The sequence below is a fragment of the Chelmon rostratus genome, chromosome 16 (assembly GCF_017976325.1).
Source record: "Chelmon rostratus isolate fCheRos1 chromosome 16, fCheRos1.pri, whole genome shotgun sequence".
In the NCBI taxonomy this organism is placed as follows: Eukaryota; Metazoa; Chordata; class Actinopteri; order Chaetodontiformes; family Chaetodontidae; genus Chelmon; species Chelmon rostratus.
In genome coordinates this window covers 25,099,288-25,156,014 of record NC_055673.1, presented here as the reverse complement: position 1 = coordinate 25,156,014, position 56,727 = coordinate 25,099,288, and the positions used below count along the sequence as shown (strand labels likewise).

The following is a 56,727-nucleotide window of genomic DNA, read 5'->3' as shown; positions in this document are numbered from 1 at the left end:
AAGGAATTTATACCTATATTTGCTCTATATATTTTATTTATTTATATTTTATATTGAGGCCATTTACTATATACATCACTTCAAATTGTGCATAATATTGTTATTATCACTGAAATATCTGATTTGAGGTACCAGAGCAGTAAAATAAGCCAGTGAATTAGCATATTGGTGTGTTCAGAATTTCATTGGCTATATTCACATGTGAGAAGAGAAGGAGGACCTTCGTTCAAATCAGATGGTTTTTGGCTTCTCTGTTTGCGATTGGTCAGGTGAGGTGTCATTTGAAAGCTGAGCCACCAAAGAGTAACTGGAGCCAAGATAGTGCCTTTCTGCATACCTTTCCAGAAGTTGTAATGGGGAAAACACAGAAGAAAAGCAAAATATGACCACATTGCTTGTTAATTTGAAAGAAAGAAACATCTCTCTATGGATTATCATCTTATTTTGAACTGAATATCTTCACTTCAGTGGATGGTGTGGACCTTTGTCAAAGTTACCTGACGTATTTTGTCTTACTATTATTGATCTGTGGATCACTAAGACACGTAATCAGTAAGTTGCCTCAATGTTGTGTCAGTTTTAAACACAGTTGTCTGATGTTGGATTTATTGTTCCTCCTGTTGTGATTGTGACTTGAAGTGGTTTGCATAAATCAATTCATGGGAATCCAAACTTTCTATAGTACGAACATAAATTTAGCATTTATGTCAGCAGACAGGAAGCAAAATGAACAACAAGAAATGTTGTGGTAAGGGGTTGTCGATTGCACCTTTTCCCACTGAAGACTAAAGCCTGATGTTAGTGTAAAAAAAAAAAAAAAAAACCTACAGTTTGCAACTGCACATGGGAACAAAGATCTCATTGTCTGGAGAAATGTCCTTTTCAGAGTAAACAAAAATGTAACTGTTTGGCCATAATGACCATTGTTCCATTTGGAGGAAAAGGGGGCAGGCAGCATCATGTCGTCGGGGTGCTTTGCTGCAGGAGGGACTGGTGCACTTCTCAAAACAGATGGCATTATGAGAAAGTATTATTATGTTTTATTATGTGGATGTATTAAAGCAACACCTCGAGACATCGGCGAAGTAGTTAAAGCTTAGTCACAAATGGGCCTTCTAAAGAACAATGATCCTAAGCATACTTGTGTGGCAAAATAGCTTAAGAACAACAAAGTCAAGGCATTGGAGCCATCACAGAGCCCTGACCTCAGAACAATAGAAAATTTGTGGGCAGAAAAGAAAAGGTGTGCGGTAGCAGGAAGTCCTACAAACCTGACTGTTACACCAGCTCTGTCAGGACAAATGGGTGAAAATTCCAACAATTTTCACCCATAAAAGGATATGCAAACCCAAGTGAAACAATTTAAAGGCAATGCTACCAAATACTACCAAAAAGTGTATGTAAACTCCTGACCCACTGGGAATGTGGTGAAAGAAATAAAAGCTGAACTAAATCAGTCTCTCTACTATTATTCTGACATTTCACATGTATGGTATGTATGCATGAACAAACCTATTGCCTCTTTTAGTCATTATTTATTGGCATTTTATGCCTTTTTTAGGTAGTGACAGTAAAGCCTTGAAATGAGAGAAGATAGAGAGGCGGGGAACAACATGCAACAAAGGTCCTGGGCCTAACTCAAACTGAGCAATTCCTGTTGCATTTCATGGTTGGCTTCTTTTGAACAACTTCCCCTTACCACACCACACCACATTGCCAGCTTTCAACCAGGCTCATTTGGCCAAAATTTAGGATTTTTTTTTCTTCCTCAGTTTGTTGATATGCACACAAACCAAAGTCATATTAATACCTCATTTCAGCCCATGATTGGTCCCCCAGGTCTACATGCAAAATAATTCATAAAGTATGAATTATCTTTTTTTAGTATCCTGCTAAAAAAATGATAATTTGAAAATGTAATATCACAAGTTAAGCTACCCAGTGAAATAGGACATTTGAGATGTACTGTGGATTTTTGTGATCAAGTTGTGGAGTTCAGGTGAGACACATCCAAACGGTCTCCTTAACACTATTGAGAAAATTGTTCCACTAAGAAATTACCGACGTTAGACTTAACTCATCAGACTAACTGCATTTTGGATTATTAAGATAGGATGGACCCTGCTGACATGGTTTCTGTTCTGTTATGTAATTTTTGTCAAGTTTCACAAAATGATCAGCAGATAGGCTGTCCAGCTTCAATCTTGAGAGCAGAAAAGTCCCTCAGGAGACATGGAGGGACAAGCCAGAAGCTCTGTAGGGCAGGCTCCAGCAGCTGCCACCTTTTCCTCTGCCCGCAGACACAGCTCCTGCAGGAAGTTGGCCGTCTCCATCACTAGGTCACTGTCATCATCTAACAGAGAGAAGAGTTGGAGTAATTATGTCTATTTAACACAAGATAGCACAGTGTAGCCTGTCTTAAGACTTCACTGGCCTGCTGCTAAAACTTAAATGAAACAGAATGCATGAATGGAAGTGACTCTGAAACTGATAAAAAATCTGTATTTCCCCTCCAACTAGCATAATACCTGCAGTACTGAGCTGAGGCAGTTCTTTTAAATACAGTCACAGTTCGTTTTCAGGGAACAAATCTGAACTGTTCAAACATTTAATATATTGTAATTCCTTGATGTATTCATATCAAGGAGCTATGTTAAACTATTTTGAAGTGAAGGTAGGTGGCAGCCAGGGACAACAAGGTGAAGCTTAGCTAGGGGGAAGGAAACAGTGAGCCAGGCTCTGTCCAAAAATTGAAAGTTCAAACACTGACCAGCACCTAATTAGCTTTAATATTGAATATAATACACTGACCAGCACCTAATTAGCTTGAATATTTGTCTAATCCACACACACATTGTTGCCATGATGCCATGTAATTGTTCTGACAGCTCATCATTCCGATTCTCTTCATTATTCTTTGTAAATTTTTTCCAGGTGTTCCATAAACACCTGTTCATACTCTGCCTCTGATTGGCTCTAGCTTCATCTAAACCTACCCATATAACTAACCATCTAACTCAAACGCTAACCAAGCAACTGACACTAGCATTACATTAGAGGGATTTTTTAGAAGTATTGGAATCTCAGAATAATGGGTCGTCGGAAAAATGGTCCGTTTCTGTTACATTGTTTCCAGCGGTTTGATAGACAGGGAAATCTTGTTCATAATCACTGTAAGAAAACTAATTGAATGAAAACACTTAAATACTATTAAAGTGGTGTAAATGGAATGGACTGCATTGAGTTGGTGCTTTTCTAGTCTTATATACCACCAAAAATTACATGCACACTCATCACTTCCTTTACGTAAGATTATCAGGAAACAGTTATCATTGCTATGCTATGCTATTGCATGAGCACATCGTACCCTATTAATCCAGTAGAACACTGCATTCTGGGAATACAGTGATCTGAGTTAGAGTTCCTTAATTCTCAAAAAGCAGAGTGGGAGCTAGAGCACTCTGCTGTCAAGCTCCTCTTCCATCTTCAACTCTTGGTTTGGAGTAAAGACACCCTCCGCATGTTTATGACTATGCTTAAAACATTCCTTTTTGATAATGTTTACAGTTAGGGGTGGCTCTGGCTTGCCTGGACTAGCCCTAGTTATGCTGCTACAGGCTTAGACTGCCAGGTGAATTCCCATGATGTCTCCTCCTCTCCCTCTCCAACTGTTTGCATTCATGTCCAATTAATGCATGTTGCTAACTCGGCTTCTTCCCCAGAGTCTTCACATGTCATGTCTCGCCGTGTCTGTTAATGTGCTTTGTTCATTGGCGTCAAGTCTTGTTATGCTCTTCCTGTTTTATTGTGAAACCTTACTCTCCTCTCGTTTCAGAACTCTTTGGACTTTTTGACTACTTAGCTCTTTTTGTTTGTTAGATTTTTGAAATCCTTGCGCCTTTTGTTTGTTACCCTTTTTGATAACCTTGCGCCTTTTGTTGTTACTTTTAATATCCTTGCACTTTTGTTTACTACTTTGAATATCCAGTGTTTTGCCTTTTTGTCTTGAGCATTTTTGTAATAAATACATCCTGAGGGCTTGCAACCTGCCTTAGTGTTGAGTTCTTGCATTTGAGTCCATCATCTTGAAAGCCCACGGGCTTGATATTACGCTTCTTCTTACGCCTACTGCCGTGGACCTGCTTGATGCCCACTGCTACCATTATTTGTATTAGTCATTTATTCTATTCTATATACTTATTATTGTTATTATGCACATACAGTATACTTTCATATACTCCCCAATTCCTGGAAACACACTTTGATGTGTAAAATTGGTTCCCCTTTAGGTTAAATATGAAGAAGCTCAGTGGCAGTCTGCCATGCACCTGACAGGTACTTGAAGACAACAGGATACATATACAATGCACAGAGAGTGAAAGGGGTTACAGGCATCCATGAACAATATGTCTCCAGAACAAAGTTTGTGACCCACACGTATATGGTACATAACAATAGAGGCCAGATAATAGATGAGGACCTTTCAGTTCTTTCAGCCTTGGAGTGTCTTTCTCCAGGTCAGCATCCTGCTCCTGCAGGGCGCTGCACATCCTTTTATGGGTGAACCAGTGGAGTTTTTGGCATGTCAAGCTGCAGTAAGTCACCTTAAAGACAAAGAACATGACCTGGAGGTAGTTCAACATGGAGATTTGATGGCATGATTAAACAACCATATTTCTTTACATTAAAGGCGAAAAAAACAACAGTGGATAATCTCATGGTGCCGTTATATAATGTGAATCCCAACTATGTACATGTGAAATGTACCTTTCCATCACTTTAATAAATTATAGAATATAATTATAAATGCTATTTTTAAGACTTTGTTGTTCTGTTAAAAGTTATTGTCCAATTTTGTCACTGCAGATGTATATCATATGGACAAAAGTTAGAGGACACAACTTATATTGGGTTCAGGTGTTTCAGCTACATTGATAGCATAAAATGCAACACAGTAAATCTTTAGAATTTAGAATATGTCATAAGGAGTTCAGTGACTGTAAATGTGGCTTCATGAAATTCAATGGTTTCTGTGGCCAAGCAGCTGCACCTAAGCTTTATATAACATCTACAATGGGAAGTGTTAGCTAGAATGCAAAGCATGCCACTGGAGAAACATGTTTTTTAGAGTAATGAATCGCTTCACTACCTGGTAGTCTGATGGACAAATCTTGGTTTGGCAGATGCCAGCAGGATGCTACCTTCCAAAATGCCTGCTACTGCCACTATCCAAACTTTTTCACTGTCATGGACATGGTTTTAGAATAACATGTCCAACAAGCTTATACAGTTGTGGTGTTAAGGTGTTCACTGACTTTTGGCCATATATTGTATATGTGTTAATGCCCTAGCTACCATTTCAGCATCCTGCTTGTCAATTTACTTACTGTTTTACAAAGGGGGCACCTCTTGTCTGCTCCTCTATCACCACAAGTAGCACAGTAGTCAGCATCTGCAAAGGCCATCTGGCCTGTCAGGGCCTGGGTCAACACTGATAATGCTGTTGGGTCTTTGCCCTTGAAAAACGATGCAATGGCATGTAAAGGTTGTACAACAATGATTAAAAAGACAATGATTTCTCAGTAATCTCAGTAATCAGTAATCATCAGCTACTAACCACTGTTCCAACAATATTCTTCCTCATTGGTCACTGAGGCCTTTTGCTAAAATTATGTTTTATATACTACACTTCAGTTCCCTGATATCATTTTCATTTACAATCTCTACCAGTACAATGCCCCTCACCAGCTGCTGAAGGAGTGTGGCCTCACAGTAAGGAAACTTCTTGATGCAATCCCGGATAAACTTCTCCTGGTACTGTGGGAAGCCATCACTGTCTCTCCCCCTCAACAGGCTGGGACCCAAGCAGACGAAGGACAATAGAAGAAAGAGGTGGCATTTATTATGAGAATGATTCTAATATAGATTTTCATTTTAGACTCTCCATGGGTTTCCCTATAGCACAACCCAAATTCTCATTATGCACAATATATCTGAGAAAATAAATATCTCTGATTTTCATAAATGTCCATAAAAACAATTTAAAATTATTGACAAAAGATGCTACAAAACTTGCCTGAGAAAGTTTTTTCAGTATCAGAGTAATTCAGTAATAGTTGTCTTTTCATCAATTGTTATATTACAAACATGAGCTGCCAGTAGCTAATTCACCGTACTTTTAATGGTGACAATTTGCCATAATGTAAAGAAATAACAGGGCTCAAGTTGTAGCCGACAGGAACATCAACACGATTCTACCTAGAGTTTGTTTGAGAAATTCCAGTCAGGATTTAGAGTGCATCATAGCACAAAGACAGCATTGGTTTAAGTCACAAACGATCTTCTAATTGCTTCAGACAAAGGATTTGTCTCTCTTTGTTGATCTTACCAGAACACTTCATTGGTATTAAGGGAAATGCATTAAGACGGTTTAAATCCTACTTTTTAGACCGATTTGTTTGTACAGGTTGTTCTGACAAAAACAAGGAAAAGAGATCATCTTTCTCTGATATAAGCCACTCTGCACTGGCTCCCTGTAAAATCCAGAACTGAATTGAAAATCCCTTTCCTTACCTTTACCTTAACTTTAAATAGTAAGGCTTATCCCTCCCTCCCTCCCCCACAGTGCGTTCCTGACACCAGCAGCTCCATCCTCACATGCCTTCACCCCTCTCCAATCCACATCACAGACGAGGGACCCATCCCCCCACCTCACTCAACAGGAGCCACCCCTCGTCCCCCATCCGGCCTCTCCATGTTCAACACATCTTCAATATGAATCTCTGTGGAAAACTTTCTGCGTGGTTCTAGTGTCAAACACTGTGCATCTCAGGGAGTCCAACCACTTCAGGTTGGTTGGTGAGGATTATACTTAACCCTACATTGGTGTGGAAGACGCAATCATCGACCTGCTCCATCACTCTCTTTCCCACCTGGAGAGCACTGGGAGCACAGTGAGGGTCATGTTAACTTCTCCAGTGCTTTCAACATAATCCAGCCTTCACTGCTGAGGGGGAAGCTGAAAGGAGCTGGAGTACACTGTCACCTGGCTGCATCGACTACTTCACCAACAGACTGCAAGGCTTCGCAACTGTGTGTCGGATGTGGCAGTTTGCAGCACTGGGGCTCTGCAGGGTACTGTGCTCTCTTCTTTCCTCTCCACCCTCTAAACATTGGACTTCAGACAGAACACAACCAGCTGCCACCTCCAAAGGTTCTCAGATGATACAAGTTTAGTTTATGTTTAAGTTTATTTACTTTATTGATCCCAAGACTGGGAAATTATTCTCTGCATTTAACCCATCACAGGGGAAACACACACCCATGCAAAAAACACACCATGCAGTGGGCTGCAATCAAGCACCCGGGGAGCATATTGGGGGGGTTAAGTGCCTTGCTCAAGGGCACATCAGCCGGCTAATGGAGGGGGAGGGAATACTCCACCACACCCACATTTTCCCCATCGAACCGGCAATCTTCCGACCACGATTCGGAAGATGGGGAAGTCTTCATACAGCTATAAATCTATTAGAGTTGTCAATACTATGATTTCTGTCCATCCCTGGAACTCTTGCTCTCTGTGTCTGTCTCTGTCTCACTCTCTCTCTCTCAAAGCAGATGGCAGATGTCAGAAAACAGTCACGGCCCTGTCGTTGACAACTTTGTCAAGTGGTGTGAGGACTCACACCTACAGGTCAATGAAGCTAAAACAAAAGACATGGCCATTGATTTTAGGAAAAATGCCATTAAACCTGAACTCATCACAATCAAGGGACAAGCCATTGAGCAAGTGCAATTTTATAAGTATCTTGGGACTATCATCGACTCCACTTTGAATTTTTAATGAAATTGTGAAGCTGTGAGCAGGAAGGGACACCAGCGTTTATTCTGTCTGCGGACGTGGTCCCGCTTCCACATTGATAGGACCATGATGAAACTTTTTTATCGTGCTTTTATTGAGCCGGTTTTAACTTTTTCACTTGTGTCATGGTTTGGAAACCTGCCTGTGAAAGAAAGGAACTCACTGAACCAGATCATTAAATGGTCTGGTCGGCTCATTGGGGAGTCACAGCTGTGCCAACAGTCGCTGTACACTCGGCAGGTACAGCGACTGGCCAGTGAGTTCCAGCTGCTACCATCTAAAAGGAGATTCATAGTCCCGAGAGTTAGGACCACTCGCTACAGGAACAGCTTTGTACCTGCTGCTGTTTCTCTTTTAAATAGGAGGTCTGTCCTATTTTAACGTGGTCTTAACTTGCTTACTTATTTATTTACTTATTTATTTATTATTGTATTACTGTCCCTCGTATCATGCTCTTATGTTTTCTTAGCATGCTCTTTACAGGTCTTTATCTTGGCATTTTTAGTGATATCTAATGACTTTTATTTATTTTATTTATTTATTTTAGTCTTTTAACAATGATCAGTGAGCTGCTGGGAGTACCTGTCAATGCCTGCTGTTAATCTGTCTTCCGTATGTGTCCTGTGTTTTTAAAGGTTGTGCATAATGTTTGAGATGCCCTCTCCAGACTGCAAAACAAATCTACCTACAGGTATCAATAAAGTTACCTTGAACCTTGAACCTTATTGTGCTATAATATTGTACTTTTTACTTCACTACATATAATTTACTTCACAAAGTATGAGTTTTCTGTACAAGATATATGAAAATGTACTGCTGAAACGATCAATTGATAAGTGACAGGAAATTGATTGGAAAATATGTTGACAATCATTTGTCATTCTTGCTTTACGCTCATTTTAAATGAGATTTAGATTTATTTGTCCTTTGCACGGAAAATTGTTTTCACCTTTCTTACGGCTCAAGAATACAACAATACACCATGCACCCAACAACATGCACCCACCAACAGCACATTCTCAAACTTTACATGCACAGACACACAAACTCAAGGCACATTACAATTTGGATCTTCTATTCAGCTCTGTTATGGCAGAGGGGACTAAACTCCTGCTGAACTTCACTTTTTTCCAGCGACCTGTAATGGCGGCCAGATGGGAGGAGTACAAAGTGTGGGTTGAGGGGTATGTGCTATGGTATGGGCTCTATGAGGAGGTTGGGGGTTGGCAGGCCAATTATCTTGGAGGCCTTGTGTGTGATTTGTGTAAGTCAAATCATGGGACAGACTTATTCTTTTCAGTTCTCACCTCTTGACAAGTGCGTCCAGCTTGTCATCTTGTTTCTGTAGGAAGGCCAAGCATTTCTGCAGCACACAGCTGATGTAGTGCATCTTCATGGCCAGGACCTCATTCATATCTTGTTGCTTCACACACTGCTCACACAGCAGGTCCATTACCCGGTAACACTTGTCCAGAGCCACCACATCAACCAGCACAGGGTTCTCCTTCACCAACATGACTATCTGACAGATTGGAGAGTTGGTTAGATAGACATTTCTGGACAGAGCTCCTCTGAGGGCAAAAATAATGTCTTTGGGACAGGAAGAGACAGTATGCACAGTATATCAATATGTTATTCCACCTCATACTGTGTTATTCATAGCTTATGCAGAATGTGCGGTTAGATGTTTCAGTGTTCCAAACAGTTGCACCCCTCCTTCCTATTACCACATCCCTTTTAGAAAGAGCTTCCCTGAACCCCTTCGAACCATCAGACCTTCACCTAAGAAAATGAGGAACAAACCCAAACACTACTGTAAAATACAAACATATAGGCAATAACTTACATTACTCTTAGGACATAAAATAGAGATAGTAAATACAATAGCAATAATTAAAGAAGGTAGATTCACTTGTTGCTTGTAATGTCATCTGGCAGGACAGTCAGCGTGTCTATATAATCTAAAAATAGTCCCCAGGTGTCACCAAAGGTTTTAAGGGATCCTTTTAAAGAGAATCTCATTTTTTCTTAAGACCTTCACAATCCCTCTACTATGGTTAGGAGGAGAGACGTAGAATGGGGTACCTGGCCAAAAATGTATTGAAAGCTATGACACTCTGCATGGCTATGGGAAAGCCATTCTTTGCGACTCCAAATATAGCTGTTAAGGGGTTAGGATCTGTAGCTATATGGAAAACATTTTGATTGGTTCTGAGTATTTCTGTCCAATAGTCAGTCAACCTGGGGCCATCCGGAGGGCGGCTGGAAATGGGAACACTGCTTTTGCACGTAAGCAAGTACTAAACATGAAAAAAAAGGTGACTCTTAGGTAGGCCAAATTTCAGTGATAGTTCCTCGAAGGATGAGATAATTTTGTCATTGTAAAAGTCACACAGATTATGCCTCTCTCAGGCCTGTACACACTCTGTAATATTTTAACACACAAGTGCTACCTAATATAGCTGACTGAGTCCCAGTCGTATATATTTAGATGAAGGATGCCACAGTGGGGGCAGTGGATTAAAGCAGAGCCAACAATGATGACATAGACCCTTGTGAAATTCAAAGGGCATTGGGCTATCCAAGCCTTACTGTAAATTAATCTTCCACGCTCACTTTACATATCAGCATCATACTACAGCCATTAACAAAAATCCTTAGTCTCTTCAAGGATGTAGTCTTTATTGCTGTTAATCTTTGAAGTCACCGAAGAATAAACGTGATTCCAGCTAAATATTAGGAATTGATTGATGTCATTTAGCTCAGGGTATTTTACTTCTAAGACTATTAGCTTGCCAGTTGGTTGTTTGATCATTTGGTCAGTCCTCCACTTTGGTCTAGACTAAAATATCTCGATAAATATTGGATGGATTGATGCAACATTAGGATTCATCCTCCTGTGACCATCAGTAATGACATTGATGATCTCCTGAAAGCTCCAATATATTGATATTATTGGTCTTGAGTGCAATATCTTGACAATGTATGGGAGGAATTGCCCTAAAATTTGGTCCTTATGACTTCATTTTACCTGTTATTAAAAAGTGATCTGTACCTGGACACATTTTTATGCAAGGTGTAAATCAATCATGATCGGATCTGCCTGACCACATCTGGAGGTAGTCTAGCTTGCATTTTAGGTATAGGTGTGAAAAAAATACATGATGTGCTGGCATCTGTAGGCTATACAACACACAGATATTTGTTTTAAGCCAACACAAAATGTTTAAAGAGTGAGCAAGTAACAGAGACAGAGACTGAAAGAGACTTGCCTTTAATTGCTGATTATACGTCCATTATGTGCCATGAAAGTGACAAAAGATGTATTATTCAACAGAAATGAATGAAAAATTAAAGTTAAACGTGTGGGAAATTAATGTTATATACAGTAAGAAATAACTGTGTGTGCAGTAGTGTGAATTGCACTCATACGTGTAGCTGATCTGCTGTTAACAACACACAAAGGAAGGAATGACTTAATGTGTTATAATTGCCAAATTTACAAGCGAGTAGAGCAAAGCTTATAGTTGGGGCTGGCTCAGGGTTGCCTTGGACTGGCCCTTCGTTATAATGCTATAGGATTAGACTTCCAGGGGAATTCCCATGATGATCTCTTCTAGCCTTCTTTCCCTCACCATATATATGTGTTCATATCCAATTTAGGCATATTACTAACGTCAATTCTTTCCTGGAGTCTTTGCGCTTTCTTGTCTTGCAGGTTACCATGGATAGTGGCCACACCTGGATTGTGGATTATGGTTGTGCCTCCTGCCATGGCCCTGCCTGACATCCACTGCTATCAACTGCTATTGCTATTAGTCATATTTCTATTATCAGATTCATAGTGTTGTTATAACGCACATATAAGTCATATCTGATAATAATACTGTATAAGCATATACTATACACATAAATATACAGTATACTTACATTGGCAATTTACTACATATACAATATTTTATTGTTGGTGAAATGTCAATTTTTGTAGGTGTCATTGTTAGTTGTGCATCCCTCTCTCTCTCTGTCCTGGGACAACTTCTGATGTGATTTGGCACTATATGAATAAAATTGCATTTAAATTGAACTAGTAGCAGGCCTCACCTTGACCGGGTTAAGGTTGGTGGTCATGATTATCTTGTGTAGGGGTGCTGCCAGCCTGGAGGGCAACTTTGGTTCTCTCTCCAGCCCCTGTGGTCTGGTGTAGTACTCCAGCCTTGCCCGTGAGAAGAAGTTGTTGATCACTGTTACACAGTCATGCTGGCCTAGAAGAAGAACATAAAGCTTAAGATGTAGGCACCCTCACAGTCAATAGTTAACTGGCTGTCTTTGCCTGTCTCACCGACAAATGCTGCCATCTGAGCAGCTGTGCGACCCACAGAATTTACCAGGTCTATCTCTGCTCCTGCGTCCAGCATCATAGAGGTGATGTCTGTCTTGCCTGCAGGAGATGGAATCAGTGGCTTGATATTTAGCAATAAAACTGCAATACAGCATTGCACCAACAATGGTTATCTTCACTGAAATGAGGGCTAATGCTAGTCTAGTTAAACCAGCCTGCAAAACTGAGTGACACACATTGTTATACCTGATAAGCCAGCAAACATGAGAGCAGTGTATCCATATTCATGTTGGTTGCAGTTGACATTGGCTCCATGCTGCAGCAGCAAACGACACATATCTGCCTTGCCCTTATAGGCTGCGTGCATCAGTGGAGTCATGCCACACTTAAAAAACAGAGAGACAACATTACCTCAGAATAAGGTGTAGTACACAAGAATACGAGGAATTTGACTCTAGTTTAAACATTGCACTCAATGTATTTCATCTTTAAAAAGGACATACAGTTCAACAAGGACAAAAAGGTAAAAAGGACAAATAAACATTGAACAATATATACCAAGAATGATGAGGCAATAAACAACATATATACAATGAAATTTACAATGTGCAGTATGACTATTCATCAGGGTGACGGCTTGTGGGAAGACACACTTTTTGTGTCTGGTTGTTTTAGCATTCAGTGATCAGTAGTGCCTGTAAGATGGGAGAAGTTGGAACAGGTTGTGTCCAGAATGTGAGGGGTCTGCAGTGATGCTTCCTGTCTGTTTCCTCTGGAGTTGAAGGGGTGTAAGTCGTGAGTGCAGGGCAAGTTGACAACAATAATTCTCTCAACAATCCTTATAGTACGTTGTAGTCTGTTCTTGTCCTGTTTGGTGGCACACCCCAAGGAGACGATGATGCATGTGCATAGAACAGACTGAATTATTCATGTGTAGAACTGGATCAGCAGCTGTGGAGGCAGGTTGAACTTCCTGAGCTGTCGCAGGAAGTACATGCTCTGTTGCACGTTCTTGACAATTGAGCCTATGTTTTAAGTCCATCTTAGGTCCTGGGTAAATAGGACCAAAAAGCTATATAAATACATTTACCATTCAGTTTCCGATGTTTTCTCTGTGTCCCTCTCATGCTTGATGTGTCATATGTTTAGCTATTCCACTTCCTCCTTTGGTGATTATAATAATAATAACCATCTACCATGCCACCAGCTAAAATGCAAACATGGCATGAGAAGCAACAAGTGTACCTAGAAATGCCCAAAACAGTGGTAGGTGTTGGACCCAGCATTATGTTAAAAATGAATGCCCTGCTTGAGTAAATGTAAGAAGTGCCACAAGTGAGGGCATTTGGAACAAGTGTGTCATTCCAAAATACTTGAAAATACTTGTCCATAGAGTTGTGAACTGCTATGGTCGCTGACCTAAAGCAGAAAATAGAAAAGAGTGAGGTATATGATCGGATCAAATATCAAATATATGTCAGATTAAGCATGATCAGGGGTAAACTGATGTCTGGAAGGTAGACCACTCTTAGTTGTGGTATATGAGGCCACACAGGGCCACATAGGGTCTGATCAGGAAAAGCTACACCAGAGGTGGTAATGTTTGAGGGGCTATTAGGACTAAATTTTCTATAGATATAGACATAGATTGTCGCAAAGGAGAACATTCCTCAGTGGGACAATGCCCAGAGCATGATCTGGTCTTTGAGATAGGAAAGATATGGGTGGAGCTAGACAAAACGGCACGCTATATATGGTGTTGTCTGTATTTTAAGGGCAGAGTTTTATGATCTGACCCTGAAGCTCTCTCACCTGTGGTCCCCAAACCAGACTCCCTTTGGCCCTTGGCTGCACCTAGAAATTCTGTCCATAAAAATTAAAAAACAGAACCAGTGACATAGGACAGCCCTGCCGGAGTCCAACATGCACTGGGAACAGGTCTGCTTTACTGCCAGCAATGCGAACCAAGCTCCTGCTCTGGTCATACAGAGACCGGACAGCCCGTAGTAGAGAGCCCCATACTCCATACTCCCGAACCACCTCCCACAGAATGCCATGAGGGACACGGTCAAATGCCTTCTCCAAATCCACAAAAACACATGTGGACTGGTTGGGCAAACTCCCACGAACCCTCAAGCACCCTGCGGAGGGAGACCATGACAAAAACTGCATTGTTCCTCCTGAATCCAAGGTTTGACTATCGGCTGAATTGTCCTCTCCAGCACCCTTGAATGGACTTTACCCTCCAGTCCCCCTCTTAAATAGAGGGACCACCACCCCGGTCTGCCAGTCTAGGGGCACTGTCCCCAATTGCCAAGCGATGTTGCAGAGGCGTGTCAGCCAAGACAGCCCTACAACATCCAGAGACTTAAGGGACTCCGGGTGGATCTCATCCATCCCCGGTGCCTTGCCACCAAGGAGCTTCCGAACTACCTCTGTGACTTCAGCCTGAGTGATGGATGAGCCATCCTCTGGGCCCCTGCCTCCTCTACAGAAGGCGTAACAATGGGATTGAGGAGATCCTCAAAGTATTCTCTCCACCGCCCAACAATATCCCCAGTCGAAGTCAACAGCTCCCTACCTCTACTGTAAACAGTATTGGCAGGGTACTGCTTCCCCCTTCTGAGGCGCCGGACTGTTTGCCAGAATCTCTTTGAGGCCGACTGGTAATCCTCCCCCATGGCTTTTCCCATACCCGAGTTCTTGCTTCCACAACCGCCCGGGCAGGTACTCTACACTGCTGCTCAGCCCATAGGGCGAAACAACAGTGAGGCACCTGTCCCCAACTCGAAGGCGTAGGGCAGCGACCCTCTCGTTCACCAGGGAAAACTCCAACACATGGCAGCTAAGATGGGGAGCTATAAGCAAGCCCAAACCATGTCATGGCCATCAGGTTCTAAACTGTTCACATTATTTGAGCGTGCCAGAAAACTTCCAATGCAAAATGGCAGAAACCTTCCAGGGGATTGAGAGAACAGTAGTTCTACAGCCTCAATTCATGGAGAAACCAAAGCGATTTATGATAGACATCTATAGCAGTGATCAAGGCAGCAGGCCTAAAATTAAACAAAGCTAAATTTAAGTTCAAACAGCAGCAGATTTGCTTCCTGAGGCACATCACTGATAAGAGTTTCGTGAGACTTGAACAAGAGAAAGAGGCTGGGATTGAAACATTCCCAAAACCTCAAAACTTTTCAGAGCTCTCTACAGCAGGGCAAACACTATACAAGCAGGGCAACCACTATACAAACCGATAATGATGCCTATGATGCTACCAGGCCCACTGTGGTGTCGGCTGACTCTGGCTGTTACAGGCTTGATGGGGTCCTGTTGCAGCAGTATGAGGAATGGAACCTGTGACCTACTAATCCAGGAGAGTCATGGTTGCAGAGACCAGGTATTCCCAAATAAAGAAAGAATGCTTGGGGATGTGTTTGGGGATGTGAACATTTTCAGAAATACCTTTGACTTGACAGCTTTAAACTGATCACTGACCACAAGCTCCTGGTTGCCATGATGAACAGGAAAGACTCTGAAAATGTCCCGATAAGATGCCAGAGACTGCTGAAGAGACTTGTGCAGTTAATGCAGAGGCTGTGTACACAGTGCAAAGGTTTGGGAATAAGATGTCCAGCAGCAACATGGCTGCACATGTATACTCAGTCCTGAGCCACGTCCCAACTACACCATATTGGATGCAAAAGATCACAAGAGAACACACAGCGACAGACCTCCAGCTCCAGGTAGTTAGTAAATGGTAAGTGGACCACTCTATACTTTAACACATTTCTAGTCTTGCTGACCACTCAAAGCACTTTCACAATACAAACCAGCATTCATCCATTTACACATCAATCATCATTCATACACTGGAATGCCTGATGTTTCCTGTGAGCTGAAGAGGAAGAGACAGGACAATGCTGGGGTTGAGCAGCACCAGATAAAAATAAGAACAACCAGCCCTTTCTTATTCCAGTGCATCAAAAACCGCCTCTTTGTCACGGCCTCCGGCGTCTCATACAGACACACACGGTACCCTTTAGTGCAGGGATTTTCAAATTTATTACTCAAAGGGCTGCAGTAGAGGTGAGTAATTACTCAACTCGATACAAAACCAACTGTTAAAGTACAGATGAATGACTCCTTATCTCAACAAAAACCCCTCTTCTTGGACTCAGCAGTTGACCTATGAAAATAAACCCAAGAAATGCCTCCTGACTCTAATAGATGAGCTTTGTGATTCTCTGTGTGTATTTGTTTCTGTAGAAAAGGTGAATTAGGAATTACGTGTGAATGTGTTTGTGAATGTTTTTTTTTATGAGTGATTATTGTCTGTCACCAGTGATAAGCATTTCATGGCACGGTTTTAACTTTTGTTTCTTCTTTTTGTTGGACAGGCACTGTGGCTGAGGCAGCAGTCCAATTCCCTGGTGGTGGTGGTTTCTTCACAATTCCCTTTTTGATTAGTGTGCAGTGTCATGGTCATTTAGTTTAAAGGACCCTTCCCTCTATTGGTTTGCTCCCTGCTGCCGCAGTAAGCCCCAGCCCTCTTTTCTCAGGTCTTCAAAGCCAGTTTTCTTTTGCAGAAAGTCAAAGACCAATCATAAATAATAATCTTTGTGTTTGGATTTGTAGAGAGGATAACTGGCAACCCTGTGAGCTCCCTGATAGAACTTTGAGCCATAGTTAGATTTTCAGACTTTTTTCTTTTCTTGCTGGGTTTGCCTTTGCAGTGGACAGAGTAAGCCCAAGTCCTGGCTGGAATCGATGCTTTTGGTCTTGCTGTGCCAGTAAGAAGCATTACTAGGGAAGGCTGGTTTGGGAGTGTCAGCAACTGATCTTGTGGCATTAGGACACATCAAGGGTAGCATGCAGGTCAAATCTGTGATAGGTTGCTGTACAGTTGTCTGTCTGTTTCAGAGTCAATGAATTCGTCATTCTCATGTACTGTATTTGAGGCAGCATTTCAATCTTTTCAACCTGTGCAATTCTCTCAGTCAGTCACTCGTGCAGCCAACAGATTTCGCCATCTTGTTCCTGTCCTAATCCGAGTTTCCAGTGACAGACACAACAAAAGGGCTTGTGCTCTTTGAAGATCACACAGTACTGAAGAAGCATTAAAAGTAATAATATGTAGAGTCTTTTATACGTATCCAGGATCAACTTTCTGTAGCTTTTGGTAGAAGAAATAAGGATATCAGCAGAACAGTGCAAGCAAAGCAGAGAGCAATCAGACAGACATCAAATTACTATCAAATTATGCTATAATTGTTGCTAAAGATAACGGTTAAGTGCTGCCAACTGTACCAGGCTCTGCAGCATCTCAGTGAACATGGCTGGATCGGAACCACCATTTTGACAACAGGGAATACAGTCCTGAGACTTGCTGGGATTGGTAACGCAGGGCTGTGTAAGCTAATGTTCACATGAGCACTATCTGCATGGCTCTCTGAACTAACTAGCTAATGGTGGGTACAGTTACACCAAGCTCACTACAGTTTTTTTGTATTCCCTGTCATCAAACTGGCCTTATAACACCATCCATCTTAATGACAGGTTTAAATTGTACCACTGTAGTCAAGGTCAAGGAAATTATTCACACCATTACAAAAGGTGAAGCTAAATATTTAAGTGAGATTGATTGATTAGCCCTGCAAATGGCCTGTTTATGATGATTATGTTGTTGGTTAATGTCAAATTGACATAAAAAGACATGTCAAACATTATTAACTTTGCCTAAGAAATTACAAAATTGACCAAATATCACTTAATAACAGTCATAAACTTTCATAAATACTCCTTCATGTACATGACAGTCGTGTCAAGGTTATGATGATGTCATGTCCATCTTATGCACACCCCTTTGGGAAAGAGTTCCTTTTTTACACATCCAGCAGACACAGAGCAACAAATACATTTCAAGTGGTGTTTATGTCCACCTGATGAATGGAATTCCAGGTTGATTTTAACAACTTTATATACTGTTGGTAGTTCAACCTATAACAACACGTCATATTGTAGAAACTGGTCTTGTATTTAGTGTGACATCGTGCATGAACCTAAAGCAGGCATGTCCAAACAATTCCATAAAGGGCCGTGTGGCTGCAGGTCTGTGTTGCAACCAGTCAAGAGGTCACTTAATTATCAGCTGAAGACTGAGATCAGCTGATTAAATGAGTCCAGCCTGGTGTGCTCCTCCTTGGTTGGAATGAAAACCTGCAGCACGGCCCTTTAAGAAATAGTTTAAACATGCCTGACCTATGGCGTTCAAATACATATATTTTAACACATACATAAGTATTTATTTGAAATATAGTCAAAAATAAATGACTAAAATTTTTACACTCAGTGATTTACAGAAAGTCAAATTGAATTTAATCAAATGAAATTGTTATTTAATAATAGACTGTGTACTTGACAGTACAGGGATTCTGTGTACTTGATTACATCAGTGACTGTGCTTGTCTGTCCACACAGTCTGTACTGTAACTACTACTGGTGCCTTCCAATAACTTCTGAGGTATCCAGTATAAAGTGAGCACCATAAAGTGTGTATAATGTAACCCTTAGTTAAGAACTTTATAAATAATTGTAATAGACATTGACATTTCTGTACAATCTACATTTAAACATGGTTTCTAACACAATTCATCTATCTATCAACCTCAAAAGATTTTATGCACAAAATCTTTCAACAAAATTTAGTTTGCTATATATAGCAGCTGTGGAAAGTAGAATTCTAGTCAGTGTGTGAAAACAATGGAATGGTCCTTGGACACTGAAAGAATGTTGGAAATAATGATGAATGAAAATATAATATTTATATAATATAATAAATATAAATATAATAAAGGTCCTATATTCAGTTTTTTCTGAATCAGGATACTATAATGTTATTACTATATAATGTTTTCTGTTATGATGAACAAAATTTAGTAAACATTCTAATTAAATTATTTTATTTGACTGCATTTGGAGAAAACTGGACCTTCATTCAGGCAACAGCAGCAGATCCTCTAATAAGACAACCCTTCAAGTAGATGAGCAAACTATAAATCATTCATGTACAAATTTCATGTGTATGCCTTACATCACACACAGAAGCTCTTTCACCGCACCTGATTCTGACAGACAGGCAGTCTGAAGGAGTCTGTGAGCTACATGTAGTGGCGTGATGCTATTATCACACACCTTCAAGGGTTGCGTCTGCTTCTCAAGAGTCGTCTCCATATGTCTCACAATGGATAACATATGTGCCATAAGTGCCAACACAAAATGAATCTCCTGTAACTTTGAGCACCACAAACCAATTGCCACTGAGCTCCACTGTATCAGCAAATAACATTAAAAATAGAAAAAGTTGGGGTGGAGTTTCTCAACTGTGGGTTTGGGGCCTTACATGGGGTCACTTGATAAGCAAATAGGGTATGGAATGCTAAATGGACTGTATATAGCACTTTTCTAGTCTGACAACCACTCAAAGCACTTTTACAACAGAAGCCTGCATTCACCCATTCACACAATGGTAACTAGGCCACCTGCTCATTACGAGCATCAACAGACTCACACACTGATGTACAGCATCGGGCGAAATTTGGGGTTCACCCCACGGAAACTTTGACATGTAGACTGCCAGGCCAGGCATCGAACAACCAACCTTCTGATAGCTAGACGACTGCTCTACCTCCTGAGCCACAGTTTCTAAAATTTAAAATATGGACTCAAAAAATGGCTATTCATTATGTTCATACGGAAGATCATGACTTCAATCATAATACAAATGGAAATTAGGCTGAAATTTATAGGACAATACCTGTCGGGAGTGAGGATTTTAGGATGTAAAATAAGGTCACAGTTAAGAAAATTATTTAGTTATTATTGGCAAACATAAATTATCATTTATAAAATACTACTACTTCAAACACTAAACCAATTTTCCCTTCCATGTTCGCACCTCATCCAAACAGTTGACTCGTACGTCTTTGCTGGCAAGCAGCTGGGCAACCTCCTGTACATCACCTGCAAACCAAAAATATCACTGTAAAAATGTAACAGACATGTTTCAGGTTTGGACCTGCAAGAAACAACAGCAACAATAGAGGAGAAACTGCATTTATATTTCTTCGTAGTTCAAGCCCTGACTGGAGTTGTGATGGAGGATCTAAATGAAAACAAACATCAAAACAAGTCATACACCTTCTCCTACTCACAAAGTAGTTTAGTCAAGCTTTTAATTTATTGGTCTGCAATTTTTGAATAATTTCCCAGTAATTTCCTAAGAAGTTTCTTGGCACGAACAATGTAATCTGGTATTAATTATAGGGAAAGGGAAAAAAGGGAGTTTTTCCATGAAAGAAAAGCACAATTTAAAACCAAACAGATATTGATTCACCATTTATTTAATGTTGGATCTTCATATGCGGTAAACCATGTTGCATGCAGATATATTTAATAATTTTGTTTAGCTGACCTGCTGTGAAATTACTAAAAGACTCTTTAGGTTACACTGAAATTAATTAGCTGCATCCATATCAATTGAAAACAGTGCCTATTCCCCACAATTAGTGGCAAAATGCATACTCCTGTTCAGGAAACATTTTGGAAATTATTCAGAAATTAGACATCCATGATATATAATCTTGTGATAATTTTACCTCTAAAATGTTGCCATGGCCGCCAAATGTCCCCCTTTCATTTCTCATTTATTAGTGAAGCTTTGCAGGCATACAGTAATGACATCCAGTAATATTAAAACCCAATGGTAAATATTGATTTGAATACAGTGCAATGTCAAGGTTTGAACAATTTCTTGTGCTACAAAATGATTTTGTGAGTGAGTGCCTAAACATTTATAAGGTGATGAAAATGGAATAAAATGTATACACCATGTTTGTCCTAAACAAAGTTTTCACAACAAAAAAATAATACTATGTCTATAATAAGGGGAAAAATAATGACAGAGTCAAAAAAAAAAAAAAAAACTAAAAGTGTAATCATATACCAGTACTACTTACCAGCAGCAATAACTTGCAGGATCTTCCTCTCAGATGTTGACAGATCTCCTTTCTGAGGTACAGCCATCCTCTCTGATCAGTTGTGTTCTGGTCTGAATGGCTGTCTGTTTCTAAACTGAACTATTTTGATCTGATCTCTTAAGTTTTGTTGACAGTTTGAAACAACTCTGCTGTTTGGTCCAGCTTACTGGACTAATAAACTACAGGACAGAATCAACACTACAGTTGAGCCATCCCTGGAACATACCACTAGAGCCCACAAAGGGGGAGACGAGAGAGAGGCAACTTATGCCTGATCTTAAACTAAGGTGGTCATAACTAGCCATTTTAAATCGTACCAAAGATGCTCTAGAACAATGACATTACCCATTTCAAGCTGTGCAATGGTATAGGTCTAAACTCCCGACTAATCCAAAAATGGGCAAAGAGGTGGAACAAGGGTGGAGCTGAGGTGGGATGAATGAAGCCTGGTTGCTGAAACATAGCAGCTTACGTTAATTATGATGTTGTAGGGACCACACCAACACAGGTGGCAAAGCTATAACATGACAAAAAGGTGATTGGTCGGTTGCAGTGATGGTCCTGGAGCAACATTAATTTTGAACCATACCGTCACCAACATATCAGACAAACCAAAACCGGGCTAAACCTTAGGCCGAGTCAGGAACAGGAGAAAAGTCACACTGTGTGTAACCAGACACAGCCTCCCTCCCTGACACCAGGGTTTTTACATCTTCGGACAAAACTGAGGTGAAGTGGGCATCAGAACCCCTCCCTCTCCCCTGAAACATCCCTGACACCAGCAGCTCTGTCCTCACTCCACTCCACATCACAGACCACTGACCTCTCCCCCCACCTTACTCAACAGGAGCCTCCTGACTGCAATCAAGTGCTGAAAGGCATATTAAATCTATACCCCCATTTCCACATGTATTATACAATTCACTTTTTCATTCTCTTTTCATAGCTTTACAAAAGGTAACATCAGGAGAAGACAAAGACAAAATATAATAAACTGCAAGACAATCAAGAAATGAATTTCTGTAACTTACCCATAAACTGACTACCCCTTCAGGTCAGGGATTTATATTTTTGTTTGCTTCGAGTTTAATACAAACATTAGTTTTCACTGAAAGCTTTTCATCAGATGGTCCCAAAAGATTCACATGGCCACCTGACCATTTAATAGGGGCCTGGAAGGGTACTGGAAAACTTGAATTTTTCAATTATCTAATTCTAAGAATACAATATTTTCATAATTCAGCGTCTGATAAAGAGGCAAATCTACCTTTAGAATAAGTATCTCTGAAGAGCGGACATCTGCTTTTTCTTTTTGACAATCACAGAGAGATTTCAAGGGAGACAGGTTACTGCAGACCTGATTTTGTTCTAGCAGATGGCAAGCAATAATGGGTTGGAAATCAGTGAAAAATAAAAGCACAAGAGAAAGAAAAGAGATAGAGAGAGAGAAAGAGAGAGAGACAGAAAGGGGGTTCATACAAAACCTTGAAAGTTTGTCAACCATTATGTAGGGAAAGGTATGCAAGGGTAGGAATATGCTTAAATACTAGCATACTGCATAAATGCTTATATTTTCAACATAAACTGGTGTTTCATCTACACAATCCCTTATGAAAACCAAAAATCTTTTAATATTTGATATGAAATGATCCCGTTGTCATATTTGTTTGTTTTCTGGCGTTGAAATTAGTAACATTAAAAAATCAAATCATGAAAATATTGAATCATTGAAAATTAATATGAACAGCGGGTAACAAAATCACAATATACATTAAGGAATTATGTGGCTAAAGAGAGCCACAGGTTTTCCACTAATCAGAAGGTTGGTGGTTGAATCCCAAGCTCCTCCAGTCTGAACATTGAAGCGTCTGGGCAAGACACTAAACCTTAAATTGTGTGTTAATAGGTGAATGTGGCAGAGTTGGTTGACTAGAAAAGCGCTATATAAATGCAGTCTATTTACCATTGTTGCTGTTACATTTACAGTATAAAGGAATTTCGATGTGATCTAAAAGGCTTTGAGAATTTGGAAATTTTTGGCTAAGGTACTTTGAAAAGTGCTAGAATTCTCACTCTTAAAAAGCTCCTCAAAACCTGTAGACACACACAGGGTTTCATAGGTTAGTTTTTCAGTTTCAGTTTTTGACCCTGATCTAACGTGGGGGGGCGTGGCATCAACTGAGAGTGGAGTGGAATCATGACAGACAGCTTAACCAAAAGGCTACACACCTTCCCCTATCATGTTGCCTTCATGGAACGTAGGATCTAAATCAATTCAGCTACGCCACATGACTGGCAGTGAATAAACTGCTGTCAGTGACAAACTTCCATTTGCATGGCCAAAACTGTTTTCATTTCCAAGGCTGTTTAGATGTGAGATGGGGAAGCCATTTTAGACAGTACTGAGGACCAACTCTAGTACAGGGCCGACAAAATCACATCAGATTGTGCACAGACGCCCACACTGTAAGTGCTGAAATGTCCGATTTCCACGTAGCACTGTGAATGCCTCGCAGTGTCCGCTGGCAATGGCGTCGGGAACTGCTGGCTCGCCTGCGGGGACCCAGCACACAGGTGAGAAAAGTTAGGTTGAGAAATCTGATAAATATCAAAATGAGGTCGTTTTGTAACAACATACATTGTTTCTGCCATCTTTGAAGTGGTGAATTGTCATAGCTCGAGGTTAAGCATAGGGCTAACGTTAGCATCAAGTAGCTGCCAGCGCAAGAGGTAGATAGTATTATGCACTGCGTGAAAAACACAGCTAATACTGTTAGTTTGAATAAAGGTGCTGCTGTTTTGTGGTTGCGGGAATGCATGGGGTGCTGAAAAAGACTGCAGTAGCCTGCGGTGGAAAAGTTTGAGCTTTTGCCATTTAATGTATTCATGTGTATTGTTACATTCTGTGTTTGCCAGAGTGTCAACAATAACCCGGCAGTTGCAGCTGCACAAAGACTTTTAAATATGCTCACACAGAACCTCAGGAGGAGATGGCCAGGCTATAGATATTAATTTTATCTTGCATGTTCATTTTAAGGTAATTTCACTACTTAATGTTATATGAGCATTTATGATCATGGTTTACACAATCATTATTTTTTATCATGCAGATCTTTCCTGGGAAAGCGAAAAGATACCAAGTCAAAAGACCTGGAGGAGCACACCAGGCTGGAATCAATTAATCAGTTGATCTCAGTCTTCAGATGATAACTAAGTGAAACCTTGATGTTGATTGGTTGGCCTGGTGTGATCCTCCTTGGTTGGAACAAAAACCTGCAGCCACACGGCCCTTTATGGAATGAGTTGGACATGCCCGGTTTAAACTGTTTACCTGCCCTCGCGGTACACCAGATAAAGAATGAGTTAGATGTTAGGGAGTTCTTTGACAGAAAATTGAAAACTTAAATCCTGCTCCAAAACTACCATCACCTCAGTGGTATTGGTTCATATGATTGACATCTTTTGGAATTGTTTCTGAAAGAGGTTTTGTTCTTCTTGGAATAAATGTTTAATTGAGGAAAAACACATTTTTGATATTATTTTCGGCCATATATCACTTTTTTTGATAAAAATTTAAACATTAATGGATAATTGTTGGTTAATTTTCCCGATGATAGATTCAGAAAATTTTGCTCATGTGCCACAACCGAGAACACCTCCACATTTTAAATGGCTGTGACACCCCTGTGTCATGGTGTCAGGATGGACTAGGATTGGAACAACTCAAGACCAAACTGGCTGTCCGATCTTCTGCCAAAGTCCTTGTGGTTGCCTGTGAATCCGCCTTCGTATTCTTTGGTTTGGCTGATTCAGCAGATGGTATGTCAGGGTCCTCATCCTCCAACTTAAGAGACAGGGTGTTGGCACGCAATCAGTGAAGACCAGCACATCTGTATTCTTCCCATTTGGGAATTCAGACACCAGAAGTGGATACATACCATTTTGAGGGGGCTAGTTGTCCGTATGCTTTCAAGAGGGGGTCGACATTCAGGTTCTGGTGTGTTGCTCACCACGCAGTGTTTACAGGACCTGATACTGTATTCCTGGATATCCCACTCCAAGTCAATCCAGTAGAACCTCTGTCTTGCAAAATACAAGGTCCTGTATTGTCCTTGAAGCTCTGCCCAATCGTGATCACCTTGGACAGCCTGCATGACCAACAATGAGCCATAATATGTTGACAGCACCTCTTCCCAGTCAGCGAGTCTTTGTGCACCCTATACAGGATGCCATCCAATATTTTAAGTTTGCCCCACTGCTTCAGTATTTTCTGGGCTCTGAGAGGTTCGTTGACCCGCTCTCGCTTGGATGTTCTTCTGCCACGTGCCACATAATGGATGACTCTTTCTAGGGCAGCGTCCTCCTGCTGTTTGTCCTGGAGCTCTCTGGGATAGAATACCAGTAATGGACTTTTATCTGGCAAGCTGAGCTGTTGTACATGATGGGAAATCACTTTTCCCTCTGGCCCTTCCTGTCACAACTGAACTAGGACTTGCACGACTCCGGAGACAAACTGCAACCAAAATCACTCTTTCAAGGAAGACAACTGTGGAAAAAAGTAAGGCAAAGTATCAAAATAACCAGGCAAGGCTATAGCAAAAAACAAGACAAAGTATCAAAAGAATACAAAACCTCAATTCACAAGAACATGGCATGGACTGGTGTAGGTTCAGACTTCACGAGAGACGCAGACTATATATACATGAGGTAACAAGTAACAGGTGGAAACCAGGGCGGGGTAGACAATCAGACGGGGGGGAAGGTCACCAGGAAGTCAAGGGTCTGAAACGAGAGGAGAGTTAGGTTTTACAGTAAAACAGGAAGCCACAAGACAACATGGAGACAGGACAAAAAACTAAACATAACCTAACAAGATTTCTTGGACATGACACGTTATCCCACTCAGTTTGACCATTCAGAACGACTGTCACCTCTTCACTGCTCATGAAGCAACATTCCACTCCGGACTCGTACAACTTCACCCTCTTGACAGTTTGTGCTCAGTCAGAAGGCGTCCTGCACAGTATCATCTCTGATCTGTCGTGCTTCATTGAGTAATGCTAGATATGGCTCCACCAGGAGTCTTTTGCTGACTCATGTCTTCAGAAATGGCTGTCTGCTCACAAACAACCTCCTAATTGCACGAGACAAAGGACTTGTCTCTGTACTAGTCTTACTAGATCTTGGTGCTGCATTTAACACCATTGACCATTGTACCCTATTACAGAGACTGGAACACTTAATTGGCATTAAGGGAATTGCATAAAGCTAGTTTTAATCCTACTTTTCAAAAATGATTTCAGTTTATGTTAATGATGACTCCTCTGTGTGCATTAAAGCAAGTCACAGAGTTCCGCAGGGTTCTGTGCTTGGGCCGATCCTATTCACTATATATATGCTTCTTTCGAGCAACATAATCAGGAAACATTCCATAAATTTTCATTGTTATGCAGATGATACACAGCTATATTTATCAATGAAGCCAGAGGAAACCAAACAGTTGACTAAACTCCAAGCGTGTCTTAAGGAATTAAAGACCTAGATGACCTGCAATTTTTGTTACTGAATTCAGACAAAGCCGAAGTTATCATATTTGGGCCTAAACACCTTAGAAACTCACTAGCCAATGAGATAGTAACTATGAATGCTGTGGCACGTGCATGAGAAAGAAGGGACGGCCAAGGGGCAGAGGATGTTGTACATCCCCATAATGACCATATAGGATATCATGGTTTTAGGGGGCATTGTTGTCAGCAAGGAGATTTTCCAAGGCTTGCAGATGGGCTTGCTCCCAGGCCCTTTGTCATTTGGATATGCCTCATCACCTGGTGGCTGTGGCTGTAGCCCCTGGAACGGTTGTCCTTGGGACCACCAATCCGACTGCGGCTGTTAGTATTGATTCCCCTGTGGTTGAGGATACAGGGCAGGCAGGCCCCCCTCCCCAGCTGTTTGTGGAATGGGTGCATCTGTCATGTCTCGTCGGATCTGTTAATGTGTTTTGTTCACGAGTGTCATGTCTTGTCTTGCACTTCCTGTTTTATTGTGGAACGTAACTCTCCTCTCGTTTTCAGGCCCTTGACTTCCCGGTGTGTTTCCCGCCTGTCTGATTTTCTACCCCGCCCTGTTCCTTGTTACCTCGTGTATATATAGTCCGCGTCTCCCTTTGTCCTGTGCCAGATTGTCTCGTGCCATGTCTTGTGCCTGCCTCGATCTATCTAGTGTTTTCATGATCCTTGCCTCTCATTTTTGCCTTGCCAGTCTTGTAAGTAGTCTTAGTAATCCTTTTGTGTTTTCTAGTCTAGTATTTGATTCTTTTGTTACTTTGTTATAAAGGCTTATTGAGCCATTCAGAGTTTTTGTTTGTTGCCAAGCCAAATTATCCTTAGCGCCTTTTGTTCAATAAATTATTTCCTTTTTGTAACCTCGCTCTGGTGTCTGAGTCTGCATTCTTGGGTCCTGAAACCTCGTGCCTCCGGTTTGTCAGCATCTGCCAACCCTGATACATGCACTTCATGTTCTGAGTCACTATGTGCTTCTCTTTTTGGCTCATGTTGTGCTCCATTTGCTGATTCTTCTGAACTAGCTGGACTCTGTCTGGCTGCCAATGAGCTACTACTAGGAGGACTCAGGCCTCTCTCCTGTTTCTCTCTGCCAGTCTCTGCGATCGTCTGCTTCCTGATCGGGCGTCGTCGTGTTCTTCGGGACTGTCTCTCCATGACTTTTGCCGTCCGGGCTGTGATCTCAGAGACAGACAGTTTGGATCTCATGATCTGCGGCAGTGGTTAAGATGAAACCAAACCGTCTTACCCGGTACTTTAAGGGCGGTTGGGGTTGCTAGGATACACTTACAAGGACCCTCACATCTAGGCTGGTCCCACTTTCTTTTGAACACTTTGACGTATACCCAGTCTCCTGGAGTCATTACACGGAGTGTGGGTGGTTGAGAGATGCTCAGTGAAATGTCAGGTGGCCCTGTCTGTGCTGCACTGGAGCAGCGAGGAATTCTAAACAGTGAGCCGGGTACCTGGTTTGTGCACGAGTCAGCAAGTCACTCACGCAGACAATGGGACATGCTTTACTCTTCCCTTTGAGAGAGTCTAGATGAGCAAGCACTACAGAGCTCAGCAGGGCAGTTTTCAGTTGGTTAAATGCACTACTTTGTTGCTGTGTGAAGTCACTTGGACTATGCTTTTAAAAGTGTGTGGCACGCTTTGTGGCAGCCCTTCCTGTTGCAGCAGCCATAAGTGCAGAGGCTTTGCAATACTGGAGCAGTTTTGAATGAACTTCTGGTAATACGTTACCATACCAAGGAAAGACTTTATCTTTAGTGCTGGAGTAACCCCATCATCTGTCATGAGTACCGCTTTTGTCAGGTCGGCGATGGCGTGCACTTTCTCAGGATCAGTGGTGACTCAGCTTTCAACAATATGACCCGGAAACTTGACACTTCATCGCAGGAAGTGGCATTTCTTTGGGACCAGCCTTGGTCCATGATCCCTCAAATGACTGAAGACCATTTCAAGTCTTTTGATGGCTTCTGCTTCATTTGGGGCATAGACTAACACATCATCAAGGTAGCACAGCAAAGTCAAGAAGTTTTGGTCCCCAAAGATGGACATCATCAGGCGCATGAAGCTCGCTGGACTATTACACAGACCTTGTGGTAGTCTGTTGAACTCATGAAGGCCTACTGGTGTGGTGAAGGTTGTAAACTTGTTATCTTGCTTGTGCATGGGGATGTTGTAGGATCCTGTTGTCATGTCCATGGTGCTGAATATGGCATTTCCCCCTAAAGCAGCCAAACAGTGGGGAGTTGGTCGGGAGCGGACAAAGATGGCAGCCTAAAAGAGGTCAATCGTGCACAAAAGTCTTTATTCCCCGGATTGTGACTTAGAATTCAAAATTTCAACTGAGGGTCAATTATGTCGACATCTCAGGCGACTAAGGACTGCGACAGTTTTACCAGAGCTCAAAAATCAACTGCTCAAAACAAGAAAGGGGCCTCGTCACCCGAGCAAGCTGGCACTAGCAACATGGCTAATGTGCTAAAAGAGCTAAAGTCGCTCCGCTCGGAGTTTGGACTGAAACTGGACGGCATTAATAGCCTCCTCGGGGACATGAGCAATGCTATAACGGCACTTGAGGGCAAAGTGGCTGAAGTTAAACAGGACGTGTCAGAACACACTAAACGCATCGAGGAAGCGGAGAACCGAGTGATGGCGGCAGAGGAGGAACTTGAGACTGTACGGGCGGAATTGGCTTCAACTGTGAAACAGCTGACATATGTGGAGATGAAGACTGATGATTTGGAGAATCGAAGCAGGAGGAAGAACCTGCGTATGTTTGGTCTCAAAGAAGGTGCCGAGGGTACACAACCACTGTTGGATTTTATCCGGGAAATGTTACCGAAGTGGCTGGGGCTCAGCGCAGACCAAACCCCGGTATTGGAGCGGGTGCATCGCACCCTGGTGCCTACAAAGCCTAACCAACACAGAGCCGTTCTTATACGCTTCTGGAAATTCCAGGATAGAGAGACTGTTTATCGTCTTTCTTCGCAGAACAATATCCTACACGATGGAGCTAAACTCATTTGGTACAGGACTTTTCAGCAGAAACGATGCGGAAACGTCAGGAGGTTAACCCAGCCAGAAAGCAGTTCAACGAAGTGGGAAAATTTCGGGGATTTCAGCTAAATCCTTGTAAGATGAGAGTGGTCCATGACGGGAAGGTGTTCCTCTTTTCTTCACCGCATGAAGCAGAGGAATTTTACCGTGAAATTCAGCCTAAAGGATAAACTCTGCTCTGCACAGTCAGCCTCTGATGACAGGTAACACCAGTAAGAGTCACAGTAACAGTGAGATGGACTAATGGGACTGGTAATGCAAGTGTTATAAATGACCCGGTACACTTACGTTTTTGCATTTGTTTTTTTTTTTTTTTTTGTAATTTTTTTATTTCCTAATGAAGATATAAGTTTATTGCACATTGTTTATATTGAGCATTTATACGGAGTGTGAACCGGACATGGTCTTAATTGGCTCCCCCTCCCCATTATGAATTTATCATTGAGAGATTCATTATTATTATTATGACAAAGACAAAGTTTTTTTTTATTTATTTATTCTTTCTCTTTTTTCTCTCTCTTTCTTTGTTAGTAAAGTTCATTTAGTTTATACAAAATGATGTCTGGAAAAAGGGGTAGGTAGGGGGGTACATTTGATTTCAGTTTATCAATATTATTATTAATATAAACAAATCTGTCCCTTTTTGAATATCTGGGGATGAATAATAGTTTTGACGGTTGTAAGCGTGGTGCACGGTTGGCAACAGGCCCAAAAACCCACGTAGACTAACTAACTGCTCCTCATGCAGATGTGGATCAGTGCTCCTCATTTATTTAGCGAAAGATGGGGATTAACGGGAATGTTTAATGTTCAAGTTTTAAAACACTTTAGTTGAGGAAGTGTGTGGGGCAGGAGGTGGGGATTTCTGGCTTTTTTATTGTTTATTGTTTATTATTATTTTTGTTTTGTTTTGTTTTGTGTATGTCATCAAGGCTCCTACCAGCAGTGTCTTCATTTACTTTCATTTACCAGTTGGAATGTTAGGGGGCTGAGAGAAATAGCTCAATTAAAGCATGTATTAAATAGAATCAGACAACTTAAGTCCCAAATAGTTTTCCTGCAGGAGATACATTTAAGGGCAACAGAAATCGATAGATTGCAAAAAAGATGGCCAGGTCAGGTTTTGTGTGCTCCATACCGTAATTATGCTAGAGGTGTGCTCATCCTTATACATAAATCTTTACCGTTCCAAACCACTAATGTTATTTGTGATCAATATGGCAGGTATATCATTATTCAGGGTAACATATCTACACGTGCACTCAATCTGGTTTGCATTTATGGTCCAAATGATGATAATCCAATTTTTTTTTCAGAATCTCTTCCTTACTCTGTCTACCTTGCAAGGTATGTACATTATTGGTGGTGATTTTAATTGCACTTTAGTGCCCACAAAAGATCGCTCTACTCACCTTGACTCTACTCATATACAAACAAGGAGAATATTGTTGCAGTCCTGTAAAGATTTGAATTTGGTCGAAATATGGAGGGAACTGCACCCAAATAGAGTTGAATACTCCTGTTACTCAAGTACGCATGGCAGTCACTCGCACATTGATTATTTTTTGGTGTCATTTGGACTTCTTTCAAAAATCAAAGAATGCTGGTATGATAGCATTGTCATTAGCGATCATGCAGCTGTATCATTAAATCTACGAATAGATACATTTATTTATAACCCAAAGAGATGGAGATTTCCCATTGAGTTACTACAAGACACACAGTTTATAAAATTTGCTGAAGAACGCATTAACAACTACTTTGAAATCAATCTTAATCAGGCCGATGCCTGTGTCATTTTGTGAAAAATGACAGTCACAAACTACAGCTAAACTAGCCGACCGCCGCAGAGTTAGCCGTGTTGCTGCTCGCAGTGCGCGGCGCTCGAAAATGACGTCATCCACGTCAGAAGTAGTTGTCTAGAGACACTGGATGTTGATAACATGCCACCACGGGCTCAGAGGGGAATAGCGCCAGCATATCATAACAAAATATTGGAATATGAACGAGTTTCGCCGCAGATTATGCGTTTATAGAGGCTACGCACAGGTGCCCCAATTACTCGCATTATACAGATATACGGGCCGCTCTTTTGGGGCTAATTTCTTCAAAACGACTCCAAATGCCACCAAAGTTGTCTGGGTGTCTAAATGGTCGTATTTAATGCTACAAATAAAGTCCAGGTTGTAAAAAACGAAAGTTATCCTTTAAGAAAAAACAGTTAGACAGGGCAATTAATAGCATTAAGAAGCCTACAGGTGATATGACTTCAGAACCAGGGGAGATTAATAATGCTTTTAGGGATTTTTACAAGGCCCTGTATACATCAGAGCGATTAAATGATTTAGACTGTCAAAATTCTTTTTTGGATCAATTGAGATTTCAGACTTTGTCAGAGAATGAACAACATGACTTGGATCGCTGTCTAACAATAAAGAAATTAGCAGAGGCCATTCAAAGTACGCAGAGTGGAAAAGCACCAGGGCCGGATGGCTTTCCAATTGAATTTTACAAGAAATTTGGTGAGAAACTTCTGGTCCCATTATTGGACATGTATAAGGAATCCTATACAAAAGGATTACTCCCTCCATCTTTGAGACTTGCGATAATAACTCTAATTCTGAAACCAAACAAACCACCAAATGTATGCTCCTCTTTCAGACCTATTAGTTTGATGGGGTGTGATATTAAAATACTCTGCAAGGCCTTAGCCAGAAGACTGGAGTTGTATCTTCCTCATCTTGTTGGTAATGATCAAAATGGCTTTGTCAAAAATAGACATGGATTTCATAATATCCGGTGTGTTCTGAATATACTGTATGAAAAACACAACTCTAGAGATACAGCTGTGTTATCTTTAGATGCATGCCAAGCCTTTGACAGGATCGAGTGGGGTTTCCTTTTTAACGTGCTTCCACGGTTTGGAATTGGTGCAAATTTTCTGAGATGGATAAAGCTCTTGTACACAAACCCAACTGCTGAAATATTGACCAATAATAATGTCTCTAAGCCATTTACTCTCCATCGATCAACTAGACAAGGGTGTCCGTTATCGCCTTTGCTATTTGTGTTGGCTATTGAACCTCCGGGCTATGGCCATAAAAGCTCATGAAGGCATCGCGGGTATGAATATTGGAGGATATGAACATCATATAGCTCTATACGCAGATGACATAATTCTTTTCTTAACGGACTTAAAGGATAGTATTCCCCAATTAGTGAATTTAATTGAAACATTTGGAAATGTATCAGGGTATGAAATAAACAATTCCAAATCTGCACTAATGTTTTTGAATGAAAATGAAAGATTGCAGCCGATTGTAGATACACCATTCGCAATTGCCAAAGAAGGTTTTACATACTTGGGTATTAAAATTAGTCCTGATGTGAAACAAACAGTTTCTTTAAATTATGACCCCCTGGTTGACGGGGTGAGGGAGATGCTAAACCGATGGACCAGGATGCCTATATGTGTGATTGGTCGCATAAAGATAATTAAAATGTTTGTCTTACCAAAGTTTCTGTATCTATTTCAATCGCTTACGCTTCCATTACCTGACACCTTTTTTCATAACATTAATAATATGCTGAATCAATTCATATGGAATGATAAAAAGGGCAGACTACAACTAAGGCTATTATACTTCAGCTCCATCGCTTTTTGACTTCTCCAGTGCTTTGAGCACGATCCAGCCATCACTGTTGAGGGGGAAGCTGGAAGGAGCTGGAGTAGACTGTGACCTGGCTGCATGGACCATCGACTACCTCACCAACAGACCACAGTATGTGAGGCTTCACAACTGTGCGTTGGGTGTGGCAGTTTGCAGCACCAGGGCTCCGCAGGGTACTTTCCTCTTCACCCTTTACACATCAGACTTCAGACACAACACAACCAGCTGCTACCTCCAGAAGTTCTCCAATTATACAGTCATTGTCGGATGTGTAACGTAGGGGAACGATTTGGAATACAGTGAAGTCATCACTAACTTTGTTGAATGGTGTGGACTAAAACACCTGCTCATCAGCGCTGGCAAGACCAAGGATATGGTGATAGACTTCCGCAAGAAAGCAAGAGATAAGAAATAATCTGTTGTTTTTTTTTCCTGTCATTTATGCCAACATACACTCATATCCTTTACATTTTGTGCAATATTACATATTTCCTTTACATTTTGTGCAATATTATATATTTCCTTTACATTTTGTGCAATATTATATATATATTTTTTACTATTATTATTATTATTTTTATTATTATTATTATTAATCTGAAGGCACAGAGCAAAAAGTCGAGTGTTGAACACTTGTGAAATAGTTAAACATTTAAGACTGTGAGAGTTCCTCCTTTAACTCATTGAACAGAGTTAAATGAACACTACAAGATTAGACAAGTAACACTGCTGAGATTCTTTTTTTACATCCTGGTTAGCGTTAGCTTTACTCGCTTCAGTGTCAGGCTATCTGTGTTAAAAGTATTATAAGAATGAATGCCATTAACAAAATTTCTTTCAAAAAATGAAATTTATTTTGTCCTCTTATTGAACATTAAAACACATACACACATACAATTTCTCGTCTGAAACATTGTATGAGCTTTGAATATCAAAAGGTTTATAAAACTGATAAGCCCGTAGGGCTTTCAGGGCTTCAGGACTTACAGGCAGAACACAAATGAAACGGAAGGCGAGCTCAACAGGCTGGTTTATTAACAAAAATAGTTCTTTCCAAAAACAGGCAACAAAAGGCGCTTAGGCAAAAAGGCAAGTAAGGCAGAAGGGCAGTAAGGCAAAAAGGCAAATAACAAAAGGCGCTGAGGTTCAAAATACAAAAAGACAAGACAAGACAAGACTCTGGGTTGAGCTATGACTGGGATTAGCGATCACAAAAGGCACATAAAGTACAAGACGATCTGGCACAGGACAAAGGAAGACGCAGACTATATATACACGAGGTAACAATGAACAGGTGGAGACAATCAGGGCAGGACAGATAATCAGACAGGTGGGAGGGACACCAGGAAGTCAAGGGTCTGAAACGAGAGGAGAGTTAGAGTTTCACAGTACAACAGGAAGTGCATAACAAGACATGACACTGTGAACAGACACATCAACAGACAAGAGGAGACATGACAAAAACCTCAGCTCAGACATTTTTGTTACACACCTTTCCTCAGTTTGTAAAACTGTAAATGCATGATGATGGTCATCAAAACTTTCAGTGAATAGTTTGTCCACAAAAATGTGCTCTTCAACCAAAAGTACATTGCTTATTTGACAAAAGACAGGCTGTCTTCCTCCATTGCACTGCAGATAACAAGTCCAGCTTTATACTCTACGCCATCAACTTTAACCCAACTGGCTGAGAAAACTTCTTTTGACAAGATCATTTCAAGCATTTCATTATTGACCACATTCTCATCTGTGAGGGAATAAGATTTAATCAGCCCGTACTCATTGTGTTTAAGAATGAATGTTTCACAGTGATTACAGTTGGGTGTTTTTTTCTTTCTAAAAATCCATAATCAAAACTTTAAATCTGAGAAAGTACTGTTCTGAAATAAAATTTTGTGTGAGATATCCAAACAGCAATTTCATCTCATACTGAGCCACGCCCTCGAGAAGATCACACATAATATCAAATGAATAATTATCGTAAACATGGAAATATTTCAATGAATTGAGCATTGAATTTTTTTTTCAACCATATAGTGACTGCAGTTGTGGGTTTTCTTGGAGAGACCGACAATGCATTTCAAATACATCCTTTCCATGAAGGATCACCTTTGGATCATCTTCACTGTATACTGTTTGACATCATTCTTCTCAATCAAACAAAGGAGGCAGAAATGACGGCTACTGGAAGACTCATTAAAACCAGGAATCGTGTGCATCCCTAGATTATCTCTGGTGATCTGTGAGATTGTTCCATGTTCTGGCTAATCAGAAAATGGAAGACTTAGCCCCTGGCTTTCCAGTATTTTCACATCATTTATTAATGGTTCCAATATAACATCAAAACCATAATTTTGCAGATCCTGTGTGTGAAAAAGTGAGACCAAATGAATGTTCATCAAAACAGAGTTAAATTTTGGGGGCAAGTTTCTTACAACAAAATGCAGACAACCAATTTTGTGAATTCCACGCTTGGAGCCAAGAGGATTGGCAGTTTCAAAATCATCGTAGTATATTTGAATTTGTAATGCAAGTCTTTCAACTATAAACAAAGGGTGGGTCTTCGAATAAGCTCCATCAAAAATATTTGTATGTGTCAGGCTCTGATCTACACTCTTTCTTTGGTAAAACACAAATTTCTGGATTTCTGCACATAAACTTTTAGATTTTTTTAATTTTAGAAACTTAAAATGTTTCTAAAATTGGCATGTATAAAAAGTATCCTTCACAGGTACTTGATCACATGTACCAGATTTCTATCATATGCCCATTGTTATTTCTACTGTCTCAAAACTCCCCATTTTTGGTTGAAGTATTTGTTTCGCTTCCATTCTGGGATAAATAAAGTATATCTATCTATATTGCAAATGGAAAGTATTGCGAAATATTGAAAATTGCAAAAGGATTGAAACAAAAAATTGCACATGGTTGGCATGGATAAGTTATGTCCAGTATTTGCACTATTGCACAGCAAATAAATAGATATGTGTGTCACAGTGGAAATAAAAATAAATATGCATAGGTGTAGTATTTAAGGAAAAAAAAGAATGTAATATTGCACAGGTTATAGCACTTATGAGATAGAGGATATTTACAGTAGTGCAAAGGAAAAACAGTATGTGTGTGGTGCTATATTATACAGTGCCTGAGTTGAATAACCTAACTGCTGTTGGAATGAAGTACCTGCGGTAGCAGTCCTTCTTGCACAGTGGATGCAGCAGTCTGTTGCTGAAAGAGTTCCTGAGGGCTACCGCAGTGTCACGCAGAGGGTGAGAGTGGTTGTCAATGATAGATGTCAACTTGGCTAACATCCTCCTCTCACCTACGTTCTCAATGGTGTCCAGAGGGCAGTCCAGGACAGAACCAGCTCTCCTGACCAGTTTGTTCAGTCTCTTCCTGTCCCTCTCAGAACTTCCACAGCCCCAGCAGACCACCGTGTAGAAGATTGCAGATACAACCACAGAGTCATGAATTGTTTTTAGTTGTTGAGTGCATACCCAGGTATTTGTACTCCCCCATGATCTCAATCCCCAAACCCTTAAAGCTAACCAGTGTGATCTGTGACATCTTCCTACAGAAGTCTACCACCATCTTCTTTTTCTTGCTGGCGAAGAGCAGCTGTGCAGAGCAGTGTTATGTCTGAAGTCAGATGTGTATAGTGTGAAGAGAAAAGGAGAGAGCACAGTACCCTGTGGAGCCCCAGTCATAAGGCAAAGGAGTGGAGGGCCGTAGCACTACTCCTGCAGGTGGCTCTTTGGTTGCTGATTGTTTGGACTTGGAGATGACAAGCTGAACTTTCCAGCAGCTGCTACTTGGTTGGCAGAGAACCAGGTTGTTGCTGGGCTTGGAGTTTTGCACCCTTGGAGTGAGTCGATCTGGATGAAACGCAAGTGTTGGCTGCACTGTATGCAGTGCTGCTCGTGTGGAGGAATGAATGCAGCATAGGACTTAAAGCTGCACCAAGAGGACTGATCCACCCCGCAATATACTAAGTATTGGTTGATTGTTTCTTTGTATTGTAATGAGATAATCATTTCGATCATTGGTGAATGTTGTGACCGTGTGGTTTCTTTTTTTTCACGTGTGGTGTGCCTCATCAGGACCATTCCCCTCCCCCTCAGTTACTCTGCCTAGTGAGCCCTCAGCCCTGTACCTAGCACATGCACTTTTTGGCAGACTTAACCAACCTGTCAAGAGGCCCTGGAGGATTGTGCAAAAATTTGCCTTGAGTTATTATTATTATTATCATTATCATTATTATTATTATTATTATTATTATTATTATTATTATTATTGTGCCTGTATCTTCACAGGGGTTGGTTCAGCATTTTAAATTTCGGAATATCATTAATAAACTTTCTTTTATATTTTATTTTGGAATCTGTCAGTCTCTGGTGTCTTTCGTACCTGTGTGACCTTGGTTAAAGTATTAAAGAGGCGTTTTCCCTCTGATATATTTCCTGGGGGTGAAATTCCCCTAGGTGGCGTTGTCAGACACTTATGAACAGAAATAAATAAACACAACCCTCGTAGCATTGCCACACTAACGATGAAAGTTGCTGTGTGGATGAGTTGTAGGCTCAGTCCTGTGACGCATTCGTAAAAATCCATGCTTCAGTCTGAGTGCATTGAAAACTTTATTTACCAAAAAAAAAAGAAACAATAATGCAATATAATACGATGTACATCCTCTGCCTTAGCCTGAAATTATGTCCATCCTTCACCCATCCGTTCACGCTCTGCTCCTGCCACTGTGTGCTTCAGAGGGACACACAGGCTGCAGTTACCGACTGCGAGCAAGGTCACAGGGAAAACGTGGACTGGATTTTAAGTGATGGGGGCGTTCTCTATATGAAAAAGTGGAATGGATTGGATAACGACGCACTGAAGGGGCTCTCTCTACCTTACGCTATGAAATGAGATTTATGATCATATTTAAGTGAATAACGACAGGTTATATGATTATTGATTTAAACTCATATTCTAACCACTTTGTATTGAATATGTGGGCATTTTTTGGTTAAATTATTATTACTATTATTACTATTTTTAATAAAACAACACAAAATTATTTAGGGGGGCTTAAGAATATTTTTTTAAAATAGGCCTAACGACGCCACTGGACAGATCACAAGAATCTTGGCCGGGGTCCCAGAATGGCAAACCGGACGCCCTATCTCGACTCTACGACCCCGAGCCTGTGGCCAAGGAACCAGAACCCATCCTAAGTGCATTAATAAAGGAGTCGGTGCCAGTGATGATGCAACCTCAATGTGCACCGCTCTGATGGCAAGGCAAGTAAAAATAACACCATACCCCTTTACCATGCTCCTTCTGCTCTTAACCTCGAAAGGTCCAAAGCAGTCTACACCCACACGAGTGAATGGTGGTTCATCTGGGACAATCCTTTTGTGGGGCAAGTCTGCCATCTGCTGGTGAACTGGCAGAGCATTCAGGCGGCGACAGGTGATGCACCTGGACAAAACTCTCCTGATGGCTGAACTCACACCAGCGATCCAATACCTTTCTCTCAACTTAGAAAGCAAATGGTTACGGCCTCCATGTCCAACTTGTTGGTGCACATGTCTAAGTAGAAGCTCTGAGATGTGGAGGTCTTTTGCCAGGATTATTGGTCGTTTCTCCTCCATAGGCATGGACATCTACTGAGCTGACCAGCAACTCTCAGGACTCCATCTTGCAGCTGTGGACAGAGCTTAAGGAGGTGACTGGACATCCTAACAGGCTGCCCTTTCTGCAGGCTGTTTACCTCCTCAGGAAATCTTTTCCCTTGGCAGAACTTGATGATGGCAAGCTCAGCCTGGTCCAAGTCCTCCACTGTAAGACTCCTCTGTGCCACTGTCCTCTTAAAATTGTTCATCTGCTGTTCAACAGAAGATGTCTGGTTTTCTTTGGTGACATCAGACTGTGCATAGGTCAGGTGTAACTCTCTTCTCTTCTTTACACAGGACATGAGAAAGGTTTTTAATCTTCAAGAGCCATGCCACCGCTTTCCTCAGACTTGTCCAAGAGGAAAAGTATTCAATAAGGTGAGTTACAGGTTCTTCCCTGGAGTGGACAACACTCACTGCAGCAACACTTTTGACCTCAGGGTCACCGGGTGAAAGATGATTGAGGTCTTCATGCTCAACAGGCCATTCACTCTCGGGATGCAAAAGAAAGTGAGGCCCCGACACCCATGTAGCATCAGCAACAAACACATTAACTCTCACACCTCTGGAGGCCATATCAAGATTCAAGATTCAAGAGTCTTTATTGTCATTGCACATGTCAATGAAATTTTCATTGCAACCCCCATGTTAGATGGTAAGAAAGATAAGACTAGAAAGAGTGAATAAAATTAAGATAACTACAATAAAATAAAATAAACCAACATGCAATAAAAAAAATATTCGTGAAGCAATTAAAAATATAACAGAATGAAAATATACTTAGGCAATAAAATATACTAAACAATAAACAATAAAATGGGAGGACAGCTAGTTGTGCCCCAGGAAATAGTTTATAGTAATCTGAGGCCAGACATTGTCTTATGGTCCATGAGTAAAAAGACTGTGTATTTTATTGAGTTAACAGTCCCTTGGGAAAATTCAGTGGAGGCAGCTTATGAAAGGAAGAAGACTAAGTATGCAGATTTAAAGACAGAATCTGAGCAGAGGGGATGGAAGACCAGGGTCTGTCCGGTTGAAGTGGGGTGTAGAGGTTTTGTTGCAGGGTCAGCTGTTTCACTGTTGAGGGAGCTGGGAGTGCATGGGCAAAATTTAAGAAAGACAGTGAGGGAGATGTCAGATGAGGCTGCTAGGTCTAGTCAGTGGATATGGATCAGGAGAAATAATAGTAGTTGGGGGGTGAAATAGGGACAGTGGGGGGGCAGGCAGAGGACATGCATGCCTAACCCGGCAGGAGAAGAGGTTAAAGTCTGAACAAGACACCTCTCCTCTGCTCTGCTTTCCCCGCCCCATCTTCTCGCTCTGCCAATAGGAAGAGAACCAGGAAGTTTAGATAAGGTGGGGGTGTGGCCAGCTAGAGTCTCTCTTTGGGACCATGCGGCCTGTTCAGGTGAGTTTGCGTGGTAAGACACAGAGTTGGCTTGTTTTTTGATCTTTTTGGTTGTTTTCCTGTTTTGTCTGCTTCTTGAAGGAAATGTTAGGGTTTGTTATCCTGCTCTGTTTGCTTTTTGAAGGAAATGGTAGGGTTTGCTGCTTCTTGAAGGAAATGTTAGAAGAGGCTGTTAAATCTAGTCTGTGGTTTAGGCCTCCACCTTCAGCACCTTCTAAATTTTCCACCCCCTACCCGAACAAGGGTCTGTATCCAATCCCTACTTTCATCTTTTGACTCTACCTCTTTATTTTCTATCCCCTACCCGAACCAGGGTTTGTATTCCCACCCCGCTTTTTCTTGGTGCAGTTGGTGAGAGGCAGGGGTAGATGATGGTAGTGTGGCAATCGGCAGTTACATGTGGCATCTAGGCCTGTGGTAGCATTGTAGCAGCTAACAATAGCTAAAGCGGTGAGAGTATGATAGTATCTTAGCAGTTAGTATTGGTAGCTAGCAATTAACATTAACAGTATAGGTGAATCTAGCGTTATTGTCTTCTTCTGTTCCTCTTAGCAGGTAGCGGTTAGCACATAACATTAGCTAAATGGTAGCATAGGAACTGTATTGTCTTCTTCTGTTCTTCCTAGCGGTTAGCAGTAGCATTAGCAATAGTTAAATGGTAGCATCGGTACTGGCCACTACCTGGAGCATCTCTGGGTCAGTTGAACGTGGCGGTGCTGTTTGGATTGTGTAGGAGCAGTGTGAACTGGCACTAGGGGGGGTGACTCTGGGACGCCGGAGTTCACTGCCTAACCTCCTGGAGGTGTAGTGGGACTAAGTAGGCGAAACACTGTTGAAGGGAGGTTTCCACCTGATGACCCCCAGAGACGTGTTAGGAATCACTGCTCTTTGGCAGGTATAGAGGCAGATTAGAGCTCCAAGGTTCTTCACTGAGAATGAATCCTCTTTTTGAGCACAAGTATCTTGTGTTTAAATTAACTGGAAGTGAAATGTGCAAACAGTATAAAATATACAAGCAGAATAAAATATAAAATATACACAGTGAAATGTACCGACAGAATAAAATATGCCAATGAAACTGAAATGTGCTGATATACTAAAATGTATATAATTATAGCATGTGTGTACATAAAAGTCAAGTACACAGAAGGTGCAGGTGGAGGTAGAGGTGTAGGTGTAGGTGTAAAGTGAGGTGTGCAGTGTTCACAGTTCACACAGTCTCTCACTGCAGTGAGGGGCTGCTGGGGTGATAGCTCTAACAGCTCTGGGGAAGAAGCTGTCCCTCAGTCTGTTAGTGGTGGTGCGGATGTTCCTGTACCGCTTTCCTGATGGAAGCGGTACAAACAGTCTGTGGCCCGGGTGGCTGGGGTCCGTGGCGATGGAGCCCTCTTTCTGACCCGACCTTCATATATAGAGTCTAGGTCAGGGAGGGGGCAGCCCACGATGCCCTGTGCAGTTTTAACCACCCGTGCCAGTTGTTTCCTCTCCTGTGCCGTGCAGCTGCCATACCACACTGTCACACTGAGGCAGAGGATGCTTTCAATTGTGGCCCTGTAGAAGTTAACGAGCAACCGAGAGGAGAGTCCAGCCCGTTTCAGCTTCCTGAGGAAGAAGAGCCTTTGTTGTGCCTTCTTCACCAGGCGGGAGGTGTTCATGGACCAGGAGAGGTCAGATGTGATGTGGAGGCCCAGGAACCTGATGTTGTCCACACGCTCCACCACTTCTCCGTCCATGAGGAGGGGGGCGTGATCCGTCTTCCTGGACCTCCTGAAGTCCACAATGACCTCCTTGGTTTTCCCTGAGTTCAGCACCAGGTTGTTGGCTGAACACCACTGGGTGAGCTGGTGTATCTCCTCTCTGTAGTGGGTCTCGTTGTTATCTGAGATGAGACCCACTACTGTAGTGTCGTCCGCAAACTTCACGACTGTGTTGGTGGGGTGGATGGCAGCACAGTCGTGAGTAAACAGGGTGAAGAGGGCTGGGCTGAGCACACAACCCTGTGGCGTGCCCGTGCTGAGGACCAGAGGGGATGATGTGATGTTCCCTATTCTCACCACCTGAGGCCTGTTGGTGAGAAAGTCTCTGATCCAGTGGCACAGAGACGCAGGCAGACCCACCGTGTGTAGCTTCAGCGCCAGCTTGTCTGGGATGACGGTGTTAAAAGCTGAGCTAAAGTCTACAAATAGCATCCTGACGTAGGTGTTGGGCTGCTGCAGGTGGGTCAGGGCTGTGTGCAGGGTGATGGAGACAGCATCCTCTGTGGACCGATTCCCTCTGTAAGCAAACTGAAGGCTGTCTAGGTCCGAGGGGATGAAGTCTCTGATGTACCTGAGAATAATCCGCTCAAAGCACTTCATGATTACCGGGGTCAGTGCAACAGGCTGGTAGTCATTCAGGCAGGTGATGGATGTCTTCTTCGGTACCGGAATGATGGTGGAGGACTTGAGGCACTCAGGAACCGTGGACAGCTGCAGGGACAGGTTGAAAATGTCCAGGAACACTCCTGCTAGCTGGTCAGCGCATGTCCTCAAAGTCTTGCCTGACACCTTATCCGGTCCTGCAGCTCTGCGGGTGTTGATCCTCCTCAGGGTGGATGACACCTGGTGCTGCTGCAGGACGAGGGGCTGGTGCTGCTCCTCCAGCCGGGGTAGGTGTGTGACTTCTCTGCTGCCTGATGTGTCGAAGCGGGCAAAGAAGCTGTTCAAGGTGTCAGGCAGGGCGGGGTCGTGGCTGGTGAGCTGAGTGTTCGGCTTGTAGTCCGTTATGGTTCTGATGCCTCTCCACATGCTCTGTGGGTTGTTGTTCTTGAAGTGATCTTCAATTTTGTTTTTGTACTGGAGCTTGGCCTGCTTGATTCCTTTCTTCAGCTCTGCTCGAGCCCTGCTATAAGCCAGCCTGTCTCCAGATCTGTAGGCAATATCCCGGGCTTTCAGCAGGGACCGCACTGTGCTGTCCAGCCATGGTTTCTGGTTGGGAAACACTGTGATGGTCTTAACAGGGAGGACAGCATCAGTGCAGAACTGAACATAAGACAATACAGATGATGTGTACTCCTCTAGGTCTGCCTCTTCTCTGAACACAGTCCAGTCTGTCAGTTCGAAGCAGTCCTGAAGTGCAGAGGAGGCCTTCTCAGTCCATATCTGTACTGTCCTGGTGGTCGGCTTTGTTCTGCAGGCCAGAGGCTTGTAGGCAGGAATGAGTTTCACGGAGATGTGGTCTGACATGCCCAGGTGTGGAGCTGCTACAGCCTTGTAAGCAGCAGGGATGTTGCAGTAAACTTGATCCAAAATGTTACTGTCTCTGGTAGGAAACTTTATGTACTTATGAAATTTGGGAAACACCGCCTTCAGTTCAACGTGATTAAAGTCCCCCGCCACTATCACGGCCGCCTCCGGGTTGTCGTTCATCTGCCCGCTGATCAGGCAGTACAGCTCCTCTAATGCTAACTTAGCATTAGCCCGCGGTGGGATGTAAGCGGCCACAATAACAATAGACGAGAGTTCTCTAACCAGCTTGAACGGTCGGCATTTCACCACCAGGTATTCCAAATCAGGAGAGCAGAACGTGCTGACGGTGCGTGTGGCTGTACACCAGGCATTGTGTACATACAGCGCCAAGCCTCCGCCTCTGCTCTTACCTGAAGCTGCAGTCCTGTCCGCCCGGAACAGAGAGCGCCCCGCTATCTCCACCGCTGCGTCCGGGATGTTGTCATCCAGCCAGGTCTCTGTGACAACGGTAACACAGCTGTCCATCCGGCGAGAGACTATCCTTAGACGGACCTCGTCGATTTTGTTGGTGAGAGACCTGGCGTTGGTGAGGAAGAGACTGGGGAGAGCCGGTCTGTGAGGGTTAGCTTGTAGCCTAGCACGCACGCCGGCTCTCTTGCCCCGCTTTTGTTTACGGTGCCTCCTCCGTCTCCTTGGCAGCAGTGGGGGGATGGTGGTGGGCTCTGGGGTCCGTAGCAGCTCCGGTGGAATAAAGTCCAGTTTAGGGCGTGTGTGAAGTCCGAACTGTACTCCAAAGTTCCACAGTTCAGACCTGCTGGACTGTGTCAGAGCTTCCAGAAGAGAAGTAAAAGTGGAAACGAGTAAAAACAAACAAACAAAAACGTAAACACGGGAGCTACGAGCCGCTGCGTCTGCACGCGCCGCCATCTTGGAACTACAGATATCCGCTGGATTGCTGCTGGTGTCCACATACCTCCATTGGGCCGGACAGGAAACCTTGAGGATTTGTGAGACCCGGTTTGCAACAAAAACTTTGAACCGAGAAGTCTCATTCCTGATGTATTTCAGAACAGATGTACTGTCCGAGTCCAGCAGATCCATCTGTAACTCTTTCCTCCAGAGTGTATCAATGTTGCAGCGACCAGCTCCATCCTGGGGATTGTGACACATTTTAAAGGTGCTACTCGAGCCTTTCCCATCACAAAAGCACTGTGTATTTCCAAGTTCTTTGTTTCCAACAGCAGGTAAGTGACTGTTCCATCCGTGTTCGCTGGCATCACAGAAATGATGTAATCGTGCTGAAGCCACTTCTCCAAAGCCTGGTGGCTTCATGCATCTACTGACCTCAAATCTGTCCAACAGATGCAGCTGCTGCAGCCACTCCAGCCACTCCTTTGAGACAGACTCAGGCACAGTATCTTCCCAGCCTATCCCTCTCCTGCTAAGGTCTCTCAGGATCTTTTTTACTATTAAAACCACAGGACTCAGCATTCCAAGCGGGTTGTAAATGGAACTGACGGTTGAGAGGATTCCTCTTCTGGTAAGTGGTCTATCCTTAAGTACTATCTTGAACTTAAAGGAGTCTGATTTAATACTCCATTCCACACCCAGCACTCGCTCCACAGGTAATGAGTCCAGCTCCATGTCCAACCCTTCAACGCCTTTTGCTCTGTGATTCTCTGGGATGGCTTCCAGCACTCCAGACCTGTTACTCAACCACTTTGTGAGAGTAAATCCACCCTTTGAACACAAAGAGACCAAATTCCTGTAAAGCAACACTGCCTCCTTCACTGACACGAGGCAATTATCAACATAAAAGCAGTGCAATATTTTATCCACCGTTTCCTCACTGTAGTGATGTCCATAGTCCTCTGCACACTTTCTGAGAGCAAAGTTGGCACAGCTGGGGGATGATGTTGCTCCAAACAAATGTACCTTCATCCTATGCTCAGCAGGTAGTTGCTCCATATTCCCATTTGGCCACCAGAGGAACCTGAGGAGATCTCTGTCATCAGGAGGCACCTGTACCTGATGGAACATGGATTCAATGTCGGCCATGATCACAACTGGTTCTCTCCTAAATCGGGTCACCACTCCAATCAGAGAGCAGGTTAGATCAGGGCCCTGTAGAAGTTGAGCATTCAATAATGTACCTTGGTAACTTGCTCCACAGTCAAATACAACTCTGACCTTTCCTTTGGTGGGATGGTAAACGCCATGGTGTGGTATGTACCATACTTTCCCATCACCACGGTCCAGCTCCTCTATGGGCACCTTTTTAGCATAGCCTTTAGTCAACAGGTCATTTATAAAGGTGTTATACTCAGTGTGAAACGTTGAGTCCTTCTGAAACCTTCTTTTCAAATAGCACAAATGCTGCTCAACAATTCTCTTGTTATTTGGCATACTGACATCAATGTTCCTGAAAGGTAATGAAATCTGGTAATGCCCCTCCACCTGTCTTGCTGAATTGGTGACAAACGTCAAGAATCTCTGATCCTCTCTTGACATTGCAGGTTGTTCTTCAATGCTACTTTCAGGGAAGTCAATCTTAAACTGTTGCTGCCAGAGGTCCTCCAGGTTCATGACTGAAACTCTGTTGACAGATACTTGTGGATGCTCCTAGCTTACAGCATCTCCACTGTTTCCATTCAGGGGACCATTGACAGTCCAGCCCAGCATGGTACGGATAGCAAATGGTCCAACATTCACGCTACACACCACTTCCAGCGGTTCCAGTGGTTTAGGAACATTGGTTCCTATAAGAAGCTCTATTCCTGCATCAATCTGAGGTAAGTGAATGTCTTTCAGATATGACCATTGTTTAATATCCCTTTCAGTCGGAATATTTCCTCTGTTCACAGGCATGGACTCTTGCGTGTAAGCTCTTGGCAGCTCGAGAAAATTGTCCCCCTCCAGTGCAGCAACCTGCAGTCCTGACACAATGTTGTTGCCCTTCCTCACTGTGACGTGGAGCTTTTGCATTAAGCTCTCAGTGCAAAACACTGCAGTGCTCCCCTGGTACGAGAAAGCGTAAGTGACGACAATTTTGGTTCCTTTATTAGATTTAACCTGTACCGGCACAATAGGCAGTTTGCAGTCCTGGTCTCCAGCCCCTGTGAAACCACTTGACATCAGTCTGTTATCAACACGCAGCTCTGGGCTCCTCTCCTCCATCTGCTCAGAATCTTTAACAGGTTCCTTGTGAAGTACAGTGGGATGTTTAAGGCTACATCTTGAACAGGAAATCCTTTTACGGCAATCCTTACTGATGTGTCCTGTACACAGCTCCAACTAATCCAGAATGCTGCGGCAAGTGTTCTGACAAAAAACAGGAAAGGAGACCATATTTCTATTGCTCCTCTCCTGTGGAGCCATTTTGCGGGAGGCAGACACCCTCTCTACATTTAAGAGCAGGCTTAAAACTTTCCTCTTTTATAAAGCCTACACTTAGGGCTGGCTCAGGCTTGCCTTGGACCAGCCCCTAGCTATGCTGCCATAGGATTAGGCTGCTGAGGGACTTCCAATGACACCCAAAACTCTGTTCTTCTCTTCCTCTCCATCTGTATACGTTCCTGTCCTATCGAGGCATGTTACTAACTAGGCTTCTTCCCTGGAGTCTTTGCGCTTTCTCGTCTCGCAGGTCCGAAGGGAGAGCGTCTGGGTCTGGACTACTGAGTTCACCTGCTGTACATCCACTGCAGCTTTAATTGTTATTAGCTATGCTACTTTGCCGCTTATTAGATCATTAGTGCCGTACTATGTTCATATACTATCTGCTATTGATATGTTAATACATCACATACATAAATATATCATGCCATATGTACTTTGTATACCTATAAATCTATTACAGCTGTCAAAGCTGTGATTTCTGTCAAACCCCGAACCTCTCTCTGTCTCTGTCTCTCTCTCTCTATCTCCATCTCTCTATCTCTCTATCTCTCTCTCTCTCTCCCCCACCCAACCGGTCAAACCACCCTGATCCTGGTTCTGCTCGAGGTTTCTGCCTCCTAAAAGGACGTTTTTCCTCGCCACTGTCACCAAGTGCTTGCTCATGAGGGCATTGTTGGGTTTCTGTAGATAAAGAGTTTGGTGTGTACCTGCTCTATATGTAAAGTGTCCTGAGACAACTTTAGTTGTGATTTGGCGCTATATAAATACTGTTGAATTGAATTGAAATAAATTGAATTGAATTGAATTAAATTTGGTAGTATAGCTCTGTTCTGGGTCCTCACTGCCCTTTCACATGGAACGGCTATAGCAGGGAGAGCAGCAGCAAAGACCCCTAGAACATCCATACTTGCAAACCTCCCTGCCCTTTCACACGCTTATGTGAAAAGCCTGAAGCAAAGAGAGCACCTCTCTGCTCTTCCATGTGCCTACATGGAATGGCTATAGCAGGTAGAGCAGCAGCAAGACCGACAAAGCAACCATTCTGGCCTTCCCTGTGCTAATGATGATTGACCTTCAGATAGACCAATTGAAACAACACTGAACCTGGTTTGAATGTTATAATAATAATAATAATAGTAATACATTTAATTTCTAGTGCACTTTTCATCGGCAGGATCTCAAAGTGCTACAAAGTCAAAAAGTTAGACAAAAAAAAGAAAAAGAAAAAGTTAAAGCAATGCTCAATAAAAACAATAAACCGGTTAAAATCAGTTCATAATCAACATTCATAGGCCTTTCTGAATAAAAAAGTTTTCAGGCCTGATTTAAAAGAGTCTAGGCTCTGAATAGCCCTCAGCCGGGTTGGGAGGCTGTTCCAGAGGCGTGGTGCGGCCGAGCAAAAGGCTCGGTCTCCCATGGTGGAGAGCCTGGTGCTGGGGACTTGGAGGAGCATTGTGTTAGTGGATCTGAGAGTGCGGGTGGTGGGCTGTAGGGTCAGGAGTTCTTGGAGGTATGTGGATGCAAGTCCATGGATGCATTTATAGGTGAGTAGCAAGATTTTATAATTGATCCGGGATGAAACAGGGAGCCAGTGCAGTGATTTAAGGATGGGGGTGATGTGCTCGTATTTACGGGCTCTCATCAGGACCCTGGCAGCGCTGTTTTGGATGTACTGCAGCTTCTGGATGGTTTTGCCAGGTATCCCGATGAAGAGCCCGTTACAGTAGTCCAGCCTTGTGGAGATGAATGCATGGACCAGTTGTTCTGCTGCTGGGAGGGAGAGAGTGGGACGGAGTTTTTAAATATTGCGGAGATGGTGGAATGAGGTTTTGCACAGATGTTTTATGTGGTCGTTAAAGGTCAGATGGGGGTCAAACCGAACTCCCAGGTTTGTTGCTGAGGAGGAGAGAGGAATGATCTGTCCATCAAAGGTAAGTTGGGATATGGGTGAGGAGTGAACCTGATGTGGGGTACCAATGAGGAGTGCTTCCATTTTATTGCTGTTTAGCTGAAAACAGTTGTTATTCATCCATGCCTGATTTCCTCAAGGCAGGAAGTGAGGGATGATAGAGCTGTGGAGGAGTTAGGGGCGGTTTTGATGTACAGTTGTGTGTCATCAGCATAGCAATGGAAGGAGAGTCCGTGTTTGCTGATGACTTGACTGAGGGGAAGCATGTAGATGGAGAATAGGATGGGGGCAAGGACTGACCCCTGGGGAACGCCACAGGTGACACGGAGCTTCCTGGACACACATCCTCCAAGCGAGACATGTTCCGTCCTATCTTTTAGATAGGACTTAAACCACTTCAGTGCGTGGTCTGTCAGTTGGACGATGTTATGAAGGCGCTTGAGGAGGATGGTGTGGTCAACGGTGTCGAAAGCTGCTGTCAGGTCCAAAAGGATGAGGAGTGATGGTGACCCTGAGTCAGCGGCCATCAGAAGGTCATTCGTCACCCTGAGTAGAGCTGTCTCTGTGCTATGGGCTGAACGAAAGCCTGACTGGAATTTTTCAAACAGGTTGTTATGTGTGAGATGGTCCTGGAGCTGTGTGGCAACTGTTTTCTCAAGTACTTTGGATAGAAAGGGGAGGTTTGAAATAGGCCTGTAGTTTGCAAGATTGTCCGGGTCCAGGGAGGGTTTCTTCAGGAGGGGACGGATGACGGCAGCTTTGAGAGCACATGGAACATGAGCGGTTTGAAGTAAGAGGTTAACAGCCTGGGTGATGATGATGGAGATGTGTGACTTAAGCAGAGTGGATGGGAAGGGGTCTAAGCAGCAGGTGGTCAGTTTCATTCCTCTGATGATTTTCTCAATTTGGCTCTGCTGAACCTCGGAAAAGTATGGAAGGGGTAGCGGACTCCCCACCAGGAGGTTGGAGGCAGAGTTGGAGGGGGGCGAGGAGCTGGGTAACAGAGAGCGGATGTTATTGACTTTAGATCTAAAAAAGTCAATGAAGCTGTTGCACAGCTCAACTGTAGCTTCAGTCAGTGAGGGTGATTGTGGCTTCAAAAGGTGATTTATTGTGGAGATGAGCTTCTTGGAGTTGCCAGTGTTCCGGTTGATGAGGTTGGAATAAAATGTCGAGCGAGCATCTTTCAGGGCCTGGCAGTAGACTTTTTGATGTTCGCGGAAGGCCAGCTTGTGAACAGTGAGCCCAGTGCGTCTGAGTTGACTTTCCAGTGCACGGCCAGCTGTTTTAATTGTCCATAGTTCCTGTGTGTACCAGGGAGCAGAGCGTTCAAATGTGACTTCAAGTGTCTTAACTGGGGCATGAATGTCAAGAACACTGCTCAGGAAAGTGTTGTAAAGCTCCACTAGCTCATCCACAGTGTCAGAGTCTGAGCAGGTGATGCACTGGAGGTCTGTGGCCAGGCCCACTGGGTCAATATGTTTCAGATTACTAGAAAAAAAATGTTAATAAAAGCGCATTTAACGTTAGTTTAGAGACAGAGAAGCGGCAAACATTCAGACGCCAGCATCTGCTCCTCCTCCAATATCTTGAATGAGTGCACATGGTTAACCTTTCATTGGAAAAGATTTTCACAGGCTTTCACAAATCACAGGTCCCTCATAGCTTTCTGAACACTGAAGATGTCTTGCACTTTGGGCCAGATATAGCGTTCATAGGCAGATGACGACCATCAGCCCATAGTCTTGAGAGTTGGAAAGGGAGCAAAGAATCAAAAGATTCTGTTTGTGTAGTGAAGTCACCACTTCTGGCCAAACCGTAGAAAGCTGTGAGAAGAACCATTTCTAATACTAATTCTGTATATGTACTAAAGAACCCATTCCTTAAGTGAGTGATCATATTTCGAGACTTCAAAATGGGAGAGTGAAAGGGAGACATATGTCGTTGACTGTGGTTTCTGCCTCTAGGTCATTTAGCAGAAGACAATGGGTTTTCAAGCAGGCTGATGGTAGATGGATACAAACAGCACAGGTGAAATTGAATACTTGCAATAAGTCCTATAATGGAGGATGGCTGCATTTTTGGCATTCAAAACCGTGAACTATAAATGGATGATGGAAATACTGACAGGCAGGGCAGCTACAGAGCAGGTGACACAAAATGAAGTGAAGTAAGACCACACAGAATCATACATTTTTAATATGGCAGCCAGATCGCATATATGAGCTGCAGACAGCATGTAAGTTCGCAGGGTTGCTGTGTTTAAATTAACAAAGTTTGAACAAATGGAGGGTAGGTCAGACTGGGTGGTGCTGCATCCAGACTCTCCATATCATGAAGTATCTTGACAGTTTTGGAGAGGTCAAGAAGCTTGGATATAAAGAAGCCACCTTGGAGAATAACAAGCATGGAGAAATTGAGATGTCTAAGCAAAAAAAGCAACTCTCTTTAAAAAATGACAACTGCCTCCTTCATATTTCTTCTAACTTCTCTGATGAAATTAATTTTTCCAGAGGCAGGGAGGCTTGGTGCTGAGAACTTGACCCATAATCCAGGATCTCCTTGGAGCTGTAGCATTAGCAATCATGACAATATCTCCTGGTGAGAAGCTTCTTCTTGGCCTGGCACATTTTTGTCTTTCTTGCTTCACAAGTAAGTACTGAGATGTTCATCTTTTCCAAAAGAGTTCTGCAACACAGCAATTGCTTGGTAAGACAGGGTCTTTTCTGAAAGGTAAGTCAATGCAGTGATGCCCATTTCATTAAAATCATGATTATATTGTTTGATGAGCATCTCTTCCAGATGTTACACAGAAATACGATTGGTCATCACAACAGAGCAGCCAGTCCTGACTCTATTGCTGTCTCCACCACATAGTGGTCCATTAATTGCTGCCAGCAATTACAGCCAACTCTTGTTCAGACTGCATATGGTCCTTCACCTTGACTGTTAATCAGTTCCCAAGGTTCCATAACTTTTGGTGCATCAATTCCAATGAACAAATCAACATCAGCATCCACATCATGAAGCTTTAGGTTCCTCAGGTACAACCATTTCACAACATCCTCTTGCCACGTTGTTCAACCTTGACACTGGCATAGTCCTTTGAGTTAAAACATGAGGCAACTCAATGAAATCATTTATATCCATGCCAGACACTTCCAAACCAGTACAGTACAGTGGTGCTCACAACCTTCTTTTGACCCATTGCTCTTAATACAATGTTGGCTGGTTTGCCTCTCAGTCCCAGTCTCTGTGTCAAATTGACAGTGCAAAATGTACCTGAGCTCCCAGGATCCAAGAATGCATTTGTCTGCACAATTTTATTACTGGCTTTTAACCTTAACAGCAACAATAGAGAAGACAGCATTGTCCTCATCACCAGCCCCTATATGACCGCATGCCTGAGACTGTCCAGGTGAAACATTCAGTGGAGGGCTCACAGATTCTTGTGCTTCTTTGAAGGATGTACTTGTATCCCCTTTCTCAATGTGAAGGACTGACGGATGTCTCTGATGACACACACTGCAATCCAAACGACTACAGTCTTTGCTTGCGTGACCAACCTTTAGGCAACCAAAACAAATCCCATTTCCCTTTATGAAATTTATCTTGTTCCGTCGCATCCTCAACTTAAATTGTGAGAATTTTTCCAGTGAGTGACTGTGTGGTTGGCTTGATCTTTTTATCTATGTGGATTTTATTTTCTTCTTTCACCGCAATGACAATGGTGGCGGAAGGACTTCCCTTTCTCCTTTGCTTTGGGTAACTAACATTCAAGGGTTTACTATCGCTGGTAGGTTGCAAGTCTACCAAGAAGTGGGTCAGGGGCAAAATAACTTTTTTCTCAACAAAAGTCACAAGGTCAGTGAACACTGCTCTGCATCCCCTTTGATCCTGCAGATCACCTGCAACATTCCTTCATTTTTCCCTTAGCTTATAAGGAAATTTCATCACAATGTTTCTGAGGTTGGATGGCATGTCCAACTCATCTAGGTCTACAATTTGCTGTTTTAAGTTGGAGCAACCTCGAAGAAACAGAAAAAATGGTTGCAGTGCCTCAACATCCACTGCTTTAATGGTGGGCCAGTAAAGAATTTTGTCCATGTAAGCAGATGCGATTTTGTGCTTATTTTAAAATGTTCAGCAAGACGGGATTTAGCTTTTGGGTATTCCTGTACAGAGGATAGATGCTGACAACTCGTCACAAGCTCTCTTGGCTGACCCCTGGTGTACTGCTCCAAGAAGTGCAAGCAGTCACTCAAGTTGTTGGTTTTTCCTTCAACACAATTTTCAAAGGCTCTAATAAAGGATTGAAAATGAAGGGGGTCACCATCAAACACAGGAATATTTCTCATTGGTGGGCAGAGGCTAAATTCTGCTGAACCAACAATGCAGTGATGTCATTCTGTTGTTGCATGATGTTCACACTATCGTTCTTGGTAATATCATTGCATGCTGGGTTCAGATTGGCTTCATGTCTTGTTTGTTGAGTATTATGAACTACTTCCATCTTTTGTGCTTGGATATCTTTATTAGTGGTCTGATGTCAGTTTGTGTTACTGCTGTGTGTTTAGGCCTGACAGTCACAACCTGCGTCCCAAGGATGAGACTCACTCAAGACATAATGTTTATCATCCTTTTCTGGGTGAAAAGTGATCAGCATAAGGATTCAGTCGGCTTGTTCTTTGAGCACTGTTCCTTTCAAAATATGAGTTCATTCCATCCAATCCTTTAGAACCACACTTTGAATTGATTTCCAACACATGAAGTTTCCAGAGGCCACTGTTCCTTTTCCTTTCGTAGTCTCCTATTTGACTGCCAATTAATGTTTCCTTTTCAATGCAGGCATGCACTCCATGAGTGCTGCTTAATCAGCCTCTACTTTTATTCTTGCAGATGATGTGGAAGATACTCTGGATAACTGAGAGTGTGATCAGGAATGATTTTCCTTGAGACATGAAATATTTGAAGCATTGTCCTCAGGATTAATCTCATTAGAAGACATACTTTGGTTGTCAGGAGGGTCAATATCACTGTCATTTGATTGCACAAAGGGGTGACCAGCAACAGATAACCAACCTTTTACACCATCAGTAAAGTCAAAATACAGAGTAATTTTTGCATACAATTGTTGCATGTACCTCTTGGCTTGTTTGCATTTGAAAGTCCTCTTTTCTTGGCACATTTTCATATAAAATGCCAAGCCTTTTATAGTGAACGTCACGCGTCGTTTTTCAGACGGCACGGACAGAGTATCACTCTTGGCTTTTGATTTGATGTCGGACATTGTCTCCTTGTCTGGGCCTATTTGACTCATTAGATTTTCCAGGCAAGCGTCATATTTAGTGTGGCTTATTTTACTGTTCAGCAAGCAAACAAAGAACGATACAGTCTGCCGCCTCTCTTGCTCTGGTAAAAAACCATACACCCTTCCTGGCGCCTGCTGATTCTCTGCCTGCCCACCCATATATGTCAATTCACCTGACCTGCCCAAGCTGGCCAGTACCTTCAAAACAAAAGCATTAACAAGTACACAAATTAACTAAAATACTGATACTAATGTTGTAATCGAACTAATTGAACTATATTCTTCAAACAAAACAGCAACAAAATAAATAATAGATGTTTAATCTTTAAATATTACAAAAACAATGAACAGCTCCAACACCTAATTTTGAAAGAAGAAGGAACGTGCAAGGTCAGCATTTTTTAGGAACCCCTTTAATTTTGTGAAAGGCTTGTTTAATCAAGAAAAAGGAGGGCAACTTAAGGCAACGAAATCAGAGATTGAACAGTATTTGAAGTCGACGTATTCAGATTCAAAGGAGAATAGGAACATAGGTCTTCCACCTGACATGCCACCATTAGGGGAAGTGGAGCAGGAGATGGATGTGAGCCCACCTAGGTGGAGAGAAGTGGTGGAGGTGGTTAGGCGTGCAAAGGCTTCTTCGGCCCCAGGGCCTAATGGAGTCCCCTACCGTGTCTATAAGAGTGCACCTGGCATCTTAAGGACACTATGGAGATACCTGAGAATAGTTTGGGAGAAACAAAGTATTCCAAGAGCATGGCGCAGGGCAGGAGGTGTCTTCATCCCGAAGGAGAAGGAGTCATCGGACCTTAGCCAGTTTCGGATGATTTCTCTCCTAAATGTTGAGGGAAAGATTTTCTTTAGTATCGTAGCACAGAGGCTGGCTAAATACTTAGAAAGGAATGGTATGATAGATACGACAGTGCAAAAAGCAGGGATACCAGGATTTGCGGGATGCTTAGAGCATACTAGCATGATTTGGCATCAGATTCAGACAGCTAAAAGGGAGAAAAGAGACTTGAATGTTGTATTTTTAGATCTGGCTAATGCGTTTGGGTCAGTGCCACATAACCTTATTTGGAGTTCCTTTGACTACTTTAAAGTGCCGGAGATAGTTGTTAACTTGGTGAAAGCATATTTCCAAGACATCAGACTGTGTGCAAGTATCGCAGAGCTCACAACAGGCTGGCAAAGATTGGAGGTTGGTATTATGGCAGGATGTACAGTGTCCCCGCTAGCTTTCTGCTAGCTTTAATTATTAGGGCTTCCAAGTGGGTCGTAGGTGGGGAGAGACGGCAGAATGGAATGCGTCTTCCACCAATTAGGGCTTATATGGATGATATGACACTGCTAACTTCAACAGTGCCATGTACAAGGAGGTTGTTAGATAAAGTCAATCAGAATCTCAAGTGGGCTAGTATGAAGATCAAGCCTAGTAAGTCAAGGAGTATTTCAATATACAGAGGGAAAGTAAGTGATAGAAAGTTTGCTATAGATGGTGAGGAAATCCCAACAATTAGGGAGAAATCAGTTAAGAGTCTAGGACGGTGGTACAATGTGGACCTGAATGATGTTGAACAGGTTGTGCAATTTAGAAAGGATGTTGCAGAAGGGCTGGAGAGAATAGATAAATCAGGGCTCCCAGGAAAACTGAGGTTGTGGTGCTTGCAGTTTGGCTTGTATCCTAGGTTAATGTGGCCAATGTCAGTATATGAAGTCCCATTATCTGTAGCAGAGAGAATGGAAAGGCTAGTTAGCTCTTATATTAGAAAATGGTTGGGTGCTCCCAGGTGCTTAAGCAATGTAGCTTTGTATGGGAAAGGAATGCTTCAGCTGCCAGTATCCAGTCTAACAGAGGAGTTTAAATGCACTAAGGTTAGGACAGAACTTTTATTATCTGGGAGTAAGGACATGTTAGTTAGCAATGTGGTTCCGAATCCTTCTGGGGGGAGGAAATGGAACCCAAGGGCAGCAGTGCAGGAGGCAGAGGCAGCTCTTAGGCATGCAGAAATAGTAGGAAATGTTCAATTTGGCCGGGGAGGCTTGGGGCTTGGCCCAGGCAAACCAGTGTGGAATAAAGCAGGTCTAAAGGAGAAAAGAAAGCTTGTAGTGGAACAGGTGCGTAGGCAGGAGGAGTTGTTAAGAGGGGCAAAAGCAGTTGGTCAAGCCAAACAGGGACAATGGTTGAATTGGGAAGGTGTTGAGAAGAGGAAACTTAGTTGGAGGGACCTGTGGAATATGGAGGAAGGCCGTATTAAATTTCTGATAGGGGCGACA

At 42.5% G+C, this 56,727-nt stretch overlaps 1 protein-coding gene and 1 pseudogene across 1 annotated transcript; both read right to left on the bottom strand.

Moving 5' to 3' along the window:
- Nucleotides 1–2,198: 2,198 nt before the first annotated feature.
- Nucleotides 2,199–21,281, bottom strand: LOC121619253 (ankyrin repeat and MYND domain-containing protein 2-like). Its single transcript, XM_041954815.1, has 10 exons — nucleotides 21,215–21,281; nucleotides 20,155–20,219; nucleotides 12,447–12,585; nucleotides 12,201–12,299; nucleotides 11,963–12,123; nucleotides 9,169–9,383; nucleotides 5,719–5,854; nucleotides 5,388–5,516; nucleotides 4,481–4,604; nucleotides 2,199–2,353 (listed from the first exon to the last, which is right to left on the bottom strand). Exons 1-10 carry the CDS (start codon nucleotides 21,279–21,281, stop codon nucleotides 2,199–2,201), a joined length of 1,290 nt encoding a protein of 429 aa, XP_041810749.1.
- Nucleotides 21,282–46,456: 25,175 nt separating this feature from the next.
- On the bottom strand, nucleotides 46,457–54,429 carry LOC121620083 (annotated as a pseudogene).
- Nucleotides 54,430–56,727: the final 2,298 nt, after the last annotated feature.

What these genes read in the sequence shown, in the direction of transcription:
- LOC121619253 (XM_041954815.1), bottom strand. Translation starts at nt 21,281, where the DNA reads ATGGCTGTACCTCAGAAAGGAGATCTGTCAACATCTGAGAGGAAGATC. An exon ending in CTGGACGCACTTGTCAAGAG is followed by an intron (nt 5,855 to 9,168) that starts GTGAGAACTGAA and finishes CTTGGGTCCCAG; the next exon opens with CCTGTTGAGGGGGAGAGACA. An exon ending in AAGGCTGAAAGAACTGAAAG is followed by an intron (nt 2,354 to 4,480) that starts GTCCTCATCTAT and finishes TCTCTCTGTTAG; the next exon opens with ATGATGACAGTGACCTAGTG.